Raw genomic sequence first — 55,752 nt, 5'->3', positions numbered from 1 at the left:
AGGCTCCAGCAGGGCTTCTTTAGGTTATGGTCTTTCACTTTCAACATGGGGCTAGAAAAGCCTAGAAAGTTCCTGAACCATCCAGATCTTTCCAGGCCCATCAGTTCTGTCACATGGACTTCTCTACACCTACGCCCAAACTGGGTCTTCAGGTGGTACCCCAGTTCCCTGATCTAAGTGAGAATTTCTAGAGGAGATGGCCAATGATGTGGTCCTTTCCCTGAGTCGTGTCACTCTGGGCCTCCCCCCGACAAGCTGAGCAGGACTTTGTCACTTTTGGTCCATTATTTGTCTTTTCTACACAGAGAAACACATTCTCTCTGAAGAGACAGAGTATAGAGCTCTTCTTCCATGGACAAACATTTTAGATAGTTGGGAACTTTGATCACTACTTTTCCAACCCCTGCTAAGTTTTTTTTGTGGGGGAGGGGCAGGGGATCACTTGTCCATGCTCCCTCCCCAACATCATGTTTATGAGGTTGCTCTCTCTATCCTGGTCCTTTCTTTTTGGTTGATATGGCAACAAGAGAATAAAATATCCTCCCAGGGAAGCTGCAAGCTAGTCAGCAGCTCTCTTCCTGGCAACATCTGTGATTCTAATCTAGGAACATGTGGGTTCTAGACTTTTAAAAAAAAATCAAGAAAACTGGGTTTATAAATCTGCACTCCATCTTAGAGTCTCACCAAAGGACATTTGAGGTGGGCCGGGCAGGGAGTCCTGATCCCAGAGTACTACTCATGCTTAGTCTATTCATTTCTTTAGCTCTCAAAGGCTTTGTTGTTTTCTAGAATCCAAATGATAGGTTGCAGACCTGTGTAGTTCTAGTTCATTTTTCTTTTGCCGTTGTCAGATAGTCCGTTGTGTGGACATGGCACATCCTGGTAGGTGCCATATTTCAACATGGGATATTTCAATATCCTCCACCACCTCAGCTAGCAGATGTGCAGGGAGGAGGCAGGGCTTGGTCTCCATGTTCCCTTGTGTATTCCAAGTGCCTAGGATAAAGCTGTCTCATTGGAGCCCAGACAAATTAAGGAATGAAGAATGGATGGGGGATGAGAGAAAAGCCAAGTAAAGACTTAGTGAATCGCTTAACCATGAGAGCCCTGGTGAATTATCTCAGGCACCTCCACAAGTTGCCTGGGAACTCATTGCAATATCTCTGTTCACTCATGCTCCTCATTTACATGTAATGAGCAAAAGAAGACAATTTAATTATGATACTTTCCCACCCAAATTTCATTTGGGCACATTTAAAATTAACCCAGAGATATCAGACTGCCAGTAATCTTTGTATTCCCTTACTTCATCCCAGGCATGTTTGTGATTTACCATCAAATGAAAGCAATTAAGTCTGTGGAAACACATCTGATCGTATTTGAAAGGCACGCTGGGGGGGAGGGGATGTGGGGGTGTGCAGGGCGCATTTTGGAAGAGTGACAGCCACAGGGCTGGGGCATTAGAAGCCACTCTCATCCATCTGTGACCCCCTTCTTGTATTGATCAATATATACTGTTGAGTGCCTGTCCATCAAGACCTTGCATGCAGCTGTCCATTCCAATACAAAATGGCTTCTTGTGGGTTCAATGACAAATCACTGAATCAAAGCTAGGCAGAGAGCAAGCAAGTTCAGTCCCTTCTTCAGGATCAGTTCCTTTCCCATGTGAAAGAGTCCTGGGTAGAAAGGGACTGTAGCCTAAACCACACCATCAAAAGAGAAATTTAGTCTTTATGATTTGTTTCTGCCTTTGTGTTCCTGTTGTCAAATACCAAGTGTGTGTGTGTGTGTGTGTGTGTGTGTGTGTGTCTGTGTGTCTGTGTGTACTTGTTTTATAGTCCTGAACTGAAGCACAAAAAGATGCATGAGACAACATAGTCATGTCTGGTGTCAATCTTTGGAGCAAAACCTTTACTGTGGTAAATAAATGATTTCCCAGTCAGCAGTTTGATCTCTCTCTCTCTCTTTCTCTGTCTCTCTCTCCCCCCCCCACTCCCTTGCTCATCCTGGTGCTTGAACTCAGGGCCTGAGCACTGTCCCTGGCTTCTTTATGCTCAAGGCTAGCACTCTGCCATTTGAGCCACAGCGCCACTTCTGGCTTTTCCTGTATATGTGGTGCTGAGGAATCGAACCCAGGGCTTCGTGTATATGAGGCAAGCACTCTACCACTAGCCCGTATTTCCAGTCCCAATGTTTCTCTTTTTTTAAATCCCCCTTTACTTAATATTTTCACCATATAAAATGTAGGGGGGAAAATCCTGTGTAAACACTTTATGAGTCACCATCAAATTTTATAAAACTGGATGACTACGGCAGGAGTTCCCTTTAGTGCCCTTTCCTCAGGATCATGAACTTGGACTCATCACATCAAACACTCATTATACTTGGGTTGCAGATATGTACAAGTAAACCCTCAACAGCATTATTTTGTGAGTGTGCTCCTTTGCTTATTTAAATAATAGCACACCACTTTTGTTCACTGTTAAAACATATGCAAACATATGTAGTTTTAGGTCATTTCTTTTCTGGAAACTTCTGTATATCTGCACAGACTAGTGGTGGGGCAACATTAGTCCACTTAGCTAAGTTCCTTTGTTCCTTCCTCCCATAGTCTCTCAGTAAAAAGAGAACCAGAACATTCCATGGGGTTACAGAGTACCTCACAGTAACCAAAGTAAGAAGGCAGGAGTGAGGAGAACGGAAGAGAGGAAAACCACTGAGAAGAAGCTGGATGGGCAACAGTCTTATCTTGAGTGGAAAAATTATGAACATTGGATGTAGGCCCATCCTCTGTTGAAAACAAGCTTGGCCAAGCTTCACTCATACTGAGCAGCATCACTGGGAAACAGGCTCAGGCCCACATGGCAGGAACATGAGAGGTGTGGAGAAATGGTTTCCCTGCAAGCGCTGGAGATGCTTCCTCCAAGAGATTCTTGTGGCGCAAACACACGTTTTTATTATAAACTGTTTGGGCAACAGTTCCCTCAGGCTGATCTGTAGACAAAGCCCTTGAATCACCCACTGGAAGTCAACTCCAATGGGGGAAGGGGATCAAAAGCAGGAAGCAGCTACAGAAATGTCTTCTAGTTCTAAGCTGGTACCAGCAGGCTTTTCTTCCCCTGACATCTAGGTGATGGTCAATGGGGTCATTGAAACAAGGGCAACGAGGCTGGGATTCAACTTTGAGTAAATTTCAATGCTTTTATTAACAACCTTACAGGGATAATATGACAAAAGGAAAGGTTCTGCGTACATATTATGATAAACCAACATAGCTCTATTTGTATCCAGTGTTCTAGGCCCCCCCGCCACACAGGTACTATAAAGCATAGTCTGCGGAAATAATAACATTGAGAGTTTTCTTCTTATTTAAAGAAAGTATTAACATATCAATATGTATGTGATACTAAGACCTAAGTGTCTCCCTCCACCCCCACTTGATATTTTTTCTCTGTGATTGAAATGAAAATGGTTCAGCAGCGTGGGAGTGGAGAGAAGGAGAGAGGCCAGGTTGAAGAAGACAGAATCAAGACTGCTTGCTCTTCCCAAAAGACAAAAAGTTTTGACTGCAGGGTGCTCGCAGGCAGCCTGGCTTTTGTCTTCTTGTGAGCAGCCTCAAGACTGGCTGTTCTCCTCTGCACAGAGGCCCCGTGCCCTCCGTGGTCCGTGGCACGCTCTCTCTCTCTCTGAGGTACAGTGCATTGTGGGATTGCTACTGGGGATGCCCATCCTCCGGCCAGACGCTGACCTCCAGTGGTGGGAAAGCTCAAGGTTGGGCCCGGGCTTCCTTGAGGATGTTCTGACCTGGATGGCAGCCAGCTGTGGCTCGAAGGAGGTGGGCATTGGCACAGCAGACTTGGCTCCAACTGTGGTACGGAGTGGGTCTGCTGCAGACTGAGGTATGTTGGTAGGGTGATGAGGCAGAGGAAGACAGGGCCAGAGGAGGCTCAGGATGGGAGAGGAGGGTCTCCATGGAGCCCAAGGGCAGAGGCTGGTCTGGAGTGCAAGCCACCACCCTCAGGCTCCCCCCACCCTGTAGCCCATCAGACCCTCTCTTCTGCCTCCCAGGGAAACGACAAGAGAGGAACCTGAAAGTGGATGGGTTTCTGACTCCTGTCAGGGCTGCATTAAGCCCTCCGTCATGCTGCCATTTGACTGGGGGCCACTGGGGCCTCCAGGCCCTCACCCACCCATCCAGCTCTGGGGGGAGGGGAGGAAGGTGGGACAAGCTGAGGAAGTGCATGGGTTTGGGCATCATATCACAGAATGAGAACAGTGTATGTGAACTAACACGCTGTTGCATCGGAGGTGGGGGGCACTGGGCCTCCGTGCCAGACCAGCGTTGTCCTGAGTACAGCCGGCAGCAGCCACAGCTGCATTGAGTGGGGGCCAAGGCCCAGCTTCTGAACGTGAGTTGCCACTGACTTTCCGAGTATGTGGATAATGTCTCTCCCACCCTTCCCTGGAGCGGGTGCCCCCTTGCCCTGGTCAGGAGCCTCTGGTTAGTGGGCAACATTGCACTCTTCATCTTCCCTTGCCCTGTGGGGGCAGCAGTTGCATGGGTGAGGGAGGCTAGAACGGCTGTACTTCTGAGGCTTGGCCTCTAGGGGGCAGCAGAAGCATCTCGACTGGACCATTTTGGATTTCCAGGTGCACCTTTCCTATTGGCATGGATGCCAGCGCATTCCTGCTGGGGGAAGGTGTTGGGGAGTTTGTGCAGTGGTCCCCCCACCAAAGGTTACCCTATACCCTACTGCCAAGCAGTGACCACCTTAGTGAAGCTTAAGCTTGTGCGAGTGGCTTGGGGTGGGGGGTACGCTGCAGCTGGAGCTCTGGGTCTATCTCCTTCCAATCTCAGACCAAGCCTGTGGAAGAGGAGAGAAAGTGCACAAGAGGGCCAGGAACCAGCCACCCTCCTCTCCAACACCCTAGGAAGGAGGTCCCACTGCTAGCAAAGCAAGCCCACCTCCCTCTCCCCCCCACCCAAGGGAGAGCCCTGCATCCTCCCCCCTTGCACACATAGCACCAGGCTTTCCTGCTGCTTTCCAGCTCTATAGACTCTATTTTTATATCTATTTAAAACATAGAAATGTATAAATATATAGGATATTATTTATAGATATATAGATGTGATTTCATCTCTTACTCTGTGTGTATACATACTGTATATGTCCGTATATACAATATATATGCTGTAGCATAAGTACTATATACACTGCACCTACCCCTGCTTCCATGCATTGTCTCCTAGGGAGACTGGATTGCATAGGTATTCCCAGGGCGATACCACTTGAAGGGATGTGGGGGGGGGTGCCAGATGGAAGAGGAGGGCTGTACCATTTTCCTCCCCAAAGAGTACTTTTTCTCCATCTGGCAAACATGCAAAGACCACCTCAAAAGCTCCTTAAATCCCATCTCTGTCACCCTGATGGACAGAGGCAGGAGGAGGGCCTCACTTCAAGCTAACAACCCTGCATATCTCCTGACGTACCTTCTCCCCTGAGAACTGGAGGAGGCCAGATCAGAACTCCCCAACAGGGACATGGGAACCGGGCATTTGAAACTCCTCTGTTCCCTCCTTTCCTGCCTACAGAGGCCTGTCTTGCCGGCTGAGCCATCCAGATTAGACTGACAAGGTAACCTCTGGAAGGGACCCAGGTACGTGTGAGTTCCAGTGTAACTGGAACCTTCTGCCAAAACGGGGTGCATGGACCAAGAAAAAGCACAAATTGAACTAAGTCACCCATACCCAAAGCAGAGCTAGAAACACGATGCCTGTTCCTGGAGGTGTGGAAGGCTGTGAGGGAAAATGAAGGGAGTGGAAACGCTGGAAGAGAGCTATTAGACTTCATCCCAGCCTTCAGTTGGGAAGGTAACATGATGCCAGTCCCTAGACCCAGACTGCGTAAGTCAGTAGCCTATTTTAGACTCTCCTAATGTATTCACCTTTGGCCTGCTCTTCCCTGTTTTCTCCTTCTCAAGGATACCTCCTAACAAATGGAAAATATCCAACACTACTTTAAGTAATGATAAGAATCTTTCTCTCAACCTAAGAATCAGCATAAGCAAGTCAAAGGGTGGAGGCTCAAAGCCCACCTTGGAGATGTGCAGTGGAGGCTGAGGGCAGAAGACCTTCCCCTAAGCCACAGACTCAAGGTCCAGACAATAAATGTGGCCTTCCAGGGGTCCTGGGGTCCCATCCTGCTCACACTCCCAAGTGAAGATGGACAAATACAGATGGGCCCAACATTGTGAGATGTCACAGGCAGCCAGTAAAAAAGAAAGAAAAAGCACACAACTGCTCATTTTGGTGCCTAGACTCTCCTGTCCCATCAAGCGGGCAGTGCCTGGGGATTTGAGGGGCACAAGCGTTAGGCAGGGCTGGGCAGGCCTCTTGCCTCACAAACATGAGTTGGCAGTGGGTTCTTGTTTTCCTCCATTGAAGAAGAGGTCTGTCCTTTGGGTGTGTGAGTAGTGGGGCTTGCACTCATGGCCTGGGCACTCACTTGCTCAAGGCCAGCGCTCCACTACTTGAGCCATGGCTTCATTTGTGAGATAAGAGAAGTCACACTGACTTTCTTGCCTGGGCTGGATTTGCACCACAATCCTGAGTAGCTAGGATTATAGGTGCTCAGCTCTCCATTTTCATCATGAAGTTTTCTCCCCCTTCTTGCTCTGGAAATGTGCTCGCTTGGCACAACTGGCCACCACCTTGAGCCTCAGACTTCATCTCATCTCCCACCCTCTCCACGAACCAAACACAGTCACCATCAGTCCAGATAGGACAGATCTCAGCCCAGAGATGCTTTTCATTTTAAGTCCAAGCTGTCCCCCTTGTGCCAGGGGCTGAGATACAGGGCTGTCTCATCTGAAGTGACCACCTGTGGGACACAAGGCCTGCCTCTCCACAGGATGCTCTACTATCCAAGTTATTAGGCTAGACAGATGTCTGGTTCCCTAAGGATCCCATTATTTGAGACTTTCTCAAGGAGGTAGAGGCCTGGGAAATGCCTACGGCAACCATCAAGGATCATCACCAGCAGAATTTATGGAGAATCAAGGAGCCTCCTGGGGAGTCTATAGGCCAAGAGAAGAACCTGTGCACATTGCAGTGGCATGCCACCCATACGGCTGCCTGTTCCTCCCTGTCTCAAAGCAAACCCGTCCACAGATCACATGCTGCAGCCCAGGCCTGTCTGAACTCAACAGAAGCCCTGAGCTCTCAGTTTCAAAGGCACCTGGCCTAACTTGAGACACCTGATAGCTTAGCTTCTTAAGAGGCTGGAGGCCATGGGGTACAGACAGCCACAGGCTTGCCAGAGGCCAGATACCCCACCTAGCTCCCTCTGGAGATTCAGGGTAGGCAATGGCATAAGCTCAAAGCATCTCTTCCTGCTAGCTGAAGTCTTGAGCTCATTTGGGCCATGGTCTCTTGGGAGGGAACAGTCACAGCCCTGGCCAATGCTCAGACACAGACACAGATTCTGTCCTGGGCTAGAGTCTCCCAACTGTACAGAACGCCCCCTTGCAGCAGATGGGGAGGCGCGGGGGGAGCAGGGCGCAGAAGATGTAAGGCAACTGTTGGCAGGAAAAGACCTTAGACCACTATTTCTAATCCCCCCCAAAGTCCGCCTTGTCGGCCTCCTGGCCCTCAACCTGTCTCAGTCCCTGCAGTGTTTGGTAAGACTTCTTGGGTTGCAGACTGTGTGTGTGTGTGTGTGTGTGTGTGTGTGTGTGTGTGTGTGTGTGTGTGTGTGTGAAGGGAGAGGATGTCCCTAGGCAGAAGGAGGGGGGCTTACGGGGGGGGGTGGCGGGGGGAGACCTTGTGCTCCCTTGACCTCACACTTGACCTCAGCTAGGCTTTGGTCTAGATGGAAGGAGTCAGGGAGGGGAAAAGAAGACTCCAGCTCAAAGTGGCACAAGTGGAGATTCACGGGCATCGGAAAGGGTCTTCCCTCGCTTGTTCTGCTAACACTCCTTGCTCAGGAGGGTGAAAGAGTGTGTGTGTGGTGGGGATGGAGGGAGGGGGAACGTCACCAGGCAGGGGTGCATTGACCTGTTGAAGAAGGCAGCATATGAGGTCTGGCAGTGGGACAGTTGGAGGAACTCAGGTTCGTTTAAGTTTCTCTTTGAACATGCTACATCACTGTTGAAAAAAAATGAAAATATCTCAAAAATAATATAATAATATATATATAATATTTATATCATGAAAAGCTATTGACTAGCAGCAATGATTCTAAAGTTATCTTAGCACCAAGACCAAGGGGGTGAGGGAGGGATCTGAGGAATGACTGACAGGATGGACCAAGAAAAGAACAGTGATAGGTTCAGTGTTAATGACATTTCCACGATGATTCTCCACGGTGGCACAAAGCCCCAGAGGCAAGGAAAAACTCAGAAGGAAGGAAAGAAGACATCACTGTCCAAGAGTGGGCCAAGCAGGTAGAGAGGATGAGGTCTTGCTGGTGGCTAGACCTGAACACCTTCTACCCAACTGCCATGGACAGCGAGTTCAGATCTTCCTGGCCTCCTCCCTCAAAGATGACCTGCATCCATATTAGAGGGTCTCTGCACATAAAATATGCACATACCAGATGCAGAAAGACAAACAGAAGTTTTGAACAGCTCACGCACACTCTTGAAAACTCCCTTGCGAGGTATACTGGAGGTGAAATGAACGAAAGAACATTTGATCAACTCCTCTAAACCATGGCTTGCCCCAGGGAGTGAGCAAATAGCCATTTCTAAAGCTTATCTGGTATGGGGGGGGGGTGTATGGTGTGTGTGTGGGTGTGTGTGATCTTTGCTTTAGGACACCTCTACCTTGTTCAGGAAAGGAAGAGTTCACAGGTATAGGAACTATGTCCAGTGCCCCCAGCCTTCCCACTCGGTCTGCCTTGTCACACAAGGATCTGTCATTTGAGTTAGGCAAAACCCAGGGCACAAGTTGCGTTGGTACTTCTGCACCACATAGCAGATACATCTTGATTACTAAAGGAAAACAAAATACCTCCGACACTCTATAGGATTATAAAGACAAAGTATAAATAATATATATGTATATATAGAGAAATTGGATATATTCATTTCATTTTACTTGTTTTTAGCCAAAAAAAAAAATTACTGGCTTATTGGGGGCTGGATTTCTTGGCTCTTTGTCTCCCCAGCAGCCCCAAATCTGAGTGGAATTATACTTTTTTAACCCTCTACTATGTAAAAACAGGAATGCAAATAGCTAAAGCCTTCTCCCTTTCCCCGGATTTCCATCAAGCTGGGTTGAAAGGCAAGGTTGCCTTCCGTATAACAGGTAATAATAGTTTTAGTCCCCAGAGCATGAAAGGAAGAAATTAACTACCCAAGGACTGGGGAAGAAGCACTGGGGAGGGGCGATGAGTTCACAGTTTGACCAACATTTATGCCTATAGAACAGTGAAAGAATCATCATTAATAATAATAAAATAGTAAAAATATTTCAAGTCGGTTGGGGGAGGGAGAAAACTCAGACACTCCAAACTCTAATCCAGACACACAACTCACCCTTATGCAACTGGACCAGAATCCCTAGGCAGAGGCTGAGAAACTCTCCATCGTAAAACTATACAAACAAAGGAAAGGTAAGAATGTAAACCCCAGACCCCAACCTTAAACCCCTTGCCTCCCAAATAAAAACATAAACAACATGAGCTACCTAGAGGTGATGGCTGAGAGCCATCATTTTAGCTTATGCGGTTGATGGATGGTTAGGCAGGAACGTGAGTGACTCCCACACGCGCTCCTGTGAGTGAAAAAACGAGTTGCCTGGTCATTTTGAAGCTGCCAAATGTAGACAAGAGTCAGTTTCCAACATTATTCCTTTCTGAAAGCTTCCAGAAGCTTCCGGTGGACAACTTTGTTTTGTTTTTAAATTTCAGTGTGAGTTTATATATATATATAATATAATATAATTAATATATACTTATATAATATATCAAAGCCTATGAGTCTAGATTAAAAAAAATATTCAACAGCTTAGTGACCTCTGCAGCAGGCGCTTCTTACATGTCCGGGTAGAATTCAGCCCCATGGTCCACGTTCTGCAGCACTGGCTTCTGCTCAAGTGCTGACATTCGACTGAGGACCTCGGCTGACAGGGCGTAGCTGTTGCCAGACTTTTCCTCGAACCAGCTGTCCAGGGCTCGCTTGGCGTCGAAGTTGGCGATCGGCGGTCCATTCACGGCAATGGTCAGCAGGTCGCTGAGCTGCTCCAGCGTCAGGCGGGAGCGGTGGTTCTTGCGTACCCTCTGGAGGGCGTTGCGGCCTTTCTCGCAGCAGGCTGTGGAAGTGGGGAGGACTTTAAGGACCTGAATGATCTTGTTCAGGAGCGGGAACCTCTGCTTGTACTTGCAGATGTGGCTGATGAGGTCTTTGAAGCCGTTTTTGGTATAGTAATCGGCCTTGAGCTCTCTCCACTCCATCAGCAGGCTGCCCCTGGGGTCCAGCCCTTCCCTGCACACGTCCCGGGAGAAGGTGGGGATGGCTTCCAGGTGGTTAAATATCTGCACCATGTCTTCCTTGCCAAAGCTCACGAGCTCCTCGCTACTCCTGGGCCATGCGGCCAGGTCAAAGACCTGGCAGGCCTTCACAAAGATACGGCTGCGGGAATCGAACCTCTGGGCCAGGATGACTTGGGTCTTTTGGCAGATCTTCTCCCTGATGGACTGGAACTTGGCCTCGGCCACCCTGAGGTTCTTCATGGCGATCCCGTTGAAGCTCTCCCGGAAGTTCTCTTCAAACTCCTGTAGATACTCCCCAGGGGAGTCGGCGAGCCGGCTGATCTCCTGAATGGCCTCCTCGATCTTATCATCCACCTGGGACACGAGGAGGTACTCACCTTGGAAGATGTAGGCCAGGCGCGAGAGCACGGCGATCACATCCAGGAGGAAGTAGATGAGCTTCATGGACTGGTAATCCATGAGGAACTGCAACAAGGCCAGAGCAATGGCAGAGGCATCCGCCCGCTGCGTCTGGCTGCTGACATCCTTCAGGTGGGCCACCACCTCCAGGTAATCCTTGATGAGGGCGTTGAGCACATTCTGCTCCCCGATGATCCACTTCACTGCACGAATATCCCCCAGGAACTCGGTCTCCTCGCACAGGGTAGAGGCCGTGGAGCGCAGCTCGCACAGGAGGCGTGGCGAGTAGCGGTAGAAACTCAGCAGCTGCTTCAAGTTGTTCTCCAGCTCCTCCAGGCAGGGCAACTCCTTCCCACTGATGGCATCCAGGATCTCCAGGTGAGGCCGGTGCACCATGAAGGGCAGGCACAGGAGCCAGGGCAGCGTCTTGCGGATGGTCATGAACATGCTGGCACGCAGGCTGGCCGTGATGTTGGCCCCGTCCACACCCAGACCAACGGTCGGTTTCTCGTCTTGCAAACGGATGCCCAGGGCAGCGAAGGCTCGGTCAAGAGCCTGGAGATAACTTTCGGTGCTTGAGAAACCCAGCTCCTGCAAAGACAGGAACTCGGTGGCTGGGGGCCCATCACTGCTGGTATACTGCACGTAGACGGCCACAGTGTCGGCCAGCAGGTCATCACTCTGCCCATCCAGGATGATGCTGAGGCATGGGGACTGGCGGATCCGCTCCACCAGGTCCTCGCGGAGTGCCCTGGCGATGTGGTGAATGAGAATCTGGCAGTCCCCCTCATTCATGTACTGGTCTACCACCTTGAGCTCACACTTCCGCAGCAGCTCCGCTAGAGGCCGGAAGTCCAGGTAGGGTCTGCCCTCGAGGGCCAGATGGTAGGCTGTATTGAAGAGCAGGGTCATGTTGCGACACATTTCCTCCGTCTTCTCGGGGTGCATGCGCAGCTTGTATAGCTGCAGGCACTTCTTGTGCAGGTTGCTCTGGCTGTGCAGCTTGATGGTGTGGATCTTGAACTGCTTGGAGCCGATGATGAAGGCGGACGTGCGGGAGGACTGCACCGTGTACTGGCGGCAGACGTGGCACCACATCTCATTGAGGGTCGGGGAGTAGCGCAGGAACCAGAACTTCTTCAGCCACTCTTGCTTGAAGCGTCGGATCCGGCGCCCAGTGGCGGAGGACATCTTGGAGGGCTCATCGGCCGCGGTCATCATGTCATTGGAGACAGACTCGTCTGCTGAGTCAACTTCCTGGTCATCATCTTCCATGATGGCGGGGCCGGAGACCATGCTCTCTGAGGCTGCAAAACAGACAGGAAAGAAATATTTACACTCCAGTGGGAAAAATATAACACTTCTGCCACAGGAACAGGAAACACACGACCTGAAAGGAAGTAGGGACTACTTGAAAGCATGTGGGCGGAGTGAATACCAGTCTAGAATTTGTTTACCAACACTCTTGTGTGAGTTTTCCTCCCTGTGGTTATCCATGATGGCCTGTGCTCTAGGTTGCCATCCCTTGCTTCCAATCCCTGAGTCAGGGGCAAAAAAGCATGTGGCTGGACACACCTGGTCTCTGACCTTCTGAAACGGCAGGTCGAGGAACTAGCATAGTACGGGGAGAACAGGTTGTGGAAGGGAAGAACAAGCCAGGATAGCCGGCATGACTTTGGGGGACCATGAGAGCTCCTCACTGGATGCCCCACTTGGGATTACGGGGAAAGAAGTTGAGCTCTGGCGTGGACACCAGGGGGACCACCAGAGTAAAGCAATGGGTCAAGAACACAGCACACACCCCCTCCTGCAGTGGAACTTCCTTTATTGACCGGGAGGATACAGGAGTGACACGCGAGGCCTTCCATCAGCACTGGGAGTGAGCCGGACACTGGCACCTGGGAACATGGCATCCCACCCTGAGAGTGGCCCCTTCCATGCTCCACTCCTCGGGTCTCTCGGCAGGAAGTGGCTACCACAGAGCGAGCTGGGCCACCCACTACACCAAGCACCGTCCATTCTTCCCGCGGACACTGCCCTCACCCACGCTGACTTACCTGCAGGGTCTGAGAACTCGGGGAGCTCCAGTACCTGCGGTGGCAGAACAGGGGGATCAGGCAGCTTCCCTGACTTAAGCATGTCTAGTTCTGCCTGCAGTTCCCGGACCTTCTTCTTCAGGCGGATACAGTTGGGGCAAAAGGAGGTGGTGGGTAGCTCATAAGGGTCTGAAGCAAGAGAGGCCTCCACAGGACTGTCAGCTTTAAAAGATGAAGGCTCTTCTTCTTCATCCTCCAATGGGCCTGGCTCCTTGGCCACGCCTTGGGGAATCTTCCAGTCTCCCTCCCCCTGGATCCGACTGACGTTCTGCCCACCATGAACCATGGGCGCAGTGCATGGGCTGTAGGCATCATCCTGGTACTTGGGGACTTTCCTGATGACCAAAGAGGTACTCAGGGCCAGCTGGTGGGTTTCTACCTTCGAAGATTCCAGGGATGCCTCCAATACATCCTTGAAAATGAGGTCGATTTTCTTCTTCTTGGCCTGGGGGTGCACGTCCCCCTCGTCAAAACCACGCTTGTAGGGCCTTTTGCCCTGTCTCAACACAGGGATGTGAATGGGACCTCTCAGGTCTTCAGGGCTATCCAGAGTCTGTTCACACCTCTCCCTCTGCGACCTCTTCTCTCCTAGGAAGGAAAACCAGGGTGTAAGGAAGAGGGGAAAAGCCCCGAATGGAGAGAGCAACAGAAAACAGAACAGGCCTCCCTTGAGTGAATGGCCTGATGCATCCCTTAGGCTCTGGCCTTTCGGGGGCAGATGTCACAAAAACGAAGTGGATCAGACAGTGAACCATGGTGGTTAGGACCATGGGACCCCACAAGTGGAAAGAACTTTGTTTTGAAAAGAAAAAAAGAAGCCTCATGGAGATGAACTCTTATCTTTGTAAGTTGAGAGAGATTTATGAAGGAAGGCAACTGAAAATTCTTTCAAGGGACCTCCCCATCCTGGACCTCACCCTGAGACCACACCTCAGAGACAAGTATTGATCCCTCCTCCCCCACCTTAGAGGCTTTCTTGCCAGCCAAGCAATTGGAAGACGGCTGCTTTGACTTGGTAAAAGGTACACATGAAATGCCAGGAGCCCCCTTCCTTCCTCTTCTCTGGCCGCCCTGGAGCCAAGCCACTTAGGGAAAAGTCCATCCTATAGCAACTGTCGGGGTTTTTTTGGTGGTGTTGCTGTTCTCCTAGCAATCAAAAGCACAGGAATATATGAGAAACATTGATCTGAACTTCTGTGGTTTTCAGCAATGACTACGGTTGGAAGCAGAGAGACAACCGGACCACCTCCAGGCTCTTAGATGGCCGCCTCTGAAAAGATAAGGACCAGGTAGCCACTAGACCCAAAGCCATCTCAAAACCAGCTAGGTTTCCTTTCCTGCCAAAAGACATTTCTTTCTTCTATTTTGTTCTATCTTGTGAAGGATTTCAATTCACTTTTCATTATAAGGACAGATTGCTCATGCTTTGGCTTTTATTACCCCCAAGATACCAGCCTTCAGTTATGAACAACCCCTTCCATGTAAGACTGTTAGTGACCAGATCTCACTTGGCACTCTTTTTGGAGCAATCCTGTCTCACCATCTAAGACACAATAAAAAGACTCAAGAGTCTGCTAAAGGTTTAAGATACAAAGACACACAGAGAACAGCTACTGGGCTCCAAGAATGATTCCAAGGATTTCCTTCGGCACCAAGACCCCTATTAGCTCTGGTCCTCTCCTGATTGCCTTTTGGTTTCTTTTCTGCTGCCCACTACTTGACCTGGCCAAAGACAGACACCTTCCTTCCATGTCTTCGCATGACTCCGTGCACCTCCTCTGACACACCTCCTGTGAGCCTCCACTCCTGAAAGCCAACTCCCTCCTCTGAGTAGCCCCTTGTGCTACATGGCTCTCTGAGGATGATGTAGCTTGTGTTGCTCTGGAGAAGACACCAAGGGACCAAAAGGACCTCACAAATCCAGAAGAATTCAAGAAGGGATGAGACCTGTGTCCTCAGATAATGACTTGCTCTTGGTTTTCTTTTCTTTGGGTTCGAGTGTCTTTTGGAAACTTCTTGGCTGTCTTCATTCACTTCTTCTTGTATCCATTCAACAAAGATGTGGTGAGCACCTACTATGTTGCGGGCACTTTTGCATGAGGCATCTCCAGAGGTTAAATGGAAGCCACCACATCCTTATGGAAGCGTGCCTTCCCGAGGAAAGTCAGCACGGGCCCAACCCCCACCCCCCCCGCCCTGATCCAAAGAAGACCAGACTCCAGGCTGTCTATGGGGCATCCCCTCACTGCCCATCCAATCACCAAGTACCTTTTACCAAGCCAGGCAGCCACTGTTTTCACACTCAATGGGCGTAGCAGGCTCTGTTCTGCTTTGTCTTTAAAGAGAACTTAAATGTTCATGAGTTACTCCTATCCCAAATGAAGTCCTTTTCTCCCCAGTAAGTAGGTTCTGGTTAGGAACATGATATGGTAGGGCAAAGCCCTTGCTCCTAATACCAGGTGGATTCTGTGTATGTGATATATGGCTTTTGTGCAAATAAGGTCCTTGAAAGGAGGACCTGGGATCTCCAGTTTACCCTTGCCAGGCTGAGGATGGAGTGAAGAGGTAAACAGCTAGGGGTTGGGGAATATTTCAAATCACTTTCAAGTGAGTCACTTCAGTGGAGCCTGGAGAAATACCCAACCTATCTGTCTCCTCACACCTGGATCACCTTCCCACCCCTATCCAGCCTTTTTTTTTTTTTTAATCTGATTCACATCTTATCATTAAGACTTCCAGGAATAAGACACGGAAGTAGCAGAGAAGGGACTAGTTTTATCTGGGAAGCCACCGGAAGCTAGAACTTACCCCTAAAGTGAGACAAGTGCAGGTTAGAAACCTAGCTTAGCTCTCCCAAATCACGTGGCCTTGTGGCCCTGTGTCATGTGTCTGTAAGATGGACTGATAAGCTACAAAGGATCATTAGTTTTAGAAGTTTATGATAGAAGGCTTCCCTGGTCAAGGTAGGCATTAGTCCATGAGACTCTCCTGGCACACTGAGGGGAGGTACCATTCTCGTGATGATTTTATAGGAACGTGTAGACACTCCAAGGAGCACACAGCAAGCAAAGCTGAGCAAATGTTTTGTTATTGTTAGTATTACTGAGGATCAGGAAGTTTAAAACATCCTTTCATCAGTTTGAGTTGTGGAAATAGGATTAGTGTTGATTCTATTTAATTGCTTGGCTGTGGGGATTCTGATTTGTCTCTCTTGACCGTGCTCTGAAATGTGTGTGGTGAGGGTTTCCGGGAACACCTCCCAGAAAAGAGGAGGCTACCTGTCTAGAGCATTGTTCAGGTCTGCTGCCCTGCCTCACCCTGCCTCTTGGTACAGAGCTTCATTCCTTGGGGGGGGGGGGCTCCTCCACGGGCCTGTCCTCCTCTGGCGGGCGTGGCCTTCCTGGTGGGCCCGCCTTCCCTGAGTGCACACTCACCTCTGGCCAGGTTGCGGTGGATGGTTTCCTGGGACATGCTGTGTAGTCGCTTCATGTAGTCCTCACTGTACCACACCCGCAGTCGCTCCCCAGGTCTGATGTCCCTGCATGCTCGGAAGTAGATGCGCTCGCTGTGCTGGAATGCCAGGAGGTTCTGCTCCCTCTCCTCCCGAGAGATGACCACGTACCTGGGAGGGCAAGAGGACGGGTGAGAACCTGAGCTACATCTGCTGGACACAGGTGTGGATGGACACCAGTCACAAGTAGGCGGGCAGGTGAACAGAGGAGGTGGCTTTTTGGAGGAAAGAATGACAGCTATCATTGTTGTCAAGACCTCTTAAGAATGTCAGCATGTCATACCTCTAAGAATCTGTTTTCTGCGACTGGAAATGATACCTGCCCTGCATATGTAAGTGTGGCCGGGAAACAGATTACCTCCTTCTATTCCTTGCTAACTTTTTCTTTTTTTGAACAGTTAATGTCTGTTATTTATTGCCAGAAAAGGTTAGTTCCAGGAGAAATGTGTAATGTAGCCCTGCTGTATATTGAGCAGCTTGCAGGGGATCTGCTTATGGTGATTCTAGTAGTTGTACATGCAGTTTCTCTTGGAAAGTTACACTTTTTCTATTCATTCACTAGTTACTTCCTTTAAAAAAACCAAAACCAAAACCAAAACCAGTTGAGCTGGGCACCAGTGGCCCATACCTGTAATCCTAGCCACTCAGGAGGCTGAGACTGAGGATCACGGTTCAAAGCCAGCCCAGATGAGAAAGGCTATGAGACTCTTATCTCCAATTAACACCAGAAAACCAGAGGTGGCACTGTGGCTCAAATGATAGAGTGCTAACCTGGAGCTAAAGAGCTCAGGGACAGCACCCAGACCCCAGAGTTCAAGCCCCATGACCAAAGCAACAACAACAACAACAATTGAGATGTAATAATATGTGCACTTACTTTTTAAGCACATTATGATCAATCATTATGTGTACATAATGTATAATAATCAAATCACAGTGACAAACATTTCTATTCAGTCAGTAATCATTACTTGCTAACTTTTAACTGGAGGGGTCCATGGATGTTCCCAGGCCACTAACAGTGGTTAACAGTGAGTCCTTGGGCAGTTGTTTTTCCATGTTTCACAAAGCTAACAGAAATAACCCATCCTACAAGGATGCCCAAGAGATCACTTCATAAATGTTAAAGATTAAAATCTTTGCAGAGAGTCCAATGGGGACGGGAAAGGAGGTAAAGAAGAGACAAGAAGAGCTTGGCAACCACTGTTTAACTTAACTAAATGATTTAACACGAGGTGAGTCTGGTCCAGAGAACCTAAGCAATGTATCCTGGACCACACAGCTCATAAATGGCAGATCCACTCTGCCTCAGGAACTCTGTCCCAATATATCATGGTTTGTTATGTGAGGGGCATGTAAATGCCCAGGTAACCCACAAAGGTCAATCTAACCCCTAACCTATGCCCTCCCCAGTTTCCTCAAAATGACATTCAGACATCTAGATTGTCACCTTATCCACCTCCAAGAGGGAAAGCAATGCAAGGAAGTGGAAGCGCACAGATCTGTGCTATTATGAACATTTCAGTAACTGCTATCTAAAAATAAACTCATCTTTTCATTTAGGAGTCAAAGTTGGCTTGATCAGCGTAGCCCAGAGAATTAGACCTGAAGCAGTCCAGGGAAAATACTAATTCAAAGGAAAAAACAAAACAAAACAACCTCAACTGGACAATCAATTAGTGCAAAGTATTCAGCATCAGCAATAGTAGAACCAGTAATTTATAAGCATGAAGTAGCATATGGTCTCACTGGTGCAGATTTTTTAATGATGGTATCTGCACTGGTAAACACTGTGGAAAGGGTGGTTTTTCCATACAGACACTACAGAACGACCTGCCACTGAGCTTTAGGAAATGAACTGGCACTAGGGACTCTTGTGAAGCAAAGAACGCACACCATGCATGCTTCTGCATGCCGCCTGCTGCATTTGCTAATTGTGCAGAAGTCTGACCATCTATTAGTGCCTAACACCAGAGCAATGACAGGGAAAGTTACTAATCCATAGAAAAAGTGTTTTCAAAGACTTATGCTATGGCAAAACAGTGCTGATGCAATGCCAAAGGTATATATACTAAGGTTGTAATAATGTTTTAAAAACAAAGCCTTGGCACACTGCTTAATGGAAATACACCAATGTTTTTAACTGACTATCCATTAAACATGAACCTTCTTTGTCATTTTCTGTACCTTGCAGGTGTTCTCAATAAGCAATTGGTACTATTTGTCCCTCCTACACACAGAAAGAAAAGGGAAACACACACACACACACACACACACACACACACACACACACACACACACACACACACACACACACCAGTGCCAGTACAAGGTAGCAGAAGTGACAGCAGAACTGAGACTCTACATTGGAGATGCCTCAGGGACACTCGTCACCCTCCTATCCCTCCTGCCCTCACCTCCAATTTCCTAGACAGGCTTGGAGGAGGGGGCCACTGAGTCCTGGAAGTAATCCACTCTGAAAACAAGATATAGCACAGACCCTAGAGGAACTAAGGAAAAGGCAGATGGGAGCACAAACTTGAGCTCTGGTTTCTTTGTCCCATGGAAAATAATCCCAAAGAGTCACAAGCTCTACATTGGGTGCAAGATGGATGGCTGTTAAATTCCTTAGAACTTGCATCTCCGCTAAGCCCTCAACCTCAGAGCATCTCATCAGTGTCAGATACCAGTGTGAGAAGTCTCCGCAAGTCGTGAAAGCAACACAGTGATTGCTTATGCATCCAGCCATGGTGCTAACTGGAAACTTGGGAAAGGAATAAAGAGCTGGGGCGGGGGGGGGGGGGGGCCTATAGGAGTCATTTCAGCTGACTTTCCCAAACCTCAGTTCTCCACCAGCACAGTCAGCCTCTTCTTTAAACTCAAGATTCTTCCTTCTAAATGTGTAAAAAAAAATTCCATCTCCCACTTTAAGGAGAGCCTAGGATTTGATATCTAAAAATAATCAGCTTGGTTGCTAGCACACAACAAAACTGAGGTAGCACCAAATGTCCCTGGCTCCCAGATACATAATAAAGACAACCCCTCCCCTCATCTTTTTTCTCACGCAAACCACTGGACTTACAAAGAACAGAATACCATCCTTTTCTCCTCATTGTCAGTTTTTAAATACCTATTAAGCTCTAAAGGCTATTTTCCTGTCACTCAGCTTTAAGAGGGAAAGATAGAAGAGGAACATGTTATTCATTCCAAAGAGTAAATGTCTATCTAGAGTGCATCCAAAGACTTAGATTCAAACCAGCTTCTCTTTCCAGCCCTCGGTTCTTTTCTACCCAAGAAGAACTAATACTTACACCATGCCCAAGTCTTTGTATCGATCACACAGTATATGCAAAGAGCAAAATGTTATCAGCATTCTTGTGGGATTTGTTTGTTTGGGACCTCCTCAAATGACATAAGATCTACATGGTAACTCTTAATGAATCACAACCCATGCTCCTTGATATGACTATGTTTATGCTATTTAATTTCTCCAGTAAAGCTCAATGGAGCCACCAAAGTCCCAATGTTTGCCATCTTGTAGTTAGGCACCCCATTCTAAGTATCTTGTGGGAATGGTGGTTGGACCCATTTCTCCACTAGATCCCATTAGCCCCATTTACAGCAATGTCTTTACAAAGAACCATGCCTGTGCCAACCCATGCTGTGATTAAAAAAAAAAAAAGCCATCATTGAGAAGCACCAGGTATGAAGGGAATGGAAACTTTCTGTTCATTGTGCTGAGCAGCTTCTTGAGGGGGGGGGGGGGAGGATGAGAGGAGATGTGAAGTCACTCCTTTGTTGGAGAAATGGCACCAAACACAGGGTTAGCTAAGACCATCCTGCAAAGTGAGTGCTCATTGGTCAAAACTTTAAATCCCCTCTACAAACTCCGGCACCTTTGACGTAATGGAGGGTGAATGATAGTGTTGATGAGAGCGGGGGCTTCTGTATTGAACCTCTCATGAAGATAATGCATTGTTTAATTGCTGATTATGGGTAGGACAGAGATAAGTGCAGAGACAATTGTCAGACCTCACCCACCGAGACTTCTCAAATGCACCATCTTCTCTAGCTGGGTCAGAAAATGACTACCAGTTCTAGTTGAAAGAAAGTAATACACAAGGCATCTACTATGTTAGGAGACCAACCAGCCTCAATTGCAATCCAGTGGAAAGGATGCTGTCTTAGCCAAGGAGAAAGAAATGGGACAGACTGACCTAGAGGCTGGGCTCTGTGACCTCACATGATTACGTCTCTGGGTTGAGAAGGACTTGGGGCCATACAAGCCCCTACCAGGCATTCACCTAACCTGTAATAGAACACCACCCAGCCAGCCTGGACACACACAGCTGCAGGCCTTCCTTCATTTCCACTATGGGTCTATTTCCTCTTCCTGTTTATCTTGCCAGCTTCCAATCCCCACTAAGGCCAAGATTCAGAAACTAAGTCTTTTCCATCCCAATGGACCACTGCCCCTTTTGTTCTGACCTCCCTTCGCCCCTTAGTTTTCAGGATGAGAGGGAGCAACCAGCCAGTCGTATTGACCTTAAAGACTAGAAGAGACCCCAGACTGTTGTCATTGTATCTTTGTGTTTCCTTGGAAAGTCTAGACTGGTCTTGAGTTCCAAGGCCACACTTTTATTTTTATTTTTTTGCTAAGAACTGCAGAGGATGGATAGCCTGATTCCAAAGCGAAAGGTTAGAGCCCACACAGAAAGAGGAGTCCTGGTCAGGACTTGGGGATTCCTGTGTAGGAGAAACCCCTGTGGCTAGCAACAGGCCTTGCACAGGGAGGGAGCCCATTCTTGGGAGTGGGGAGTGCACTCCTAATGAAAGCCAGAGGAAGCTACCCTGTCACTTTGCAGGGTCTCAGATCTGAGCAGGCAGGGCCTTGCCTGCAACAGATACGACACCAAGATGGGCAGGGTTGTGTGCAAAGAAAGGTTCGTGTCTTGGGATGGTCTCTCAAGTGTACAGGCAAGTAAATAGTGCCTGGCTTTCGAGAGTCTCCTGCCAGAAAAGATGACTCCTTCCCCGCCACCTCTGCCCTACTTCGGGGAACCCTAACTTGCTTTTAGGGAAAGTAGAGAAAAATTCATTTAACACCATGCCACTTCTGATATGTGGAGAAATGAAATGGAGCCTGTGGATACTTTGCCTCCCTTAGCTCATGAAGTCCTATCTTTCCCTCCGAGGGCCTAGCACGGGGCCGGACGCAGGCACCTGTGAGCTTAGGGACTGAGGCAAATGCCCCTCTCACCCACACACTTTCCCTCACCTACTCCCTGCATTGGGTGTCTTAGGGTTCCATTAGGAAGCGAAGAAAGAGAATACACACCAAAGAAAGATCCTGGAGGCTGGCTGTGTTCAAAGTATGAGATTCATTTCTTTTTATTGCCATCTTAACAAAAATACTTGGGAAGGCAATCTATGATTCCATCAGAGGACAGCAGGGTTAATTCCAGGCAATTATCAAGCCATTGGGCTTTGGAGAAGACAGTGTTCAGTTTGGGGTGAGGGGAGGGATAGAAAATCCCCCAAAGAGAAATGGGGGAGATGAAGTTCAGCACACAAGGACATGAGAGATGCCCTCCACTTTCCCTGTGCGGAACAATACATGGTCTGGGTTGATAAGCAGCTCCCAGAGTGGCCTCAGCAGGCTTTGGGGACAGTTCTGCTAAGGCTCTATGGGACAGGACAAAGGTGGAGGGCTCTCCTAAGCCCCATACCAAGGAGCGAAGAAAAGAGAGGCGATGCATCCAGGTGGGGAGCTAAGCTTGAGCCGGCCACCTGCCACCTCCCTCCATGCCTCTCATCCCGAGGTCCACAATGCAACACGCAGCTAGGGTATGTGTTGCTGGTGCAAAGCAAGCAGAGGCAAGGCATGCTAGGATATGGGCCTGGAGACAGCCCTGCTGGGCTCTGGATTCTTTCAGAAGCCAGAGGAGGAGCTACCTGCGGGCTCCCAGAGACCTGCCCCTCCTCAGCCACTGGCTACAGACCTTAAGGCTAGTGTGGGGTGCCCCACCAATTTCCATGAGGGGAGGGGAGCTGAGGCAAGGACAGAGGCATTGTGGGGAGTGGAAGAGGAGAGGTGAGAAGCAAAGACCCTCCCCCCACCCCAGATGCTGCTACTAATCCAGATCTGGCTTCTGGCAAGGAAATGGGCCCCAACTACCTGCCGGTTCATTTGTCACCAGTGAAATGAAGATGTAAATAATGCTAAAGACAAAGAAAATGCCAGACTTGTCTCCCTCCCTCTCCCCCACCACCCTATCTCCCCTCCCCATCCTGAGAACTTCCTCCTGAGACCACCTAACATCCTCAGGCACCTGAGAAACACTTACAGTGCACTAAGAATACTAGAACATCTCGTTCCCCCTCCTCCGCGTCAGCCCATCCTTCTGCCCCTCCACAAAAAGCAAGCACAGCAGCTGAGCACGTGGGCATTGCACGGGGAAAAGCAAGGGTCAAGGCTGGGCACCACCCAAGTCTGGGGCTGAGCTCCTTCTTCTAAGGGCTGCACTTGCCCCGCCCACCCTTAGGCCACGCCCTTCTGGAAGCACAGACTTACTGAGGCCCTGAGATCCAGGGTGGGAATGCCCTCAGATGCTCCCGCTCTTACCCCCCTGTTCAGCAAGGCCTGCACCATGGGATACAGACCAAGAGGAGAAGGACCCTCCAGGCCAAGCAAGCATCAAGCAGGTAGCTTCTCTTGCATCTTGAGCCTCTGCCAGAGATGAAGGAGTGGGGCTGGACACGTGCTGTTACACCACAGGCAGGTGGCCTGTACCATGATGGGGTGGCAGTGCCCCAGTGTCCCCCAGAGCCATTGGTCCTGTTCCAGGACCCAAGAGACAGGACTGGTCCATCTCTCCTCCTCATGCAGATTGCAGGTTAGAAATTGTGTTTTCTCTTCCGAGATCTGGTAGTCCGTGCTGGGGCTGGTACTGGGGTAGCCTGTGTAGGCTCCGGCAGAGGGGGCACCTGGGCCTGGGGAATAAATCCCGTGGGAGCTCCCCCGTCTGGCCCCCGCTGAGATGCCTGAACCCCATCCCGGATCTCTGTCAGTGTTTGGCACACCTGACCCACACGGCTGGTCAACTCGGCCATGGCCTGGCCAATGACATGCATACTGTTGGCCATGTCTCGGTGCACAGTCACCAGCTCCTGGCAGAACTGTTGGAACACCTCAGTCTGTTGTGCGTGAATGTGGAGAAGCTGCCAGTCCAGGCTCCCAGGGGGTGAGCTGGGATGCGGCCGAGGGGTCCTGCGGGCCTGGGTCTGGGGTGAGGGATGTGGTAAGCCGTCCGGCTTGGAACCCACAGTTTCAGACTGGTCTGAGGAGGAAGATGAACAGAGCAAGGTAGGCCTGGCCAGGTGAGCATCCTCCTCTGGCGGCTGTGGCAGAGGCATCCGGAGAGGCTGCCGAGAAGATCCCGGAACCTCCTCATCTTCATCATCTTGGGGGACAGAAGTAGAGAATGACAAATGATTACAAAAGGGAGGAAGAACAGACCTGGGAGTGAACTCACCCCCTGAGAACCCCATAAACGTCCCCCTTCCCTTTGACTGACATTGGCACCATGCATGGAGAATGGCCTGTTCTGCAAGTCCCTAGAGGGGCCTGGACAGAGCAGAGGTCTCCTTTCTCTTACAAGGACATTGCAGAGAAGGAGCCCCTGCCAGGGGAGTTGGAGACCCTAAGTTCTGGCAGCAGCATGAAACCCAGAGGCTCAGCCCCTGTGCTGTGTCACTTCATCTCTAAAGTTCATGGTCTGCAAAGTGATAGTGTGATGGCTTTGCCTACCCACTCACTTGGCTGCCCAGCCTGGTTAAGAAAAGTAAATAAGCCAAGCACTGACAGCTCACATCTGTATTCCTAGCTACTCAGGAGGCTGAGATCTAAGGATCATGGTTCAAAGCCAATCCAGGCAGGACTCTTGCTTTTTTGCTGGTTAATTGGAGATAAGAGTTTCAGGCAGAGTGGAGATGTGTTGTTCAGGTGGTAAAGCACTTGAGTGGGAAAAGCTATGGACAGTGCCCAGGCCAAGTTCAACACCCCTCATCACATAGAGTAAATAAGATGCAGGCACAGGTGCTTCCCAGAGCTGGGACCTGACACCTGCCAGAAAGCTTAGGGACGCACTATGCATGTGAACTCCCAAGTCAGCGAGGCCCTTTCTGAGTTGCTAGGGCCACCGTGTGGCCTTGCCGGAACCTGCAATTGAAATTACCACAAGGTCGTGGTAAGTCAAGAAAGACAAGACATATGACGGGAAAGGGTGGGATGATGCAGGGCAAGCCACCAATCTTGATGTCCCCCTTGCCTGCCTTGATCCCAAGGTAGGCTTCCAGGTCAGCCTCCTTAGGACTCTACCCATGAGTTCTTCTCATGCAGGACTCATCAGAGAGGCTACTACTTGTCACGGGACACAGGGAGGACCCCAGCCCCTTTCACAGAGGATCTCAGTGATGGAAGTCATGAGCTGATTCCCATGGCATTGATTTAAAAAAAAAAATCTCACTGTCAGGTAATGGCAAGCCTTCCCTAATTCAGAGCCAGCTCTTGGGAGATGGCAGGGAGGACAGAGCGTTTACCCTGTAGGTCACCTTCTATTCCCCGAGGGTCACAGGATTGCCCAGGCCAGGGCCTCTTGAGTCTGCTCAGCTGGTGACAGCCAGCATTGCCCCCACCCCACTGGGATGGGAGGAGCAGGACCCACTGGGACAATGTTGTTCAAGCTTTCTCTGGCCTCCTGTTACCAAGTACTGGGCCAGGCTGGAAACAGCTGGCGGCTCACAAGGGCAGGGAGGCCTCCTGCCAGGCTAGGTTACCTCTTACAATCCCATCCTCAGGAGAGAAGGAGGGGAGAGCAGAACATGGATTCAAGGCATGGGCCTTATGGATGGGGTACTGAGCCTCGGCTGTTTTCTCCTGAGGCAGGCTCCAGTTCCCATTCTGAACTGAGCAGGATACCCTGTGTTTGTGTCATCCTAGCGTCCTCATGTGGATAACAGAAAGTCGGGCCATCACAGGCTTCTTGCTCCTTTCCAGTCCTGAGAAACGGACTCAGAGTCCACACCTGTCAGAAGCCTGAGCCAAACAGGAAATGAGCAGATCCCCATGGCAAGGGGCCTGGGAAGTGGGGGCAGATCCTGGGAACCACCTTCCCCACTGGTCTGCTGCAACCCTGGAGGCTTTTCAGGAGCTCCTCCTCCCACCCTGCTCCTGGCCTCCAATGGGGACAGTGAGTGAGGTGGGGGTGGACGTGCAAAGTGCAGGAATAAAGGGGGTACAGCTCCACACTGGGAAGCCCTGATTTGCCCCCCTTTCTTCTCGGAGAGCCCCAAGATCTCTGCCTTGAAGTCCAAAGGAGACACAGGAAGTGGGGGACGAGAGGGAGACCAGAGACAACTGCAGAGGGAGGAAGGAGAGGCAAAGTAGAGGGAGCTGGGTAGGGGGAAAGATGGACTAAGAGAAGGAATTTAGGCCACGTCCTGGGGGGGAGGGCACAAAGAGGCTGAACCAGAGAGAAGAGGGAGAAGACAACACAGCACCGGAGAGTGCAGAAAGCAATGCAGAAATAAAGTGATCAGGTCCAGACACAGAGAACTCTTTTCCCTTTTACACAGAGGCAGGCGGGCGGCTGTAGCCGAGGCCAAGGCTGTGCCCCTCCCCTTGCTGGCTAGGCTGGGGCTTCCCTGGCTTCTGCAGTTCCTGGAACGTGCCAAGCTCCTTCCTGATGCAAGGCCTTGTACATGCTGTTCTCAGCCTGTGCGCCCTCCCCTCTCCTCCCCTCCTCTGCGCCTGCCTCTGCTCGCATAAGGCCTGTTAACCCTTCCTGGGCTTCTATGTCCTAGCATGTAAATATCCGCAGTCCATAAACTTCAGAAGAGCCCTGTCCATTTAGCTCCCCAGCATAGCCTCTGGTACAGAGATTTCAGTAAAGATTCTAGAATGCATGTATCAAAAGGGTTGGAGGCAGGATGGAAGATGGGCAGGAAGAGTGGGTGAAGCAGGGAGAGCCAGGAGTGAGGAACCCTCTCGGGAGCCCCCCCCCCCCCCAGCAGGCTGCAGTAGAGGTGAGCAATACTCACAGCTGGTGGAAGGGCTGTCGGTGCCATCCAGTTCTGCCCTAGGGAAGCTGTGCCCTGACCGGGCGGTGAGCAGTGCAGACTCGATGGCCCTCTCATGGGCAGTGAGCACGATGTGGGGAGCCCGGCCGCCAGCTCCAGGGCCAGACAGTGACTGCTGCATGAGTGCCAACTTGTCCTTCGTCCTCCGCTTCATGTCATCCCATCGGTGCTTAATGTCCTTGATGGAGCGGGGAACCTGGCTGATGGAGGTGATTTTCCGAGCTATACCTTCCCAAATCTTGTCCCTGTCAGCGTGGGACAGCCGCATGGTCTCCCTCCCAAAGAGAAGTGCCTCGTGGTGGGTCACCTCTGTGACCAGAATGTCCAGCTCCTCCTTGGAGAACTTGGGCTTCCTCTTACGCTCGGCCAGGGGCGCCATGTTCCTTGGGTTGAATATCCCACAAAGTACAATTGGGTAAATGACTGTCAACGCAGGTGGTCCTCCTCCTTCCCAGGATGCACCTGGGGGCAACCTGGCCCCCACCACACCCTCCTCCTACCCTGGGCTCCTTGCTCCTCCATGGGGAGGGTGGGAAGAGGGGTGGCGGAAGCGCTGGCCTCAGCCCATTGCCTACAGGGTAGGACCTGCCTTACCTCTCACCACTGGTGAGCATCAGGGCAGTTCAAGTTCAATTAACCATCCCTGCCCTGCTCTCCCCACTCAGAACAGAACAAGCACACCAACCTCTCCTTGCTTGTTCTAAGGAGGCAAAGTCAAATGCATAGAATGCCCTAGAAAGGAGATAACGCGGCACTTACACAGAGACACGGCTGGCTGGATGGCTTGGAGGAAACTACGTGGACAGGAAGACTCCCCGCAGTGGGCTGCAGTAGCCTGTGGCATCGGCTGGTGGTGCCCATCATGGGGATGTGATCACAGAATGCTTATTTGTCACTTGTGAGGCTCACTTCCTTTTCCCCACATCCCTCAAGTGTTGGTAGGCAGGCTTCCCTCTCTCAGGGCCACCACGGGCACTGCTTTCCACATGGGTACCGTGGCTTACTGGGAGGATAGCAGGAGCACAAGGGCATCCTTCGTGCCACCTTGATGGATGCCAGATGTGGCCGTGGCTTCCATCTCCACAGACAGAGCAGAGGGCCTGAGCAAGGGGCTCAGTGATGCTCTTCCATCTAACCGAGCATCCTCTCTGCCTCCAGGACCCCATTTCCCAACACTGTGGTTCTATCCAGCCTTTACATTACACTTACAAGGTCCCCTTGGACAGACTTCCAGGGTATGGAGGAAAACGGAGCAGGATTTCCTCCTCTGATGGCTTCTAAAACTACAAGTCAGGGGCTAGTGCCATTAAGACCCTCCAGCCTCACCTCTCTACCCACACCACCACGCAAATGATGGGGGCCCAGAAGTCAGGGAGAGGAAAGGCAGGGATTTGGACACCCAGCTCAAGACAAAGGCAGACTCAGGGGACTTGCACTCAAGACACACCTGAGGCTAGAGGTCGAGTCTCCTTGGAAGACCAAGGGATCTCTGTAGAAAAAAACCAAAAAACATTCTACAGCTACCTCCTTGGGCTGCTAGGAGAACCAGACACCCATTTCTCTCTCAATCATGCCACTATGAGCACTGGGGCTGGAAGTTCTGGGTACAGGGGTAGGGAGGGGTTCCATTAAGAGTAGACTGCTTGCTCCTCAGCACTTCCATCCCATGGAAACCAGTAGCACCCAGGCACAAAGCTGTACTCATTCACAGTATCTCAGGATTGTCCAATGCCCACGGGGAAACAAAACAACCTCTGGTGGGCAAATGATCACAGTGCCCAGCACAGGATGGCCAGAGGGTCAACTAATGCCATCCTCTTCCTGCTCCACCACTTACTTTTTAAAGAAATGGATTTGTCCCATCATTTCCAAGACCCTAGGTCCCAACTGTGCAACTAATTAACAGTGTCTGAATAGTGGAAGGAGCTGTCCAAATAGAAGCCATATGCATGCCCAAGCCCCACCTGCTCAAGACTTCTCCAGCTGAGGTACCACAAGCTCAGGCCACCCGGGTGCCACCTTGGAGCAGGACAAAACCATGCACAGGAGGTGGGGGTGGGGGGAACCCAGCCCAGCCCATCAGTTGACCACTCATAAGCCAGGGAGCCAAGCTTCACCTGGGCCTCTTGAACACCAGTAGAAAGAACCCTGCCTTGCAAGTCCAGAGCCACGGGCTCCAGTCATTGTTCTGCTGCTGTATGCAGGAACTCAGACAAGACCTTCCCTACTCTGGGCTATCATTTGATCATGGAGGTATGAAGCCCACTACAGGGCCATGAAAATCCCTATGGAGAGCTTGCAAAGTCCCAGTGCCCTCAGACCCTCCCCAGCCCAAAAGCTCTGGGGTGCTGGCCGTCATTCCAATGTGGAAGCTCCCCTGGGAGAGCCTCGGCCCCAGGTGAAAGCTCAGAGCAGATGTGGAACAGGTTAGCTCACTGGGCTCCTGACATCTTGGTAACAACAGTGCAGAAGCCTCTCTTTCTCCCATGCTTGCCTAGACCAGGCTGGCATGGTGAGATGGAAGAGCCCAGTTGGGGCTGTGTGCTGCCCATAGACAGCTGGTCTAAGTACCTCATGCCCCCTTGCTTATAATGCGCTAGCCCTTTGAAAGCCTGTGCCAAGATGCCCTCCTAGACTCCTAGACCCTGAAGCACACTCACCACGATCCCACCAATAACCATGTTACAGAGAGCCATTTCTTCTTTTCTGGGGGGTGAGAGAGGGCAGTACTGAGATTGACTTAGGGCCTTTTGCTTGCAGCAGGGCAGGAACTCTCTCTTGAGCTATACCTCCAGTCCCTTTTGGTATTTGAGGTTATTGCTGAGGTAGAGTCTTACTTTAATGCCTGAGCTAGCCTGGTCTTCCTATACGCCTCTCTATGCTTCTTCTCATAGCTGTGATAACAGGCAGTAACTACAGAGCTTCGCCATTGGTTGAGATGGATTCTTGCCAATATTTATGTCCAGGCTGGACTGGAACCCTGATTCCCTGATCTCCACCTCCTAAGTAGTTAGGATTACAGGTGTGAACCACTGTGCTCAGATTGGTGGTAGCTTGAGTTGAGGGGGAGGGGGGCAGTGGGAAGGGCTAGGGACCAATCCAGGATCTGTTCAGAAGCAGGTGGTCAGCACTTGGGCATGAATAGCATGGGTGGAGCTGACCTGGCCCCAGGGGACAGGAACCAGCCAAGAAGCAGTGTCAACCCATCTTCTTGGAGCTGATTTCAGGAAATGGCTGGCCAGACTCTGTGGGAGGCAGCGAGTGTATGCTTGACTCCCACCGTAAGGCAGAAGTCCCTTCATTGCTGAGGCCCTTGAATCTGTACCTTGCTAGTGGCTGTGAGGCCTAAGTGCTCTGAGAAAACCAAGTGTACCTCAGCTAACCAGAATCCTCTGACAGATCACAAGTGGTACTTTGTCCATGGAGACCTCCCTGTGATGCCCACCTTCTGCCTGCTTCTCCTCATTGTCTGGGAAACACAGTGTCCTCACTCTCAGGAAGTCCCTGCAACCCCACCCTTGTCTACTGCTATCCACAGCTCATGGACCTCCACAGATACCAGAGAGTCTCCGATCCACAGTGCTCAGCGGGGGCCAGTCACTAAGACCTCCCTTTCTGCCCAGCCCAGATCCAAGTACCCAGTCACCACCTGCCCGGTCTGAGCTCTCTTTCTCGCCACTGATCACTGCTCTGATCCTGGGGCCCAACTCAGGTAGGCCACTTGGGGTGACCTGGGGCAGTCACCGGGCACAAACCTTTTGCCACACACAGGACCAGGATGACACCACTCTTAAAACTCAAGCACAACCATGAGTCCTTTGGAGAAAGGAAGCCAGGGGCCCCTCCTTCCCTGGGAGGGTCTCAGCACCACTGCTGGGAACCTGCAGTGGAGGTTGTCTGCCCAGAGGAATGGGGCCACAGGCCTAGAGGGGGACGGTCCCCTCACCCCCTGGAGTACTGGGGGAGACAGAGGCTGATGGGCAGCCTCTGTCGCCACTGGCTTGGCCACAGAGCCATCTCTAGAGCTCTCAGTGGAAGCCTCAGATCACAGGAAGGTACCTCAAAGCTTGACTCTGAAAAAACAGCAGTCCTGGAGACCCTACAGGCCCAGTATGGGGGAATGGTCCCCTGGCCTGTTCCTGGGGCCCACAAGGCTCCCAGAGCTGGCAGCGGGCAGGACTTACCTCATCCAGTTGGCCTTGGTGTCATCGGAGCCATCTATGGACTTGTAGCGATTGTTCTTGTCCACAATCTAGAAGACAAAGAGATAAGCCTAGGATGGGTGGTTCTAGAAGCTCTCACCTCTCTGGGTTCCTCCAAGGCCCAGGGCCCAGTCCACCAGGGCCTCATCTCCCTTCCCTCTTCCTATGGGTCTCCATGGCCACAAGGGTCAGGAATCCCTGCTACCTAGCCTCCACCCACTCCCATTCTCCTAGACACCCTTTGAGAGCCCTGGGGGCACAGCTCAAATATCAGAGCGCTGGCCTCACAGTATAAGGCCCCAGGTTCAATCCCTAAATCAGCAAAATAAAACAAAACCCTTCAAGGTGAATTCCTTGTGAATTCCTGGGAAATGAGAAGAGAGAGATGCGTCCACCTCTCTCTCCTCAGGGTTAATGACATACCCAGCAATATTGCCAACGAGTGCCACTTTCCACACACTACAAATCTGAGTCAGGAGCCAGGTGCTGTTTAGGAGGCTGAGGTCTGAGGATCACTGTCTGGAGTCAGCCCAGGCAAATCCATGAGGCTCTTTTTCTCTAATTAACTAGCAAAAAACACCCCAAAAAACTGGAAGTAGAAGTATGGCTCAAGAGGTAGAGTACCAGCCTTGAGTGGAAAAGCCAAGTAAGAATGCAAGGACCTGAATTGAAGGCCCAGCGCCAACACAAGAGAAGCAACCACAAAACCACAAAAATGCTGAACCCTGCTCCAGTCTCTCTCCAGTAGACAGAAGCCACCAACTTCTACATATTTAAGATACTTGGGACTTGGGGGTGTAGCTACTTCTCTTCAATAAAAAATGTCTTTATCTCATCTTGAATAAATGGCAGGGTTCAGTCAGGCATAGAATTCTAGGCTGGCTTTTTAATTTTCTTTTGACAGTTTGAAAATTGAGGATAGGGCTGGTCTAGGTCCACAAGCCACCCACTGTTGGTCTCACTTTAGTCTTTTATGGATAATTTGTCAATGTTCATTTTGAGGGCTCTTCCTTTGCTCATGATTTTCTGTCATTTCTGTCTGTGGCTTTGAAGCAGAGCAGAGATTTATTTGATAAAATTCTCTTCATGATGGGACAAGCACTTGCACACATATTTCTTGATTCTGGGAAATTCTAGTGCTATATTCTAATGAATATAGTTTCTTAGTCATTTTCTCCAACTTTCTTCTGGTAGAATTTCTATTAAACACAAGCCCTACCCCCATGTGTTCCCATATGTATCAGACTAACTTGTTTTTATCCTTAATGTTATTTAACTACTCTCATATTTTTCTCTTTGACTATGTCCAGTCCAGAATGTCTCCCAATTAATTCTTTCATTTCTTCCTTTGCTTCCTTTTTAAAAATAAGGCCCCTTAATTCAATGGATGTTTCTTGTCTCTAAAAATTTCTTTTTTGGGCAATCATGGGGCTTGAACTCAGGGCTCCAGTGCTGTCCCTGACCCCATATGAGCTAGACCACAGTTGGTTCCTTAAGGACTAGGCCATTCATTCAAGAGAAGAGTCTCATGACTTTCCTGCGCAGGCTAGCTTCAAACTGGGACCTGCCAATCTTTTCTTTGCTTTTTGGTCTTGGGGCTTGAACTCAGAGCCTGGGCACTATCCCTGAGCTTTTCTGCCCAGGGCTAGTGCTCTACCACTGTGAGCCCCAGCGCCACTTTTGGTTTTCTGGGTTAACTGGAAATAAGAGTCTTAAAGGACTTTCCTGCTTGGGCTGGCTTTGAACCATGATCCTCAGATCTTAGCCTCCTGAGTAGCTAAGATTACAGGCATGAGCCACCAGTGCCTGGCTTTGATCCATCATTTTTAACATCCCATCTGTTCTCCCAAAGCAGCAGAGCAATGTTTTATCAATGTAAGTCAGACCATGTCACTCAGTAGCTCAAAATCTTATCCATTGTGTTCATGATAAAATTTATATTGAGGCCACAGCCTTCCAGTTCTGTAAGCCATTCTCTGCCCTTAACCATTTGAAAATGACTGAAAAACTACCTTCAAAAGCATGAAAATTTCCCAGAATCAAGAGATATGCTTCAAAGTGCTTGTCACATCATGAAGAGAATTTTATAAAATAAATCTCTGCTCTGCTTAAAAGCCACAGAGCAAAATGACAGAGAGAAACCATGAGCAAAGGGAGAGTCCTCAAATTGGCCACTGACAGATTATCTATAGAAGACTAAAGTCAGACCAGCGGTTGGTGGCTCGTGATCCTAAACCAGTCATATCCTTCATTTTCAAAGTGCCAAGAAAAAATAAAAACCAGCCTAGAATTCCATGCCTAACTGAACCCTGCCATTTAGTCAAGATAATGAAATAAAGACACTTTTTACCAAGGAGTAGAAAGTAGCCATGCCTACCTGCCCACCTGCCCTGTTTTCTGCCCCGTCCCTTTGCTGCAACCCCCTTGCTCTGTCAGTTCTACACCTAGGACCTCTCTTCTTAAAAACAAAACAAAACAACAACAACAAAAAAAAACAACCCAAAAAACAATAAGCACAAGCCTAGGGCTGGCTGCTCACACCTGTCATCCTAGGTACTCAGAAGGCTAAGATCTGAGGATCATGATTGGAAGCCAGCCCAGGCAGGAGGAGTCCACAAGACTCATCTCAAATTAATCACCAAAAAGCCAGAAGTAGAGCTATGGCTCAAGTGGTGGAGCCTTGAGCACAAAAGCTCAGGGGCAGTGCCCAGGCCCCAAGTTCAAGCCTCGCACCAGTACAAAATTAATAACAATATACAAACAATCCCAAGCACTTGGAAATGATAGAGAATAAAGCAGTCAGCAGCACTGTATTCACCAGAAGAGCCAAGCAAACTCATGTTTATCTCAGAAAATCCAAGTGAAGACCTTCTATGCCTCCCAACTCCTTCTCCCTCCCTCTTTCCCTCCTTCCCCTCGTTCCTGCTCTTTCCCTCCCTCTTCCTCCTACCTTCCCTTCTGTCTATTGAAAACTGCAATCCTGAAGCTGGTAGGACACACACATATCCTTCCAGACTCTTGTACTCATGCCTGTAATCCCAGCCACCCAGGAGACTGAAACCTAGAGGATTATGCTTAGAAGACAGAAATGTGTGTGCAACTCCATCTCTAACTAATCAGCAAAATGTTCCACTGGAGGTGTGGCTCATCAGCCATGAACAAGAAAGCGGAGAGAAAGCACAAAGCCTTAAGTTCAAGCCTCAGCTCTTGCCCCCAACACAAAAGAGACAATTGTTAAATTTCTAAGAATTTTAGGAAGCAGTTATTAAACAGATTGTATTTTTTAAAATGATAGAAACTGTATGCCAGTGGCTCACACCTGTAACCCTAGAGCAACTCAGGAGGCTGAGATCTGAGGATCACAGTTCGAAGCTACCCTGAACAGGAAAGTTCATAAGCCTCTTATCTCTAAGCAAAAAGCCAGAAGTAAAGCTGTAGCTCAAGTGGCAGACCGCTAATCTTGGGCACAAAAGCTCAAGGCCCTGAATTCAAGTCTCAGGATCCACCCACCAACACACACACAAAAAAAGACAGACATTTACAATTCCAGTGAATCACATATTCACTGAAGCAGTAGAACACCTGCTCTGAGCACAAGTCCAGGCCTTGAGTTCAAACGCCAATAATAATAATAATAAAGAATAGGTGGGAGTCGGGTACTGTGACTCACAACTGTAATCCTAGCTACTCAGGAGGTTGAGATCTAAGGATCACAGTTTGAAGCCAGCCCAAACAGGAAAATCCATGAGACTCTCATCTCCAATATACCACTCAGAAGAAGCCTGAAGTGGGGCTGTGGCTGAAGTGGTAGAGTGCTAGCCTTGAGTAAAAGAAGCTCAGGGACAGAGCCCAGGCCCTGAGTTTAAGCCCTAGGATTGGCAAAAAAAAGGAAGGTGGGCCCTAGCGATTGGGGATGAGGAATGGGGGACTAGGTCACTGGGGACATGCCATTGAAGGATATCTTTCCCTTGCCTTATTTCCCAGTAGGCACGAGAGAAGGAGCTTTGTCTCTCCACCAAAGTTCTTCTGACATGCAGCCTCACCACAGGCCTAAAAGCAACATGACCACTACCCACAGACTGCAATCTCCCAAACCGTAAGCCAAAGTGAGTCTTCCCCTCTGCTAAACGTGATGATCTCAAGTATTTTATTACCGTCACGAGGGCCGGGATGTACCTGAAAAGTATGGCAGCTGCCAGCTTTATGCAAAGCCCTGGCTGCCAATCCCCTCACTGCCCAAACCGGGTATCTGCCACAGCCCTAGAAAGCTTGCTTTAACACACGCTTCGCCTGGAGAGCGTCAGGATGTGCTGTGCCCAGGCCGTGAGAATACCACACACCAGAAACTACCGTAACCAGCACTATTTCCTCCCAACCCCACACATTCTGTGACTGCATGAAGAGCCAGAGCCAGCCCTGGAGGGACACTGACACGCAAGGCAGGCCAGCAGCCTGGCACCTTTAGGGACACATGGCCATGCCTATGTTGGCATGGCCATGCTGAGGCCGGGGGGTACATTTCAAACTCTATACTCTGGCTATCTCTAGAGAGGGAAAGAGGGGATGGGGCTGTTTAGGCCTTGTGTGCCTATTGCATCGTGGTCTCCTGAGACGACACCCATCCCAGTTGGCTGGGACCCTCCTGCCCTTATCCAAGCATTTTCAGATAGATATCCACTCCCCTATGGAGAAAGGAAAGGCAGCTCCAGTCTGTCAGCCAGTGGTGGGAGTACCTAGGGCGTCGCTGTCATGAATGTCACAGGGCCCAAGGAAAACACCTAGCATCGCAGCCTTGCCATTAGGAGCCCAGTAGTGTTGGGTGGGTGGCTTCAAGGGCCAGCCTTGGTGTCTTCATGGGGTAAAAAGCAGCCCGCTGCCAGGAGCTGGTGGCTCACGCCTGTAATCCTAACTACTCAGGAGGCTGAGGCCTGAGGATCGCTGTTCAAAGCCAGCCCCAGCGAGAGAGTCTGTGAGACTCTCATCTCCAATGAACCACCAAGAAACTGGAAGTGGAGCTGTGGCTCAAAGTGGTAAAGCATTAGGCCTCTGCAGCTGGCTATGTCCTCAAGTTTTCTGAGGGAAATTCCTCATCTTAGCCATCCCACCAGTCAAGATTTTCGCTAATCAAACATTCATTCATTCACTTACTATTTGAGCAAATCTCACTGGGAGGGAGGCCCTGGGGATGAGCTCTAGGGAGAAAATGGTGACTTGGAACACAATGCCTTTGCTAGGCAGGTGCTCTACCACTTGAGCCATGTCCCAAACTTTTTGTTTTCTCAAGTAGTTGTAGAAAGGGTTTTCAACTGAGTAAGTCAGATCACAAGTAGAGTGCATCTTGATCAATGTCACCCCTTCCATCATTCTCCCCAGTCATTCCCAATCCTGCCCCTACCCTCAAGTTGCATAGTGTTTGTGTTATTTTTGAGATAGTATGTCTTACTTATGCCTGGGTTGTTCTGGACTGTGGTCCTCCTATTTAAGTTATCTGTGTAGCTCGGGTGACAGGTCTTTGCCACTGCAGCTGGTTGGTATTGGTTAAGATGGGAGTGTCTCTCATTTGTTTTTCCCAGGCTAGCCTCAAACCAAGATCCTCCCAAATTTCATCTCCCAGGTAGCTGGGATTACAGGCATATATGACCATGTTTGGCTAATGAGTAAATCATTAAAGAACACATGGACGCACAGGTCACAGTCAGCCTCAAGATCATGGGCCATGAGGGGGAAGGGCCAGCTCTGCAGAGTGCTGTACTGCTGAGCTCCGGCTCAGTGCATCAGGTGGATGACCGGCAGTTTTGACTTGAGATATTTCGGTGTGCACTGGACTTCCAAAAACATAGCTCCATAGTGAAAACACTGCATGGTCCATAAAACATGTGATGATTGGCTGGCCCTTTCCAGAAAAAGCTTGCTGATCTATAAGGGGTGTGTGTGTGTGTGTGTGTGTGTGTGTGTTAGTAGGGTTTGAACTCAGAACCTTAACCTTAATGGAAAGGTGTGCTCTACCACTTGAGCCATGCTCCCAGTCATTCACTTACTGCTTTAAGTATTTTTCAAGTAAGGATTCACATTTTATCCAGGATGGTGTCAAATCAAGATACTTCTATTTAGACCTCTCACATAGCTGGTATCAAAGGCATGAACCACCATGTCCAGCTTCTTAGTTGAGATTAGGTCTTGCTAACCTTTCCACCCCCAGGCTATCCTCAAACTGAAATCTTCCTGATATCTACCTCCTAAGTAGCTGGGATTCCATGTATGAGCTACCGCACCCAGCCAGATCCTTGTTATTGCCCCCCAAATGCTGAGGGCAGCTGGTCTCACAGTATTTGAGTATACATTATCAGTTATCATGGTTTTCATGAGTCAGTGAGAAAACAATAGATGAGAACTTATATAAACAATGCCTCTGGCAAGGAAAGGCCAGGACACTTGGTGCGACGTGATATATAGCCAACAAAGATTTCCCAGCGTTTCACATCCAGACAGATGATGAAGAAATAAAGAGATCTCATAGCATGCAGAAGATCAGGCATTCCAAGCCCAACACATCTGGGTCCAGGATTCACTTCTATGGTCACCACAGAACAGCTGTTTGTGATAACTATTACATGATCCAGCACATCAAAATGACTTTGTTTATTACAATCATGTTGGGGTCCTTGTAGTTCCATTCATTCTGTATTAGAGAATCTGATTTTTAGCCAGTTGGTTCAAAGTTTTTAAGAGAACTTCTGTTTACCTAGCTTCTGTGTATCCATCTCTAAGCAGAGTGGAAATGAAAGGAATGCACTGAGACTCCACAACAGCTGAGGGAATGACAGACTGAGGAGCTACATGGTGTCGAGAGAAGGCTGGGTCAGTGTCTGGTCTAGGCTGGAAACACTGGACCACTCAGATGAATTCTTCACGTTCTACTTTTCTTTCAATATTAACAGATTTAGAGAAGAGTAGACTCTACACCTGCCAGAATGGGTTCACTAACATGGTATACTTCAGGGAGGAAAGCTTTAATTTGGTTTGTGATTCCATAACCCAATGACCAATGACCACCAATCACAAAACATCTACACACTGCTACAGCTGGTGCTTCTGAGACTAATAATGAGCAGATCATGGTATACATCACATGCCCAGAGATGCTGAGGTTGCATTGACCCTCATTTATGATGCATAGCATCTGAGAACCCAAGAACAGCAATTTTTTTCCTGGCATTATCTCTCACTTTCCCTCTAAGCACACTCTGTACTTCTGATGTAACAATGACCACCCCTCCTTAACCTTCCAGGGGGGCCCTGGCCCTTTGATCTGTGATGCCCTGTATCCTCAGTTTTGGGTATGGCAGGCCATTTGCTTCAACTCACCCCTCACATCTAAGCTCAGGCGGAGAAGTGAGAGAACACCCCAACTGCTCAATCAGGGCCCAGGCATCTTGGTTTCTTAACACCACGCCCCACTAAAAGAAATCACAGCTCCAAAGAGAGATGGCTATAAAAGGTGCATGCACCAGAGAGCACCAGGGATGGTCTACAATGCACTGGGTAAAGAAGAAGACAAGGCAGACTGCCACCAACCCCTGACAGGAGGAAGCCATCAGAGAAGTAGAAGCCATGGAACATTCTACAAGAGACTGGCTGCACTCTTCAAGAAGTGTCCATATTGCCAAGTGCCAGTGTCTCACGTCTGCCATCCTTAGCTATTTACTCAGGAGGCTGAGATCTGAGGGTCAGGGATCGAAGCCAGCCTAAACAAACAAATCCAGGAGACTCTTATCTCCAAATGAATGAGCAAAAGGACAGAAGCGGAGAGGTGACTCAAGTGGTAGAGCACCAAACTCGGGTAAAAAAAGCCAAGCAAGAGTATGAGGGCTGGGAATATGGCGTAGCAACGAGTGCTTGCCTCATATACATGAAGCCCTGGGTTTGATTCCCCAGCACCACATATATAGAAAACGGCCAGAAGTGGCGCTGTGGCTCAAGTGGCAGAGTGCTAGCCTTGAGCAAAAAGAAGCCAAGGGCAGTGCTCAGGCCCTGAGTTTAAGGCCCAGGACTGACAAAAAAAAAAGGGGGTGGTTTGAGGGCCCGAGTTCAAGTCCTGGCACCAACATACACCAGTTAGTAGAAATGAAACATGCAAGCGTGAAATTCACTTCTGTATACACGCATGCACACGTACTCCTAACCTGCCTCAAGGCCCCTTTTTTCCCTCCTGGAGGGCTTGTTACCCCTCCTTTCGCTGAGCTTTCCAAACACAGCAGACCCAACCTGCTTCCATCACACCTGGTGGTGCTGAGCCATCAGCTTACACATCCTGTGTAGCCCAGACACGCAGGGTGTCCTGGGCTCTGACCTGGAGTGATGCCGTGAGCTTTCATATGTTCACGTTTTAGAGGAGATTTCCATCTCCCGATGGCAGCTGAGGTGGTAAACGAGCCACTGTGCCCTGTCTGCTGTTCCCCAGCACGAGGTCTGTGTGATGGCGAAGCCCCCTGTGCAATCCCAGCACGCAGTACACTCCTTTCAGAGGCCCCTGTCCAGAGCAAGTGTCCAGAATCACTGCCCCGCCCGTGAGCTCCCTGTACTTTTCATGTTGACGATGGAAAGTACCAGAAGCTGGCCAGGCTTCCTTTCCTAAGGGCTGCTAGATTCGACCCTACCTAGCTCAAATCCCTCTACAAAAGTCATTATGGCATGCATTTTTTTAGCCCCATTCCTGGCTCTATTTGGGATCTCCCCTCCCCGCCCCCCGCCTCTCCCTTCTGTCTGTCTCTGGCTCTGGCTCTCTCCCGTCTGTCTCTGTCTCTCTCTGTATGTTAGAAAAATGCTATCCTGGTATATTTTATGTATCCTGCTATAGGATGCCTGAACTCCGTTCTGGAAGAAGACAGGGTCTGAATGAAAAACGTAAATAGAAGCCCTGTACCAATTCTCCTTTCCTTTGCCTCTTCACTCTAGCACATGGCTGCACCACAGCCCCTGGCACCCAGCGCCGCCTGCAGCTCATCCCAGTCTGAGAGTCTGCAGCTAGCCTGGGTGACCTTGGCAATGGATGTGGCGCTTATAAATCCAAATTGGGGGACGAGGGAGGAGAGAAAGAGGTATTTATTTTCTAAACAGGCAGAAGTGAGTGCAAAACTCCTCTTGGGGTGGGGGGAGCAGGCCATGAAGGCGAGCCACTAAGGTAAAAAAAAAAAAAGTCCCTCTAAAGCCAGGCCTTCATGTTCACTGTGCACCACAGTGAACTGAGCGGGAGGCTGAGTGGAGCCAGAGGAGCAGAAGAGACGCAACCAAGGGCAAAGGATGGGAAGAGGTCAGGAGGGAGGTGGAGAGGACCAAGAGGCAGAATGAGGGTGAATTCTGGAGCTTGATGACACAGGGCGGAAGAGCAGCTCAGCTGCTCAACTTTGTGCACAACTGAGGTCCCCAGGCCTCAGCGTTCCCTCTTGTGCAATGGACAGAACAATGCATGCATCCTAGTGCTGCTGCAGAATTGGACAAGACAACGCTGCCGAGGAGCACGGCTCGGCTCCAGACAGGAGGAAGGTCTCAATAAACATCACCACACCCGTGTGACCATGCTGCCATCTTCCACGAGCACAGTGCACAGAAATTATCCGGGGCTGTGCTCAGAAAGGGCTTTCCTGGATGCAAGCCAGGGCTCTCAAAGCCAAAGGAAAAGTCAAGAAAAGATAGCAGCAGGGGTAATTCCAGGACAGGGTTTGACAAATGGATGTAGTTCATGTAGGATGTGGGGTTTCCAGATCTGGAATCAGAGCCATGGTTCAACTCCCCCTTTCCCTTCCTCTATCATCCATCACCTAAGCAGGTGAAGCTGCGATTCCTGCTGGCTTTTCCCCAACTGAGACCCAAACACCTGCTCTCAACACACACATACACACACACACGTGCATGCACATACACACATGTACATTGTATGCACACACATGTGCACACGTGAACATATACATGCAAAATACATCACCCCCACCCCCCACATCCTGCGTTCTTGGGCCATTTTGATTGTCTATTCTCTCCAGGCTTTCTGTTCTCCTCATCTCAGGAGGTCAAAGCCTCCCCCTGGACCAGCCACTGTCCTCCACCACCCTGCACATCTTAGCAGATGTGTCTGCCTCTCCCACCCTGACCCCCTCTGACCCCTATTCCCACTGACTGGTCAGCCTACTGTCTCCATTTACTATTGCTGCTGTGATAAACTGCCACCAACAAAGCTGCTTGAAACAACACAGATCTTATTCTTTCTCAGTTCTGAAGGTCAGAATTCCCCCAAATCAAGGCAACTTTGGGGAAGAACCTATCTCCTTTTCTCTGGGGTGCCAAGAGCCTCCTGTACCCCATTCAATCCTAGCTTTCTCTGTCCTCTTCAAGCAGTGTGCTGCCATTCTCTGTGCCTTGACTCTGGCCCTCCTACCTCCCTCTTAGATTCTTTTTTTTTTTCCTTTTCTTTTTTTCTTTTTTTCTTTCTTTCTTTTTTTTTTTTTTTTGTGTGTTTTGCTGGTCCTGGGGCTTGAACTTGGGGACTGGCCATGGTCCCTTATCTTTTTTGCTCAAGGCTGGTGCTTCACCAATTGAACCATAGCTTCACTTCTGGATTTATTTATTTAGTTTTGCCAGTCCTAGGGCATGGACTCAGGGCCTGAGCACTGTCCCTGGCTTCTTTTTGCTCAGGGCTAGCATGCTACCACTTGAGCCACAGTGCCACTTCCAGCCTTTTCTGTTTATGTGGTGCTGAGGAATCGAATCCAGGGCTTCATGCATGCTACGCAAGCACTCTACTGTTAAGCCTTATTCCCAGCCCCACTTCTGGATTTTTTTTTTATGATAAATTGGGGAAATAAGTCTCGTGTGCATTCCTGTTTAAGTGGACTTCAAACCACAATCTTCAAGATTTCAGCCTTCTGAGTAGCTAGGATTATAGGCGTGAGTCCTTGTGCCTTGCTAGAGAAAGTCTTGTAATTACACTAGACCCACAAAGACCATCCAAAGCAGCCACTGCATCTCAAGATGTCTGACCTAAGCCCATCTGTAAACTTTGCCATAGGAGACAACCTGTTTCTGGTCCTCCTTGGGTACTGGGACATGGGGGATGTGACTTGGCCTCCCACATCTCCATCTCGAGCCACTCCAATGCTCTGGTTGTCCCTCCACTGTTACATGTCCAGAGGCTCCATGGGAACCTTCCAGAAGTGACATGCAAGTGACGTAAATGTGTCTTCCCCTACACCCAAGCATTTCTGCAGCAGGATGACAACTTCTAATACCAAGCCCCTGACTCTTTGCCCCTCCTGCCCTGTTCCATACTCTTGCCTCTCTCCTTGCTCTTCACTCTAATCCCACTTCTGGAAAGTGGTTTTTCTGGCCACCTCCTTGCTAACCAGGTTCCCAGTGCCATCACTCTCCTGCAGGGCATCTACCAATGACCCTGGTGGGGGGGATGTCCTACATGGTGCCTACCCTCTGCCTCGGTCAGTTCTCCATACTGCAGCCAAAGTCACCCTTTCAAAGCATTAATGTGGAGCTGGGTGCATGGCTCGTGTGGTAGAGCACTGGCCTGGCAAGCAAAAGGTCCTAAGTTCAACCCCAGGACTGTTAGGGGGCAGGAGGATGCTTTTCAAAACATAAATGGGACAGTCACCTCTCCCCCACTTCTAACAATCTGGAAGCCTCTCATTGTTCTTCAAGCAAAGAATAAGAGTCTTCACTGAGCCCTACATGGTGAGCCTTCTCTTTCCCAGTGACTGTGTTTACCTGGCCTTGATGATCACAAGATTACTGGTTCAAGCTACCAGTGGCTCAGATATGCTGTGGGGGCAGGGCCTTTGCTCCCCTGCCATAGGACCTCTGCTCATGCTGTTCCTCCCTTCTGCTGCCCCTTACCCAGTGTTTATGCTCTTTCCGCAACCCCACACCTCATTATCAGGAAGCCTTCTTTGACCTCAGGCCTTACTAGCCATCACCTGTCGGAGCTGTCATGTTATAGGCACTGAAGAGATCCTTTGGCTAATCCCATATCCTATATGGTAAGCTCCATGAAGGTCAGACTTCTGTGTGCCTGGCAGGACTCTGTCATCCCCTGCCCTCTCCCCCCACCCCCTCCCTCCCCACCAGCAGGACATGGCACAGAGATAACCTTGCTGCCATCTAGGGCCTTTCCCTGCTGTGCCATGTGCTTCCATCACTGCCCAGTGGCCTCTCTTCAGAGTTATCTGGGGCTCTTTGCCCTTCCTCCCTTGGAAAATACCTTCTTCTTTGTGTTTTGCATGCCATCCATCCACAGACCTCAGCGATCCTCCCTCTGAAACCTCTTCCAAGTCTGTTCACCACCTCGGCCTGAGTTCAAGCCACCATCTTTGTTCTCAAGAACCCCTCACCCAGCCTCCTGTCTAGGATCCTGCTTTTCCAAGCTACCTACACCTGCTTGGCCCCTCCACTGGCTTCCCCCAGCCTTCAGCAAGAAGGACTTACTGTGGCCTGGGAAATGCACCCCACTGGCCTCTCCCTTCTCCTCCCATTTCTTGCCACTTCGCCCCTCCAGCTCATTATTGCTCCATGACATCTTATCAGTTCTGCCGGCAGGGAACATGTGACCATCCTTACAAGACCCGCTGTAGCTCCTTTAAGTCCTGGGCTAAAGAAAATCTTCCCCAATCCCTGGTCAAGGCGACAACAATAATGGCGAGTGAACAGCACCACACTAAGAACTTCATGTTTCCTCCCTTCATCTTCTCCAGCAGCTATAATTATGGATATCACAAAACAGATGCAGAGAACAAAAGAGCTCGTCCCTAATCGCATGTAGATTGGAAATAGTGGACTAGAGGCATGGCTCAAGTGGTCCCTGAGCTCAAGAGCACCTGCTTAGTGAGCTCAAGGTCTTAAGTTCAAACTTCAGTGCTGCAAAACAAAACAAAACAAAACAAAAAACAATCCTAGCATTACAGGAAATGGTGGTGTTGGATGACACTCTTGAACTTGGGCTCTCGGTCCCAAGTTCTCGGCGGCTGTGAGCACTGACATGTCCCTTTGTGCTCAATGGTCACTTGATTACAGGTGTACATACCTGTTTAATATCTGCCTTCCCGTGATTCCCTAGGGACAGGAATCCCATCTGTCTATGAAAGGCGTGCTCGCTTCCACCTGGCCTACTACCTAACAGATCTGCTTTTTAAATTGAATATTGTCCCCACAGCTCTAACTCCAAGCCATCCGTGTGGGAAGAGGGGTTGGCTGAATCCTTTGTAAATGCCACCAAACACACACACACACACACACACACACACACACACACACACACACACACACACACGTGAGAAAATGGCCCTTGGTTTTGCCTGGTAATTTACTGATCTTCTTGCTACTGATCTGGACTCCTGAAGCACGATCTTCAAATACCCAGGGACTCAGCCACTCAGCGGGGGCAAGTGAGCAACCTGACCTATCAACCCATAGTTCAGAAGTGCACGCAAAAGCAGCTCTCTGGCCAGTGGATGGGGCCCCCTGCTGGTTTCTCCCCTCATCCCTTAGAAACCTCTCCCATGGAAGGCACACTCACCAGCCAGGAGAAGCCAGCTGATCGGTCCTGGGTGGAGAGCTGGCCCTCGTAGGGGCCAAAGATGTGGCCCTTGGGGATGACCTCATTTATGCAGCGCACGTCACTCTCCCCGCTGGAGTCCTTCACCACCTCCATACCCTGTGGGATGGTGAGGGCTGCCCGGTCTGGGATGCCCACGGGCACTGGTGTGTCAGACACAAACACAGGGGGGCCATGGTTCGGGCATTCATCCACAAAGTACTCCTGGCAGGACTCGCAGACTGGAGGAATGAATGCAAAGAGAGGGAGCCTCAGTTGTGGTGGGTGGGAGGGAGGACCCCTCCCCCCCATGGAGGAGGCTGAGGGGCTGAAAAGGAAGCCCATACCCAGGACTGCTTGGGGCAGCAGGAATGCATACCACATGCACCTCTGGAGGCCCAGCCCTGGCTCTAACCCCAGCCAGCTAGCTAGAGACCGGTGGGCCATCGGTCATTATAACCCATTACCCTCCCTGCCAAGGCCAAGGCCTTTTTTATTTCAGTCATGAGGCTTGAACTCACAGCCTGGGCTCTGTTCCTGAGCTTTTGTGCCAAGGCTAGTGCTACTTCCAGTTTTCTGGTAGTTAACTGGAGATAAGGGTCTCACAGATTTTTTCTGCCTGGGCTGGCTTTGAACCGAGATCCTCAGATCTCAGCCTCCTGAGTAGCTAGGATTACAGGCATGCGCCACCAGTGCCCTGCTAGGCTAGGGCTTTTGACTCAAGTCTGAAAGGGGGAGAAAAGCTAGTGTGGCTTTGGGGACCAATGGGCTGGGTTTGAATTTCAACCATATGTGTGTGGGTCCTCCCATGTCTGTACTTGGGAAACTAGAGCAATGAGAGCCACTTTCCGGGCTCACAGGGAGTTTGCTGAGGCCTAGGCCTGGTCTGGTGGACCATGGGTGACTGAGTGCCTCTGGCTGTAGGGGCACAGCACAGGGTGTGGGGAGGAGCCGCCTAGAGCCCCCAGCTCCACTTACACCAGAAGTCCACTTGTTGGAAGCTTTTGGTCATGATGAGGTCACGTTTTCCCTTCAGTTTCTTGGGCTCAATTTCCATGGATGAGGGTTCGGGTCTCCTAGAGCTGGCCACCACAGGGGCCAGCAAAGAAAGCAAAGAAGTCATCAGTGAGGGCTCGGTAGAGAGAGAGGTGGTAGATATGGCCAGCTGGCCAGGGTGGAAAGTTCTGAGACCAAAGCCTAGGCCTCCCTGGGCTGCTGCTCTGGTTTTCTGGGAGCCCGCCAGAGCTCACCTCTGCCCCCAGGAGCTACCCTTAAGCAAGATGGGCAGGGAATGGGAATTTTTCTCTGGATCCCAATAGATGCAGCCCAGCCAACTGCAACATCCCCCCCACTCCTTCCACTGACCAGTCCCCCGCCTGAGGGCCTCACCAGGGCTGGCCATACTCCTGGTCCCGGAGTGGTGAGCAGACCTCTGTCTTCACCACCGTCACCATGTCCCCTACAGCCGCCTTGGTGTGGGCCAAGCACTCCTTCATGTTCTCGGTCATTCTGTCCTGGGGACGCAGGAGGCGGGACCAGCACAGGAAAAGGATCAAAGAGAGAGAGAAGAAGGGTGAGTGGTGGAGAGGGCAAGCAGGGGTCCCTGGGAGTCTAGTTACCCTCCCTGCCATCCCCAGAGGAAGCGCTGGAGAACACAGACAACAAAAACAGCTGTAGCCTCGCCAAGAGGAAATGACATTTCTATCCCAGGCTGGTCTTGAGGAATACTGGAGCCACCAGCCCCATGGGGTCAAGGGACCAGTGCAGCTCAGGCCAGGGGGCAGGGCTGGGAAGCGAGGCCTGCACTCCAACGTGAAGAGCCAAGGAACATGAGGAACCCCCAGGAGCCTGGACGAAACTCTGGGGGAGCAGGGAGGGGATAAGTCCAACTGGGGCCTAGAGTGGGGGGTTGGGGGTGCAGAGACAAAGTGGGCCACAGTGGCTGGCGGAGAGGCCCCAACTGAGGGACTGCCAGGGAGCGCGGCCAGGCCTCTTGGCCAGCCCAGAACAGGTACAGGCGGGGCTGGGGGAGCTCAGGGGGTGGGGGACGCCGCGGCTCCGCACCCGTCTGCGCCCCTCCGTCTCCAGGGGAGTCTCCGCAGTGTACCCCAGCTTACCGCCCTCCAGCCCCAAGCCGGGCTTCAGCCCCTACCGCAGCGCCCCGCGCTCCTCATGCCCAGCCCGGGGACACTCTCAGGGGGGTCAGGCCAGGGCTCAGCCCGGACAGACTGCGATTGTGCTGGGCCCCGGACTGGGCGAGCTGCGTTCGTGTGTGACTCACTACCCGGGGCCCCGCTGGCCACACCCCTGCTCCTCGGCTAATCAGCCCCCTGCTCCCCACCGGGGCCCCAAAGCCGCCGGCGGCAGGGAGGGGTGTGGGGAACAGGACGGCCGGCCCCCTCTCCTCCGGGCCCGGGGGCGCGCGGAGGGGACTGGGGCTGGCCAGCCGGGCGCCCCGCCCCCAGCCCCGGGCGCCCGCGGGGCCCCGCTCCCCGAGGACCCCCAGGGACCCCCCTAGCTCAGGCAGGCGGGGAAAGTGTGCGAAGAGGCGGCGGCGGCGCGGGGGGCCGGACGGCTGCACCCTCACCCACCTTCCCGGCGGGGCGCACGGCCCGCCCGCCCGGCAGCCCGGCATTCCTTGCGGGGGCATGTGGCTTCTTGCCGGCCCCGGGAGCACGCAGTTGGCTGGCAGCCGGGAGGGGCTCGCGGAGCGCGGAGAGCGGGTGCTGGGAGGGGCGGCGGCTGAGGGCAGCATTCCACAGCCCCCAGCCACCCCCACCCCGGTTCCCGCAGCCCCGATCCGGCCGGAGCGTACAGGAGACCCCCCAGCCCGCACAAGCCCCGGGCCTTGCAGCCCACAGCCACCTTGCCCAGCCCGGCCCGCGCCCTGGCCGCCTGCACCACGCAGGATGGGGGGCGCAGCGGCGCCCAACCGCCAACCCTCTGGGACTCCCGGCAGCGTCTCACCCCGGGCTCCGCGCTCGCGAAGCGCCGAGCTCCTAGCCCGCAGGGATGATCCCTAGCCACCCGTGAAGGGGCCACCAAGGCAAGAACATGGGGCCAGAAGCTGTCCAGTGACTTGCCCAAGGTCACGCCGACCATTCCTGAGGGAGTCATTGGGAACAGCCTCACATCCAAGTTCAGGTTTCAGATGTGGTTCCCCTGCACGCCTTCCTCAACCCAGACCCCTTCAAGAAGTCTCTGGGTGGGGGTCAGGGCTTGTCCCACAGGTCCAGCACCAAGGGACCGGGGCGCCCTGTGAGCGCCACCCCCTGTCCCAGGACATGGCTACCACTTGCACAGGCAATATTCACACACAGTACTTCCAGGAAACCAGAAAAACCCTGCCGTGGGCAGCCCTGCTCTGAGAGGCACTGTCTGGGCTCAAATCCCACCACTTAGCTGAGCCACCCTGGAGAGGTGCTTGGGATTGAGGGTGCTTTGTGCCCCCTCCTCCCCAATTAATTTCTACATTAAAATCCAACATCCCGGGGCTGGAGATATGGCCTAGTGGCAGGAGTGCCTGCCTCGGATACACGAGGCCCTAGGTTCGATTCCCCAGCACCACATATACAGAAAACAGCCAGAAGCGGTGCTGTGGCTCAAGCGGCAGAGTGCTAGCCTTGAGCGGGAAGAAGCCAGGGACAGTGCTCAGGCCCTGAGTCCAAGGCCCAGGACTGGCAAAAAAAAATAAAAAAATAAAAAAAAATCCAACATCCCAATGTGACTCTATTTGGAATCAGATCTGTGAAGATAGGAGAAAGATGAATGGAGAAACAAGCACCCAGCAAGAATGCTTAATCTGAGGCAGGGTAAACTTAGAAAAGGAGGCCTGGTGAAATCAACTCAGAAACAAGTTATTTAGAAACTTAGAAGCATTATCTTTGCTTCTAAGACAGACAACCGGATACATTCCTTACCTCAAGAATTAACATCTGTTTGGTGCAGCAAGATTCCTTCCAGAGAGAAATACCCCCAAACTAAAGAGTAAGCAGGAGCCAGGAACTTATAGCAAGTCTAACAATACCAAGAGTGATTAAGAGCAAAGATAAATCTCTCTCTCTCTCTCTCTCTCTCTCTCTCTCTCTCTCTCTCTCTCTCTCTCTCTCTCTCTCTCTCTCTCTCTCTGTCAAGGGCCTTAAACTCAGGGCCTGGCCTCTGTCCCTGAGCTCTTTTGCTCAACTACTGCTCTACGGTTTTGAGCCACAATACCACTTCTGGTTTTCTGAAGGCTAATTGGAGTTTCCTGACGGCTAAATGGACTTTCCTGCCTGGGCTGGCTTTCAACCATGATCCTCAGATCTCAGCCTCCTGAGTAGCTAAGATTACAGATGGGACCCACCAGTGCCCAGCTCCTTCTGCCTGTATCATATAAATACCCTTGTTGTCCTCCCTTTGAGAGGACTCACATTCTTTTAGGGTGTACTTCTATTTGCTTGTCTGTTTTCCTGCTTTTTGTTTGTCTGCTTGCCTGCTTGCTTACTTACTCAATAAAGCTCTGCTATATTTTCTTACCATTGTAATTTGTTCAGAAATTCTTACTCTGCGAGTGAAGTCAAGGACCCTAAGTGAAGAGTCCCTACTTTTAGAAGGAAACTTCACAAACCCTCACCTGCATCCGGTGACAGTTCAAGCCTCCTGGTCTGTGGTGTTTTGATAAGGCAGCCTGAGCTTGCGGTGGACAGTCCTTCTCCTGCCGAAGGGAGTTTGCAGCACCACACTGCGGGAATGTGGCTCCCACTCAATAGCCAGAAAATGGCCTGGAATATATATGGTTGGGGGCAGACTAGGTGGGGTATCTGAATCCATGGGGGAGGGTTAGGCCCACAGACACTATTTTAATAACAGTGCAGAAAGGATAGTGACAGGATGTCCCGATTTCTGCACAGCTAGAAAGGAATAGAATCACTCACATGGTCCAAAGTAGATGTCAGCCCGCCTGACCTTTAGTATCTCTGATGAGTGCCTAGTTTGTGTGTAACCAGCTTGTATAAAACCCAGGGTCTCCCCTCCCAAGGGATCCGAAGTTCATTCTGGCACTAGTCTGGTTCAGGTCAAGGAAGTCAACTCCTTGATCCTCTCTAAAATGTGATCTAGGTCTTCATGGGTCTGCGATGCCACAACAAGCTGACACATACAGCAGCCTATCCAACTTCTCTACGCCCCCATCTCTTCATGTGCAAAACATGGCTAATCACAGATCTATCTCAGAGGTGCTGTAGGATAGAAAAAAGATGAGTGTGGAAGAGGAGTGGCAGGAGAGGGAGAGGAGGCAGGGAGACATGTTCATGGCACACCCCTGGAGAAAACTGATCTGGAAGATTGAGATAGGTGCCATCAAGAAAGGGGAAGGGGGTTGAATTCTGTTTTGTTTGTTTGTTTTTAAGTCTGTCATTGTCAAATGTGGCACTGTATTAGATGACACTACTTAGGGATAAATACTTGCTTAGGGCTCCCTAACTGTGGGCCTTTCAGCCCCCATCCCCAACCTCACCTATATTCCATGCACAACCCTACCACAATCCTGCTCCTCTATCCCTCCCCCAATGCCCCTTCCTCCATCTACAATGCCCTCTAGGACCAAAGTTCACTGCACTTGCTGCATTGTAAGGGTCATGGTTGGCACAAATACGTGCTTGTTTCCCATAATGCACTGTAAGTTCCCTGAGGGCCAGAAACCCTAACTGACTGACACCTGGGAGAAGCCAGGCCAGGCCCTAGGACTTGGGTATTAAGGAGGTCCTCACAGTCAGGGACTGGCACAGGCAGGGCTGACCGGTGAGAACAAGAGAGCTTCCTTAAATTTTGCCCCCTAAGTGCCTGGCTCTAGTCTCAGCCCTGTCCCTTCCCAACACAGTTCTCAATTGATAGTTGACACATAAGCAAATGGTCAAATGTACTGTCCTGCTCCATCATGTCCCCTAAGAACCTCAACTCTAATCACCAGAAAGAAAGGCCTGCTGCATTTGTATCTCATTCTGTGGCCTCTTGTGTTGGTGTCTCATTCTGTGGCCTCTTGCCTTTGTATCTTATCTTGTGGCTTCTTGCTTTTGTGTCTTTTTCTGTGGCATTCTGCTCTCATGTCTCATTCCTCTTTACATCTACCATCACATGAAATATTTTGCCCTGTTGCCCAACACAAGCACAAACAGCTTGAACATCCTGTATCCATACTGCATGAGACTGAGCATTTCTCAGATTTTAGAATGTCTACATAGCCTTTTACCAGCTGAGTATCTTAAATCTGAAAATCCAAAAGGCTCTAAAATTTTGAAAGTTTTTGAGTGTCATGTAAGTGCTCAAAAAGCTTTTAGCTTTCAAGGCATTTTGGATTTTTGGACTAGGCATATTCAACCTGTACTGTTGTATGGTATCTTCATCTCAAGGAACAGAGAAGCCACATTTTGAGAGGTGGAACTGGGAGTCTTCATTGGAAAGCCAGTGACTGCAGGTGGACTCCTGTCACAAAGACCTGCGGCTCCTCGACTACTCTTAACACTGTCAGAAAACTGAGCCATGAGAGCAGGAGGGGAAAGAAAGAGCAGAAAAACAGGACCAACAAACCAGATGAACCACAATGGAGAGCTGAAGTGGGATGCCAGGAGGACAGCCAGGAGACACGGGAACACAAGGCTTCATGGTGCCTAATCTGGTCTGGGCCTAAATAGGGCCAGAGTGGGGAGGGGGACAGGGTCACAGGGTTATAGCCTCGAGAGTTCGAGGCACAGGACTGACAGATCCAGTAACTTATGGTCCAAATCCCCACCTCTGCCTCTAGGAATTCAGGCATGCCCATAACCAGGGGGTGGAACTTCCCTGCCTCTACCATGAAAACAAGATGGTGCCAGGTAAGCCCGTTTCCTAGCATCCACCATGTGGCTGAGATGTGTTGGTTAGATCCAGTATCCTTATTTCAGTACTAAATAGGACAGTTAAGAAGTCCTAGAACCAGGCATGGTGGTGCAACTGCAATCCCAGCATTCTAGAGTCAAAAACAGGAGGTTACTGAGTTCAAGTCCAGCGTTGGGTGCATAGTGAGACTTTCTCAAGACAACTACAACAACAACAACAACACACACACACACACACACGTAAAAATAAAACAATTAGAAACTGTCAGGGGCCTCAAGAAGAAAGAGTAGCCAATTATACCATGAATTTGTTATAAGATCGATAGTTAATTCCATTTTGTGCATCCTGGCAGCCAAAGCAAAAGCAAGAAAATATGATGGGTTACAGCTTTCTCATTATTTGACACCTATTTATTGACTGCATAATTCAGTTCTCTCCATTCTCTTCATCACACCTGATGGATGTGTGTTACAATGCTGAAACAGACCACAGACATCTCTTCTCTGAAATAAGACTATGTATAGGGGAGGGAGTCAGGTGAGACCTGGTCTTTCTTGCAGAGTGCTCTGGTGCTACTTGTCCGCCCCAGGGAGGACTGCAGGCTGCTGGCAGTGCTCCTCACGCTGGCTCCTGGGAGTCTGCACACGCGGAGATTAAGCCTGTGGACAACCAAGCAATGAGATGCAAACCCAGAGGAGGGGTAGAGAGCAACCCGGGGTGGCCTAGCAGCTCTGTTTTCACCCTTGGCAGAGGGCCAGAGTCCTGGAATGCCTGGCAGCCAGTGGGTCAGGGGACCCTGAGTCTGTGCCCGCTTGGTTTCCCTAGCGTCTGGCTCCACAGAGCTGGGTGAATGATTGCACATTCTCCAGCATCCCATATGGCCCCCATGGTTAAGTAAAAGGCAGCTGGGGGCTGGGGGCTCACACCTATAATCCTAGCCACTCAGGAGTCTGAGATCTAAGGATCCTGTTTGAAGCCAGTCAGGGCAAGCAAGGCCCTGAGGCTCTTATCTCCAACAAACTACTCAGGAAAAAAAAAAAGCTGCAAGTGGCACTGTGGCTCAAGTGGTAGAGCACTAGCCTTGAGCAAAAGAAGGTCAGGCCCCGGGACTGGGGGAAGGGAAGGGAAGGGAAGGGAAGGGAAGGGAAGGGAAGGGAAGGGAAGGGAAGGGAAGGGAAGGGAAGGGAAGGGAAGGGAAGGGAAGGAAAGGGAAGGGAAGGGAAGGGAAGGGAAGGGAGAAGGGAAGGGGCTAAAGGTTAGGGATGATCCAGATAACACACAGCCCTAGTCCTCAGTCCTGGTTGTGCCACAAACTTTTTAAGTAACCCCAAGAAAGGCCCTGCCTTGCTTTAAGTCTCAGTTTCCCTCAAAAGAACCAACTAATGGTTCTGAGCAGTCAACAGAGGGGATAAGAATGACGAGTTCTTGGAATTATTAAAGGGAACACTTGAATTTATTTATATATATCCAGCAAGTATCACCTACAGAGAATTGCAGCTTATGGCTCACACCTGTGGTCCTAGCTTCTCAGAAGGCTGAGATCTGAGGATCATGGTTCAAAGCCAGCCCGGGCAGGAAAGTCTGTGAGACTCTTATCTCCAATTATATCATAGAAAAAGCCAGAAGTGGCATTGTAGCTCAAGTGGTATAGCTCTTGAGCAAAAGGAGCTCAGGGACAGTGCCCAGGACCAGAGTTCAAGCCTTGGAGGGGGGTGGGGAGGACAAAAAGAAAAGAAAAGAAAGAGAATACAGTGTAAACCTTAAATTCACTGTAAGACAGCTCTTCAAGGCACATAGATACTTCTTTGATACAGAGGGGGCAAGCTGAGTAGAAATGTAACTGAATTCATGGAAGTCCTCTGTCATGGTACCTTCTATTTAATCAACTCATACCAGGGCAACCACTCCACAGCTGTGCCACCTGGAGGAAATTAACTAGTCTCCCTTACATTGTTTTCTCCATTTCTCTAGTAGGACTGAGGTCTGAGCCTGCCTCCAAGGGCTGTTTTGCTCAGCACAATGTCTGGCCTATCATGAGCGTTTAATAAGCATTAGTACTTATTATCACTCATTTTATTATTATATAAGGGTATAAGAAGTCAGGTAGGTGTGGTGCTGGCTGTTCACTTATAAATTTCAGTTACTTGAGAGGCTGAGACAGGCGGATGGTGAGTTCTAGGCCAGCCTGGGGAACACCGCAAGACACACCTCAAAAAGAAAAAAGAAAAAAAAGACACAGTGTGGTCCATTAGAAAAATGTTAGGGCAATCTCTCACTTGTACCCTTAGGGTACACAGGGAAAGAATGCAATCATGCTGAGGGAAAGCAAAGGCAAAAAACTGGGAAACAACAAACTTCCAACCATAGAGAAGTCAACACAGCAATTCACAATGCTATGAAGATTATTGACAGAGGAAAAACACAACACATTAGTAAGTACAAGAGAAAGTATTTAGTAAGAGATAGAAGTCAATGGTACTGGCCAATTGCAATTATGCATCATTCCGGGAAAGCAAATAATGGAAATAGTAAAAAGATAAGTAAAGCCAGGCTGGGAGTAGTGGCTCACACACTCCCCTCAGTACCTTCCATCCAGTTACCTTTGAACTTAAAACTTCTCTCAAAAATATAGCCTTATTGATTAAGTGATTGTCATTCATGAGGCTTAAATTTAGGGCCTGGGAGCTGTCCTTGAGCTCTTTTGCTCAAGGCTAGTGCTCTATTACTTTGAGCCCCAGGGCCACTTCCGTTTTTTTGGTGGTTAAATTGGAGCTGAGAATCTCACAGCCTGTCCCATCCTGGCTGGCTTTGATCTGCAGTCCTCAGATCTCAGTCTTTTGAGTAGCTAGGATTATAGGCGTGAACCACCAGAGCCGAGCCGGGCAAGTTTCATTTTTTATTGTTATTATAAATGTGATATACAGAGGGGTTACAGTTACATAAGTCAGATAATAAGTGCCCTTTGGAGGGGCAACAATATCAATGCAATCTATGGTAAGGTGTCTGGCTCATACCTGTAATCTTAGCTAATCAGGAGGCTGAGATCTGAGGATTGTGGTTCAAAGCCAGCTGAGGCAGGAAAGTCTGGCAGACTCTTCAATTAACTACTCAAAAAAAAAAAAAAAAAGCCCAAGTGAAGCTGTAGCTTAAGTGGTAAAGCACTAGCCTTGAGCAAAAAGCTTAGGGACAGCACCCAGACTGTGAGTTCAAGCCCCAGAACCAGCACCCCCCCCAAAAAAAAGCAATTTATTTTTTAAAGAAATATATAATAATCCTATTTTAAAGTCTCTCCGTGTAACATGGGTTTCGGTGCACAGTCTGGAGAGATATATTTCAGGAATATTCCCCATAGTTTGGAGGAGACTGCATGTTTGTTTCTATTGTCTTCCTTTTACAGCTAAGGGGGAGAAAAGTGTCACTTGAAAAGTTCTTCAGATGTAGAGGCATTGCCTAGTTTGTGGGAGGTCCTGGGTTCAATCTCAAGCACCAAAGAAAGAAAACAAAAATGGAAACAGAAGGAAATACTAAAAGGAAGTGGCTACAGACAGCCACTGCCAAGGCCCTTCTACCTTCACCCACATGCCGTTAGATGCAGAGGTCCAAGGAGACCCCCAAGGGAAAGCCTGTGTGGCAGGCACAGAAATGGCACCTGGCTCGCTCGAACAGCCAGATCAACCACTGGGTCACTAAGGGCCCCTGGACTCTCGCGGGAAGCATCCTTGCTTTCCTCTTTTTTTCACCCTGCCTCCTAAAAACACTCCCGGCTAATTCACTCACCTCCTAAAAGCATCATGGCTTCCCTGGTTTTCCTCTCATGTAACACTCAGATGATCTGATCATCTGGAATAACACAGTGCTCAGTTGTTTGTGGCTTAATTTTTGTGAGTATGGGCTTGCCAGTATTAGGATATGAACTCAGGGCACGGGAGCTATTCTTCACCTTTGTTGCTCAAGGCTAGCACTCTACCATTTGAGCCATAGCTTCACTTGCTGTTTGCATGTTAAGCAAAAACAAAGAATGTTGGCATTTCCACTCACAGGTCCTGCATCCTGTCTGATTCCAGAGCCCAAGAGACACTAAGCTTCTGCTTTTTTTTTTTTTTTTTTGGCTTTATTTTTAGATAGGGTTTCTCTCCACAGCTCAGCCTGTCCTGGAACTGGCTATCTTTTAGCCTCAACATCTCTACTTGATGCTGGAATTACAGGTGTGAGACACTGTACTGTCACTAACCATCTTTATATTTATTTATTTATTATTATTATTTTTTTTGGCCAGTCCTGGGCCTTGGACTCAGGGCCCGAGCACCGTCCCTGGCTTCTTCCCGCTCAAGGCTAGCACTCTGCCACTTGAGCCACAGCGCCGCTTCTGGCTGTTTTCTGTATATGTGGTGCTGGGGAATCGAACCTAGGGCCTCGTGTATCCGAGGCAGGCACTCTTGCCACTAGGCTATATCCCCAGCCCCGCATC

At 50.1% G+C, this 55,752-nt stretch overlaps 1 protein-coding gene across 5 annotated transcripts; it reads right to left on the bottom strand.

Moving 5' to 3' along the window:
• Positions 1-9,670: 9,670 nt before the first annotated feature.
• On the bottom strand, positions 9,671-47,688 carry Prdm11 (PR/SET domain 11). 5 transcript variants are annotated; one of them, XM_048359904.1, is made up of 8 exons: positions 47,400-47,688; positions 45,822-45,946; positions 45,411-45,514; positions 44,415-44,674; positions 30,827-30,894; positions 16,426-16,613; positions 12,953-13,579; positions 9,671-12,202 (listed from the first exon to the last, which is right to left on the bottom strand). In XM_048359904.1, the coding sequence occupies exons 1-8, from the start codon at positions 47,547-47,549 to the stop codon at positions 10,038-10,040; spliced, it is 3,687 nt and encodes a 1,228-aa protein (XP_048215861.1). In that variant the 5' UTR covers positions 47,550-47,688; the 3' UTR covers positions 9,671-10,037. The 5 variants fall into 5 exon arrangements, with proteins under 5 accessions (XP_048215861.1, XP_048215863.1, XP_048215862.1 ...); XM_048359906.1 differs by lacking the exon at positions 47,400-47,688 and adding an exon at positions 47,024-47,132; XM_048359905.1 differs by lacking the exon at positions 47,400-47,688 and adding an exon at positions 46,550-46,777.
• Between the last annotated feature and the right edge of the window lie 8,064 nt (positions 47,689-55,752).

Source organism: Perognathus longimembris, chromosome 13 (assembly GCF_023159225.1).
Source record: "Perognathus longimembris pacificus isolate PPM17 chromosome 13, ASM2315922v1, whole genome shotgun sequence".
NCBI lineage: Eukaryota > Metazoa > Chordata > Mammalia > Rodentia > Heteromyidae > Perognathus > Perognathus longimembris.
Note: the sequence above shows the minus strand (reverse complement) of the source record. Positions and strands in the feature narration are given on the sequence as shown.

What these genes read in the sequence shown, in the direction of transcription:
- Prdm11 (XM_048359904.1), bottom strand. Translation starts at nt 47,549, where the DNA reads ATGACTCCCTCAGGAATGGTCGGCGTGACCTTGGGCAAGTCACTGGAC. An exon ending in TCGCGAGCGCGGAGCCCGGG is followed by an intron (nt 45,947 to 47,399) that starts GTGAGACGCTGC and finishes CTGCGTCCCCAG; the next exon opens with GACAGAATGACCGAGAACAT. An exon ending in CAGGAGTATGGCCAGCCCTG is followed by an intron (nt 45,515 to 45,821) that starts GTGAGGCCCTCA and finishes TGTGGTGGCCAG; the next exon opens with CTCTAGGAGACCCGAACCCT.